This window comes from Patagioenas fasciata, chromosome 9 (genome assembly GCF_037038585.1).
Source record: "Patagioenas fasciata isolate bPatFas1 chromosome 9, bPatFas1.hap1, whole genome shotgun sequence".
In the NCBI taxonomy this organism is placed as follows: domain Eukaryota; kingdom Metazoa; phylum Chordata; class Aves; order Columbiformes; family Columbidae; genus Patagioenas; species Patagioenas fasciata.
Window position 1 is genome coordinate 4051961 of NC_092528.1, and position 70726 is coordinate 4122686.

A 70726-nucleotide genomic window follows, 5' to 3' on the forward strand; every position below is an offset into this window, starting at 1 on the left:
CGCTTGTTCTTCTGTACTGCCAGAAGATTGTGGAAGTACAGTAGAAAAACCATCTTTATGGAGAGATCTTTGTGGTTTAGGCTTAGTCTAAGTGTCTCAAGTAGCCGGGGCTTTTGTTTGGGCCTAATCCATAAGGTCTGATGGCTTTCCTCCTCCTCTCCAGATGAATGTGGTAGAAAATATAAATCAAAGAAACGTCCTTTGGCCTAGCCTTGCCTTGCCTTGCCTTATTTCCTTCTCATCCTGTTCTCTGTCCCAGCCTCTCTCACTAACCCCTCGTCTGGCTGCATGTCTCTTCTTTCCTCTCTCCTTTTCTCAAACTCTCCTGCTTCCCGGCTTTCGCCTTTCAATTCCTCCATTTCCGTCCTGCAACCCGGCACTACTTTTTCCTCTTGCCTCCCTTGGGCCTGCTCCCTTGGCTTTCTCCCTCTCTTCCATATCCTTCTTCCCGACTTGTCTCTTGGAGACTTTTGGCCACTTTGGAGCCAAGTCTGGGGATGTTTTGGAAACTTTTCAGAGGCCTCGCTGGTGACAGGGGGGACAGCAGGCAGTGACAGGCCCGGGGCTGACAGGCTCCCCCTCCCCTAGCGGGCGCTCGGCTGCCACACCCAGCTGACATAGAACCTTTCTCACAATGCCCGCTACCGTGGTGAGGATGCGGGCACTCTGCAGGTGACAGGGACCCAGCAGGACTTGCTGTCAGCTCAGCAATTGCTCAGTTCCCCAAAGAAGCTGAATTGTGCAAATTGCTGCTTTTGCTCTTGAAATGATGTCATCAGGTGGGTGTTTTGGTGTAATACAATGAAAACCAGAGCAGAAATGCTGAACTATTCCCATGATATGCATGGTCTCTGCACCAAACCACCATGACTCAGCCTAAGTACATCTGCCGCTTGTTCTTCTGTACTGCCAGAATATTGTGGAAGTACAGTAGAAAAACCATCTTTATGGAGAGATCTTTGTGGTTTAGGCTTAGTCTAAGTGTCTCAAGTAGCCGGGGCTTTTGTTTGGGCCTAATCCATAAGGTCTGATGGCTTTCCTCCTCCTCTCCAGATGAATGTGGTAGAAAATATAAATCAAAGAAATGTCCTTTGGCCTAGACTTGCCTTGCCTTGCCTTATTTCCTTCTCATCCTGTTCTCTGTCCCAGCCTCTCTCACTAATGCCTCGTCTGGCTGCATGTCTCTTCTTTCCTCTCTCCTTTTCTCAAACTCTCCTGCTTCCTGGCTTTCGTCTTTCAATTCCTCCATTTCAGTCCTCCAGCCCCACCCTAGATTTCCTCTTGCCTCCCTTTGGCCTGCTCCCTTGCCTTTCTCCCTCTGTTCCATATCCTTCTTCCCGACTTGTCTCTTGGAGGCTTTTGGCCATGCTGGACCCAAGTCTGGGGATGTTTTGGAAACTTTTCAGGGCCTCGCTCGTGACAGGGGGGACAGCAGGCAGTGACAGGCCCAGGCCTGACAGGCTCCCCCTCCCCTAGTGGGCGCTCGGCTGCCACACCCAGCTGACGTAGAACCTTTGTCACAATGCCTGCTACCGTGGTGAGGATGCGGGCACTCTGCAGGTGACAGGGACCCAGCAGGACTTGCTGTCAGCTCAGCAATTGCTCAGTTCCCCAAAGAAGCTGAATTCTGCAAATTGCTGCTTTTGCTCTTGAAATGATGTCATCAGGTGGGTGTTTTGGTGTAATACACTGAAAACCAGAGCAGAAATGCTGAACTATTCCCATGATATGCATGGTCTCTGCACCAAACCACCATGACTCAGCCTAAGTACATCTGCCGCTTGTTCTTCTGTACTGCCAGAAGATTGTGGAAGTACAGTATAAAAACCATCTTTATGGAGAGATCTTTGTGGTTTAGGCTTAGTCTAAGTGTCTCAAGTAGCCGGGGCTTTTGTTTGGGCCTAATCCATAAGGTCTGATGGCTTTCCTCCTCCTCTCAAGATGAATGTGGTAGAAAATATAAATCAAGGAAACGTCCTTTGGCCTAGCCTTGCCTTGCCTTGCCTTATTTCCTTCTCATCCTGTTCTCTGTCCCAGCCTCTCTCACTAATGCCTCGTCTGGCTGCATGTCTCTTCTTTCCTCTCTCCTTTTCTCAAACTCTCCTGCTTCCTGGCTTTCGTCTTTCTATTCCTCCATTTCAGTCCTGCAGCCCCGCCCTAGTTTTTCCTCTTGCCTCCCTTTGGCCTGCTCCCTTGGCCTTCTCCCTCTGTTCCATATCCTTCTTCCCGACTTGTCTCTTGGAGACATTTGGCCACTTTGGAGCCAAGTCTGGGGATGTTTTGGAAACTTTTCAGAGGCCTCGCTGGTGACAGGGGGGACAGCAGGCAGTGACAGGCCCGGGGCTGACAGGCTCCCCCTCCCCTAGCGGGCGCTCGGCTGCCACACCCAGCTGACATAGAACCTTTGTCACAATGCCCGCGGCTGTGGTGAGGATGCGGGCACTCTGCAGGTGACAGGGACCCAGCAGGACTTGGTGTCAGCTCAGCAATTGCTCAGTTCCCCAAAGAAGCTGAATTCTGCAAATTGCTGCTTTTGCTCTTGAAATGATGTCATCAGGTGAGTGTTTTGGTGTAATACACTGAAAACCAGAGCAGAAATGCTGAACTATTCCCATGATATGCATGGTCTCTGCACCAAACCACCATGACTCAGCCTAAGTACATCTGCCGCTTGTTCTTCTGTACTGCCAGAAGATTGTGGAGGTACAGTATAAAAACCATCTTTATGGAGAGATCTTTGTGGCTTAGGCTTAGTCTAAGTGTCTCAAGTAGCCGGGGCTTTTGTTTGGGCCTAATCCATAAGGTCTGATGGCTTTCCTCCTCCTCTCCAGATGAATGTGGTAGAAAATATAAATCAAGGAAACGTCCTTTGGCCTAGCCTTGCCTTGCCTTGCCTTATTTCCTTCTCATCCTGTTCTCTGTCCCAGCCTCTCTCACTAATGCCTCGTCTGGCTGCATGTCTCTTCTTTCCTCTCTCCTTTTCTCAAACTCTCCTGCTTCCTGGCTTTCATCTTTCAATTCCTCCATTTCAGTCCTGCAGCCCCGCCCTAGTTTTTCCTCTTGCCTCCCTTTGGCCTGCTCCCTTGGCTTTCTCCCTCTCTTCCATATCCTTCTTCCCGACTTGTCTCTTGGAGACATTTGGCCACTTTGGAGCCAAGTCTGGGGATGTTTTGGAAACTTTTCAGAGGCCTCGCTGGTGACAGGGGGGACAGCAGGCAGTGACAGGCCCGGGGCTGACAGGCTCCCCCTCCCCTAGCGGGCGCTCGGCTGCCACACCCAGCTGACATAGAACCTTTGTCACAATGCCCGCTACCGTGGTGAGGATGCGGGCACTCTGCAGGTGACAGGGACCCAGCAGGACTTGCTGTCAGCTCAGCAATTGCTCAGTTCCTCAAAGAAGCTGAATTGTGCAAATTGCTGCTTTTGCTCTTGAAATGATGTCATCAGGTGGGTGTTTTGGTGTAATACACTGAAAACCAGAGCAGAAATGCTGAACTATTCCCATGATATGCATGGTCTCTGCACCAAACCACCATGACTCAGCCTAAGTACATCTGCCGCTTGTTCTTCTGTACTGCCAGAAGATTGTGGAGGTACAGTATAAAAACCATCTTTATGGAGAGATCTTTGTGGCTTAGGCTTAGTCTAAGTGTCTCAAGTAGCCGGGGCTTTTGTTTGGGCCTAATCCATAAGGTCTGATGGCTTTCCTCCTCCTCTCCAGATGAATGTGGTAGAAAATATAAATCAAGGAAACGTCCTTTGGCCTAGCCTTGCCTTGCCTTGCCTTATTTCCTTCTCATCCTGTTCTCTGTCCCAGCCTCTCTCACTAAGCCCTCGTCTGGCTGCATGTCTCTTCTTTCCTCTCTCCTTTTCTCAAACTCTCCTGCTTCCTGGCTTTCGCCTTTCAATTCCTCCATTTCAGTCCTGCAGCCCGGCACTACTTTTTCCTCTTGCCTCCCTTTGGCCTGCTCCCTTGGCTTTCTCCCTCTCTTCCATATCCTTCTTCCCGACTTGTCTCTTGGAGACTTTTGGCCACTTTGGAGCCAAGTCTGGGGATGTTTTGGAAACTTTTCAGAGGCCTCGCTGGTGACAGGGGGGACAGCAGGCAGTGACAGGCCCGGGGCTGACAGGCTCCCCCTCCCCTAGCGGGCGCTCGGCTGCCACACCCAGCTGACATAGAACCTTTCTCACAATGCCCGCTACCGTGGTGAGGATGCGGGCACTCTGCAGGTGACAGGGACCCAGCAGGACTTGCTGTCAGCTCAGCAATTGCTCAGTTCCCCAAAGAAGCTGAATTCTGCAAATTGCTGCTTTTGCTCTTGAAATGATGTCATCAGGTGGGTGTTTTGGTGTAATACACTGAAAACCAGAGCAGAAATGCTGAACTATTCCCATGATATGCATGGTCTCTGCACCAAACCACCATGAATCAGCCTAAGTACATCTGCCGCTTGTTCTTCTGTACTGCCAGAAGATTGTGGAAGTACAGTATAAAAACCATCTTTATGGAGAGATCTTTGTGGCTTAGGCTTAGTCTAAGTGTCTCAAGTAGCCGGGGCTTTTGTTTGGGCCTAATCCATAAGGTCTGATGGCTTTCCTCCTCCTCTCCAGATGAATGTGGTAGAAAATATAAATCAAGGAAACGTCCTTTGGCCTAGCCTTGCCTTGCCTTGCCTTATTTCCTTCTCATCCTGTTCTCTGTGCCAGCCTCTCTCACTAACCCCTCGTCTGGCTGCATGTCTCTTCTTTCCTCTCTCCTTTTCTCAAACTCTCCTGCTTCCTGGCTTTCGCCTTTCAATTCCTCCATTTCAGTCCTGCAGCCCGGCACTACTTTTTCCTCTTGCCTCCCTTTGGCCTGCTCCCTTGGCTTTCTCCCTCTCTTCCATATCCTTCTTCCCGACTTGTCTCTTGGAGACTTTTGGTCACTTTGGAGCCAAGTCTGGGGATGTTTTGGAAACTTTTCAGAGGCCTCGCTGGTGACAGGGGGGACAGCAGGCAGTGACAGGCCCGGGGCTGACAGGCTCCCCCTCCCCTAGCGGGCGCTCGGCTGCCAAACCCAGCTGACATAGAACCTTTCTCACAATGCCCGCGACTGTGGTGAGGATGCGGGCACTCTGCAGGTGACAGGGACCCAGCAGGACTTGGTGTCAGCTCAGCAGTTGCTCAGTTCCCCAAAGAAGCTGAATTGTGCAAATTGCTGCTTTTGCTCTTGAAATGATGTCATCAGGTGGGTGTTTTGGTGTAATACAATGAAAACCAGAGCAGAAATGCTGAACTATTCCCATGATATGCATGGTCTCTGCACCAAACCACCATGACTCAGCCTACGTACATATGCCGCTTGTTCTTCTGTACTGCCAGAAGATTGTGGAAGTACAGTATAAAAACCATCTTTATGGAGAGATCTTTGTGGTTTAGGCTTAGTCTAAGTGTCTCAAGTAGCCGGGGCTTTTGTTTGGGCCTAATCCATAAGGTCTGATGGCTTTCCTCCTCCTCTCAAGATGAATGTGGTAGAAAATATAAATCAAAGAAACGTCCTTTGGCCTAGCCTTGCCTTGACTTGCCTTATTTCCTTCTCATCCTGTTCTCTGTGCCAGCTTCTCTCACTAACCCCTCGTCTGGCTGCATGTCTCTTCTTTCCTCTCTCCTTTTCTCAAACTCTCCTGCTTCCTGGCTTTCGCCTTTCAATTCCTCCATTTCAGTCCTGCAGCCCCGCACTACTTTTTCCTCTTGCCTCCCTTTGGCCTGCTCCCTTGGCTTTCTCCCTCTGTTCCATATCCTTCTTCCCGACTTGTCTCTTGGAGGCTTTTGGCCATACTGGACCCAAGTCTGGGGATGTTTTGGAAACTTTTCAGGGCCTCGCTCTTGACAGGGGGGACAGCAGGCAGTGACAGGCCCAGGCCTGACAGGCTCCCCCTCCCCTAGCGGGCGCTCGGCTGCCACACCCAGCTGACATAGAACCTTTCTCACAATGCCCGCTACCGTGGTGAGGATGCGGGCACTCTGCAGGTGACAGGGACCCAGCAGGACTTGCTGTCAGCTCAGCAATTGCTCAATTCCCCAAAGAAGCTGAATTCTGCAAATTGCTGCTTTTGCTCTTGAAATGATGTCATCAGGTGGGTGTTTTGGTGTAATACACTGAAAACCAGAGCAGAAATGCTGAACTATTCCCATGATATGCATGGTCTCTGCACCAAACCACCATGACTCAGCCTAAGTACATCTGCCGCTTGTTCTTCTGTACTGCCAGAAGATTGTGGAGGTACAGTATAAAAACCATCTTTATGGAGAGATCTTTGTGGCTTAGGCTTAATCTAAGTGTCTCAAGTAGCCGGGGCTTTTGTTTGGGCCTAATCCATAAGGTCTGATGGCTTTCCTCCTCCTCTCCAGATGAATGTGGTAGAAAATATAAATCAAGGAAACGTCCTTTGGCCTAGCCTTGCCTTGCCTTGCCTTATTTCCTTCTCATCCTGTTCTCTGTGCCAGCCTCTCTCACTAACCCCTCGTCTGGCTGCATGTCTCTTCTTTCCTCTCTCCTTTTCTCAAACTCTCCTGCTTCCTGGCTTTCGCCTTTCAATTCCTCCATTTCAGTCCTGCAGCCCGGCACTACTTTTTCCTCTTGCCTCCCTTTGGCCTGCTCCCTTGGCTTTCTCCCTCTCTTCCATATCCTTCTTCCCGACTTGTCTCTTGGAGACTTTTGGCCACTTTGGAGCCAAGTCTGGGGATGTTTTGGAAACTTTTCAGAGGCCTCGCTGCTGACAGGGGGGACAGAAGGCAGTGACAGGCCCGGGGCTGACAGGCTCCCCCTCCCCTAGCGGGCGCTCGGCTGCCACACCCAGCTGACGTAGAACCTTTGTCACAATGCCTGCTACCGTGGTGAGGATGCAGGCACTCTGCAGGTGACAGGGACCCAGCAGGACTTGCTGTCAGCTCAGCAATTGCTCAGTTCCCCAAAGAAGCTGAATTCTGCAAATTGCTGCTTTTGCTCTTGAAATGATGTCATCAGGTGGGTGTTTTGGTGTAATACACTGAAAACCAGAGCAGAAATGCTGAACTATTCCCATGATATGCATGGTCTCTGCACCAAACCACCATGACTCAGCCTAAGTACATCTGCCGCTTGTTCTTCTGTACTGCCAGAAGATTGTGGAGGTACAGTATAAAAACCATCTTTATGGAGAGATCTTTGTGGTTTAGGCTTAGTCTAAGTGTCTCAAGTAGCCGGGGCTTTTGTTTGGGCCTAATCCATAAGGTCTGATGGCTTTCCTCCTCCTCTCCAGATGAATGTGGTAGAAAATATAAATCAAGGAAACGTCCTTTGGCCTAGCCTTGCCTTGCCTTGCCTTATTTCCTTCTCATCCTCTTCTCTGTCCCAGCCTCTCTCACTAATGCCTCGTCTGGCTGCATGTCTCTTCTTTCCTCTCTCCTTTTCTCAAACTCTCCTGCTTCCTGGCTTTCGTCTTTCAATTCCTCCATTTCAGTCCTGCAGCCCCGCCCTAGTTTTTCCTCTTGCCTCCCTTTGGCCTGCTCCCTTGCCTTTCTCCCTCTGTTCCATATCCTTCTTCCCGACTTGTCTCTTGGAGACATTTGGCCACTTTGGAGCCAAGTCTGGGGATGTTTTGGAAACTTTTCAGAGTCCTCGCTGGTTACAGGGGGGACAGCAGGCAGTGACAGGCCCGGGGCTGACAGGCTCCCCCTCCCCTAGCGGGCGCTCGGCTGCCACACCCAGCTGACATAGAACCTTTCTCACAATGCCCGCTACCGTGGTGAGGATGCGGGCACTCTGCAGGTGACAGGGACCCAGCAGGACTTGCTGTCAGCTCAGCAATTGCTCAGTTCCCCAAAGAAGCTGAATTCTGCAAATTGCTGCTTTTGCTCTTGAAATGATGTCATCAGGTGGGTGTTTTGGTGTAATACACTGAAAACCAGAGCAGAAATGCTGAAATATTCCCATGATATGCATGGTCTCTGCACCAAACCACCATGACTCAGCCTAAGTACATCTGCCGCTTGTTCTTCTGTACTGCCAGAAGATTGTGGAAGTACAGTATAAAAACCATCTTTATGGAGAGATCTTTGTGGTTTAGGCTTAGTCTAAGTGTCTCAAGTAGCCGGGGCTTTTGTTTGGGCCTAATCCATAAGGTCTGATGGCTTTCCTCCTCCTCTCATGATGAATGTGGTAGAAAATATAAATCAAAGAAACGTCCTTTGGCCTAGCCTTGCCTTGACTTGCCTTATTTCCTTCTCATCCTGTTCTCTGTGCCAGCCTCTCTCACTAACCCCTCGTCTGGCTGCATGTCTCTTCTTTCCTCTCTCCTTTTCTCAAACTCTCCTGCTTCCTGGCTTTCGCCTTTCAATTCCTCCATTTCAGTCCTGCAGCCCGGCACTACTTTTTCCTCTTGCCTCCCTTGGGCCTGCTCCCTTGGCTTTCTCCCTCTCTTCCATATCCTTCTTCCCGACTTGTCTCTTGGAGACTTTTGGCCACTTTGGAGCCAAGTCTGGGGATGTTTTGGAAACTTTTCAGAGGCCTCGCTGGTGACAGGGGGGACAGCAGGCAGTGACAGGCCGGGGCTGACAGGCTCCCCCTCCCCTAGCGGGCGCTCGGCTGCCACACCCAGCTGACATAGAACCTTTCTCACAATGCCCGCTACCGTGGTGAGGATGAGGGCACTCTGCAGGTGACAGGGACCCAGCAGAACTTGGTCTCAGCTCAGCCATTGCTCAGTTCCCCAAAGAAGCTGAATTCTGCAAATTGCTGCTTTTGCTCTTGAAATGATGTCATCAGGTGGGTGTTTTGGTGTAATACACTGAAAACCAGAGCAGAAATGCTGAACTATTCCCATGATATGCATGGTCTCTGCACCAAACCACCATGACTCAGCCTAAGTACATCTGCCACTTGTTCTTTTGTACTGAAAGCAGATTGTGGAAGTACAGTATAAAAACCATCTTTATGGAGAGATCTTTGTGGTTTAGGCTTAGTCTAAGTGTCTCAAGTAGCCGGGGCTTTTGTTTGGGCCTAATCCATAAGGTCTGATGGCTTTCCTCCTCATCTCAAGATTAATGTGGTAGAAAATATAAATCAAGGAAACGTCCTTTGGCCTAGCCTTGCCTTGCCTTGCCTTATTTCCTTCTCATCCTGTTCTCTGTGCCAGCCTCTCTCACTAACCCCTCGTCTGGCTGCATGTCTCTTCTTTCCTCTCTCCTTTTCTCAAACTCTCCTGCTTCCTGGCTTTCGCCTTTCAATTCCTCCATTTCAGTCCTGCAGCCCCGCACTACTTTTTCCTCTTGCCTCCCTTTGGCCTGCTCCCTTGGCTTTCTCCCTCTCTTCCATATCCTTCTTCCCGACTTGTCTCTTGGAGGCTTTTGGCCATGCTGGACCCAAGTCTGGGGATGTTTTGGAAACTTTTCAGGGCCTCGCTCGTGACAGGGGGGACAGCAGGCAGTGACAGGCCCAGGCCTGACAGGCTCCCCCTCCCCTAGCGGGCGCTCGGCTGCCACACCCAGCTGACGTAGAACCTTTGTCACAATGCCTGCTACCGTGGTGAGGATGCGGGCACTCTGCAGGTGACAGGGACCCAGCAGGACTTGGTGTCAGCTCAGCAATTGCTCAGTTCCCCAAAGAAGCTGAATTCTGCAAATTGCTGCTTTTGCTCTTGAAATGATGTCATCAGGTGGGTCTTTTGGTGTAATACACTGAAAACCAGAGCAGAAATGCTGAACTATTCCCATGATATGCATGGTCTCTGCACCAAACCACCATGACTCAGCCTAAGTACATCTGCCGCTTGTTCTTCTGTACTGCCAGAAGATTGTGAAAGTACAGTAGAAAAACCATCTTTATGGAGAGATCTTTGTGGCTTAGGCTTAGTCTAAGTGTCTCAAGTAGCCGGGGCTTTTGTTTGGGCCTAATCCATAAGGTCTGATGGCTTTCCTCCTCCTCTCCAGATGAATGTGGTAGAAAATATAAATCAAGGAAACGTCCTTTGGCCTAGCCTTGCCTTGCCTTGCCTTATTTCCTTCTCATCCTCTTCTCTGTCCCAGCCTCTCTCACTAATGCCTCGTCTGGCTGCATGTCTCTTCTTTCCTCTATCCTTTTCTCAAACTCTCCTGCTTCCTGGCTTTCGTCTTTCAATTCCTCCATTTCAGTCCTGCAGCCCCGCCCTAGTTTTTCCTCTTGCCTCCCTTTGGCCTGCTCCCTTGGCTTTCTCCCTCTGTTCCATATCCTTCTTCCCAACTTGTCCCTTGGAGACATTTGGCCACTTTGGAGCCAAGTCTGGGGATGTTTTGGAAACTTTTCAGAGGCCTCGCTGGTGACAGGGGGGACAGCAGGCAGTGACAGGCCCGGGGCTGACAGGCTCCCCCTCCCCTAGCGGGCGCTCGGCTGCCACACCCAGCTGACATAGAACCTTTCTCACAATGCCCGCTACCGTGGTGAGGATGCGGGCACTCTGCAGGTGACAGGGACCCAGCAGGACTTGGTGTCAGCTCAGCAATTGCTCAGTTCCCCAAAAAAGCTGAATTCTGCAAATTGCTGCTTTTGCTCTTGAAATGATGTCATCAGGTGGGTGTTTTGGTGTAATACACTGAAAACCAGAGCAGAAATGCTGAAATATTCCCATGGTATGCATGGTCTCTGCACCAAACCACCATGACTCAGCCTAAGTACATCTGCCGCTTGTTCTTCTGTACTGCCACAAGATTGTGGAAGTACAGTATAAAAACCATCTTTATGGAGAGATCTTTGTGGTTTAGGCTTAGTCTAAGTGTCTCAAGTAGCCGGGGCTTTTGTTTGGGCCTAATCCATAAGGTCTGATGGCTTTCCTCCTCCTCTCAAGATGAATGTGGTAGAAAATATAAATCAAGGAAACGTCCTTTGGCCTAGCCTTGCCTTGACTTGCCTTATTTCCTTCTCATCCTGTTCTCTGTGCCAGCCTCTCTCACTAACCCCTCGTCTGGCTGCATGTCTCTTCTTTCCTCTCTCCTTTTCTCAAACTCTCCTGCTTCCTGGCTTTCGCCTTTCAATTCCTCCATTTCAGTCCTGCAGCCCCGCACTACTTTTTCCTCTTGCCTCCCTTTGGCCTGCTCCCTTGGCTTTCTCCCTCTCTTCCATATCCTTCTTCCCGACTTGTCTCTTGGAGGCTTTTGGCCACTTTGGAGCCAAGTCTGGGGATGTTTTGGAAACTTTTCAGGGCCTCGCTGGTGACAGGGGGGACAGCAGGCAGTGACAGGCCCAGGCCTGACAGGCTCCCCCTCCCCTAGCGGGCCCTCGGCTGCCACACCCAGCTGACGTAGAACCTTTGTCACAATGCCTGCTACCGTGGTGAGGATGCGGGCACTCTGCAGGTGACAGGGACCCAGCAGGACTTGCTGTCAGCTCAGCAATTGCTCAGTTCCCCAAAGAAGCTGAATTCTGCAAATTGCTGCTTTTGCTCTTGAAATGATGTCATCAGGTGGGTGTTTTGGTGTAATACACTGAAAACCAGAGCAGAAATGCTGAAATATTCCCATGATATGCATGGTCTCTGCACCAAACCACCATGACTCAGCCTAAGTACATCTGCCGCTTGTTCTTCTGTACTGCCAGAAGATTGTGGAAGTACAGTATAAAAACCATCTTTATGGAGAGATCTTTGTGGTTTAGGCTTAGTCTAAGTGTCTCAAGTAGCCGGGGCTTTTGTTTGGGCCTAATCCATAAGGTCTGATGGCTTTCCTCCTCCTCTCCAGATGAATGTGGTAGAAAATATAAATCAAGGAAACGTCCTTTGGCCTAGCCTTGCCTTGCCTTGCCTTATTTCCTTCTCATCCTGTTCTCTGTCCCAGCCTCTCTCACTAATGCCTCGTCTGGCTGCATGTCTCTTCTTTCCTCTCTCCTTTTCTCAAACTCTCCTGCTTCCTGCCTTTCGCCTTTCAATTCCTCCATTTCAGTCCTGCAGCCCGGCACTACTTTTTCCTCTTGCCTCCCTTTGGCCTGCTCCCTTGGCTTTCTCCCTCTCTTCCATATCCTTCTTCCCGACTTGTCTCTTGGAGACTTTTGGCCACTTTGCACCCAAGTCTGGGGATGTTTTGGAAACTTTTCAGAGGCCTCGCTGGTGACAGGGGGGACAGCAGGCAGTGACAGGCCCGGGGCTGACAGGCTCCCCCTCCCCTAGCGGGCGCTCGGCTGCCACACCCAGCTGACATAGAACCTTTCTCACAATGCCCGATACCGTGGTGAGGATGCGGGCACTCTGCAGGTGACAGGGACCCAGCAGGACTTGCTGTCAGCTCAGCAATTGCTCAGTTCCTTATAGAAGCTGAATTCTGCAAATTGCTGCTTTTGCTCTTGAAATGATGTCATCAGGTGGGTGTTTTGGTGTAATACACTGAAAACCAGAGCAGAAATGCTGAACTATTCCCATGATATGCATGGTCTCTGCACCAAACCACCATGACTCAGCATAAGTACATCTGCCGCTTGTTCTTCTGTACTGCCAGAAGATTGTGGAAGTACAGTATAAAAAACATCTTTATGGAGAGATCTTTGTGGCTTAGGCTTAGTCTAAGTGTCTCAAGTAGCCGGGGCTTTTGTTTGGGCCTAATCCATAAGGTCTGATGGCTTTCCTCCTCATCTCAAGATGAATGTGGTAGAAAATATAAATCAAGGAAACGTCCTTTGGCCTAGCCTTGCCTTGCCTTGCCTTATTTCCTTCTCATCCTGTTCTCTGTCCCAGCCTCTCTCACTAACCCCTCGTCTGGCTGCATGTCTCTTCTTTCCTCTCTCCTTTTCTCAAACTCTCCTGCTTCCTGGCTTTCGCCTTTCAATTCCTCCATTTCAGTCCTGCAGCCCGGCACTACTTTTTCCTCTTGCCTCCCTTGGGCCTGCTCCCTTGGCTTTCTCCCTCTCTTCCATATCCTTCTTCCCGACTTGTCTCTTGGAGACTTTTGGCCACTTTGAAGCCAAGTCTGGGGATGTTTTGGAAACTTTTCAGAGGCCTCGCTGGTGACAGGGGGGACAGCAGGCAGTGACAGGCCGGGGCTGACAGGCTCCCCCTCCCCTAGCGGGCGCTCGGCTGCCACACCCAGCTGACATAGAACCTTTCTCACAATGCCCGCTACCGTGGTGAGGATGAGGGCACTCTGCAGGTGACAGGGACCCAGCAGAACTTGGTCTCAGCTCAGCCATTGCTCAGTTCCCCAAAGAAGCTGAATTCTGCAAATTGCTGCTTTTGCTCTTGAAATGATGTCATCAGGTGGGTGTTTTGGTGTAATACACTGAAAACCAGAGCAGAAATGCTGAACTATTCCCATGATATGCATGGTCTCTGCACCAAACCACCATGACTCAGCCTAAGTACATCTGCCACTTGTTCTTTTGTACTGAAAGCAGATTGTGGAAGTACAGTATAAAAACCATCTTTATGGAGAGATCTTTGTGGTTTAGGCTTAGTCTAAGTGTCTCAAGTAGCCGGGGCTTTTGTTTGGGCCTAATCCATAAGGTCTGATGGCTTTCCTCCTCATCTCAAGATGAATGTGGTAGAAAATATAAATCAAGGAAACGTCCTTTGGCCTAGCCTTGCCTTGCCTTGCCTTATTTCCTTCTCATCCTGTTCTCTGTCCCAGACTCTCTCACTAATGCCTCGTCTGGCTGCATGTCTCTTCTTTCCTCTCTCCTTTTCTCAAACTCTCCTGCTTCCTGGCTTTCGTCTTTCAATTCCTCCATTTCAGTCCTGCAGCCCCGCACTACTTTTTCCTCTTGCCTCCCTTTGGCCTGCTCCCTTGCCTTTCTCCCTCTGTTCCATATCCTTCTTCCCAACTTGTCTCTTGGAGACTTTTGGCCACTTTGGAGCCAAGTCTGGGGATGTTTTGGAAACTTTTCAGAGGCCTCGCTGGTGACAGGGGGGACAGCAGGCAGTGACAGGCCCGGGGCTGACAGGCTCCCCCTCCCCTAGCGGGCGCTCGGCTGCCACACCCAGCTGACATAGAACCTTTCTCACAATGCCCGCGACCGTGGTGAGGATGCGGGCACTCTGCAGGTGACAGGGACCCAGCAGGACTTGGTGTCAGCTCAGCCATTGCTCAGTTCCCCAAAGAAGCTGAATTCTGCACATTGCTGCTTTTGCTCTTGAAATGATGTCATCAGGTGGGTGTTTTGGTGTAATACAATGAAAACCAGAGCAGAAATGCTGAAATATTCCCATGATATGCATGGTCTCTGCACCAAACCACCGTGACTCAGCCTAAGTACATCTGCCGCTTGTTCTTCTGTACTGCCAGAAGATTGTGGAAGTACAGTAGAAAAAACATCTTTATGGAGAGATCTTTGTGGCTTGGCTTAGTCTAAGTGTCTCAAGTAGCCGGGGCTTTTGTTTGGGCCTAATCCATAAGGTCTGATGGCTTTCCTCCTCCTCTCCAGATGAATGTGGTAGAAAATATAAATCAAGGAAACGTCCTTTGGCCTAGCCTTGCCTTGCCTTGCCTTATTTCCTTCTCATCCTGTTCTCTGTGCCAGCCTCTCTCACTAACCCCTCGTCTGGCTGCATGTCTCTTCTTTCCTCTCTCCTTTTCTCAAACTCTCCTGCTTCCTGGCTTTCGCCTTTCAATTCCTCCATTTCAGTCCTGCAGCCCGGCACTACTTTTTCCTCTTGCCTCCCTTGGGCCTGCTCCCTTGGCTTTCTCCCTCTCTTCCATATCCTTCTTCCCGACTTGTCTCTTGGAGACTTTTGGCCACTTTGGAGCCAAGTCTGGGGATGTTTTGGAAACTTTTCAGAGGCCTCGCTGGTGACAGGGGGGACAGCAGGCAGTGACAGGCCCGGGGCTGACAGGCTCCCCCTCCCCTAGCGGGCGCTCGGCTGCCACACCCAGCTGACATAGAACCTTTCTCACAATGCCCGCGACCGTGGTGAGGATGCGGGCACTCTGCAGGTGACAGGGACCCAGCAGGACTTGGTGTCAGCTCAGCAATTGCTCAGTTCCCCAAAGAAGCTGAATTCTGCAAATTGCTCCTTTGCTCTTGAAATGATGTCATCAGGTGGGTGTTTTGGTGTAATACACTGAAAACCAGAGCAGAAATGCTGAACTATTCCCATGATATGCATGGTCTCTGCACCAAACCACCATGACTCAGCCTAAGTACATCTGCCGCTTGTTCTTCTGTACTGCCAGAAGATTGTGGAAGTACAGTAGAAAAACCATCTTTATGGAGAGATCTTTGTGGTTTAGGCTTAGTCTAAGTGTCTCAAGTAGCCGGGGCTGTTGTTTGGGCCTAATCCATAAGGTCTGATGGCTTTCCTCCTCCTCTCCAGATGAATGTGGTAGAAAATATAAATCAAGGAAACGTCCTTTGGCCTAGCCTTGCCTTGCCTTGCCTTATTTCCTTCTCATCCTGTTCTCTCTGCCAGCCTCTCTCACTAATGCCTCGTCTGGCTGCATGTCTCTTCTTTCCTCTCTCCTTTTCTCAAACTCTCCTGCTTCCTGGCTTTCGCCTTTCAATTCCTCCATTTCAGTCCTGCAGCCCCGCACTACTTTTTACTCTTGCCTCCTTTTGGCCTGCTCCCTTGGCTTTCTCCCTCTGTTCCATATCCTTCTTCCCGACTTGTCTCTTGGAGACATTTGGCCACTTTGGAGCCAAGTCTGGGGATGTTTTGGAAACTTTTCAGAGGCCTCGCTGGTGACAGGGGGGACAGCAGGCAGTGACAGGCCCGGGGCTGACAGGCTCCCCCTCCCCTAGCGGGCGCTCGGCTGCCACACCCAGCTGACATAGAACCTTTCTCACAATGCCCGCGACCGTGGTGAGGATGCGGGCACTCTGCAGGTGACAGGGACCCAGCAGGACTTGCTGTCAGCTCAGCAATTGCTCAGTTCCCCAAAGAAGCTGAATTCTGCAAATTGCTGCTTTTGCTCTTGAAATGATGTCATCAGGTGGGTGTTTTGGTGTAATACACTGAAAACCAGAGCAGAAATGCTGAACTATTCCCATGATATGCATGGTCTCTGCACCAAACCACCATGACTCAGCCTAAGTACATCTGCCGCTTGTTCTTCTGTACTGCCAGAAGATTGTAGAAGTACAGTAGAAAAACCATCTTTATGAAGAGATCTTTGTGGCTTAGGCTTAGTCTAAGTGTCTCAAGTAGCCGGGGCTTTTGTTTGGGGCTAATCCATAAGGTCTGATGGCTTTCCTCCTCCTCTCCAGATGAATGTGGTAGAAAAGATAAATCAAAGAAACGTCCTTTGGCCTAGCCTTGCCTTGCCTTGCCTTATTTCCTTCTCATCCTGTTCTCTGTCCCAGCCTCTCTCACTAATGCCTCGTCTGGCTGCATGTCTCTTCTTTCCTCTCTCCTTTTCTCAAACTCTCCTGCTTCCTGGCTTTCGCCTTTCAATTCCTCCATTTCAGTCCTGCAGCCCGGCACTACTTTTTCCTCTTGCCTCCCTTTGGCCTGCTCCCTTGGCTTTCTCCCTCTCTTCCATATCCTTCTTCCCGACTTGTCTCTTGGAGACATTTGGCCACTTTGGAGCCAAGTCTGGGGATGTTTTGGAAACTTTTCAGAGGCCTCGCTGGTGACAGGGGGGACAGCAGGCAGTGACAGGCTCGGGGCTGACAGGCTCCCCCTCCCCTAGCGGGCGCTCGGCTGCCACACCCAGCTGACATAGAACCTTTCTCACAATGCCCGCGACCGTGGTGAGGATGCGGGCACTCTGCAGGTGACAGGGACCCAGCAGGACTTGCTGTCAGCTCAGCAATTGCTCAGTTCCCCAAAGAAGCTGAATTCTGCAAATTGCTGCTTTTGCTCTTGAAATGATGTCATCAGGTGGGTGTTTTGGTGTAATACACTGAAAACCAGAGCAGAAATGCTGAACTATTCCCATGATATGCATGGTCTCTGCACCAAACCACCATGACTCAGCCTAAGTACATCTGCCGCTTGTTCTTCTGTACTGCCAGAAGATTGTGGAAGTACAGTAGAAAAACCATCTTTATGGAGAGATCTTTGTGGTTTAGGCTTAGTCTAAGTGTCTCAAGTAGCCGGGGCTTTTGTTTGGGCCTAATCCATAAGGTCTGATGGCTTTCCTCCTCCTCTCCAGATGAATGTGGTAGAAAATATAAATCAAGGAAACGTCCTTTGGCCTAGCCTTGCCTTGCCTTGCCTTATTTCCTTCTCATCCTGTTCTCTCTCCCAGCCTCTCTCACTAACCCCTCGTCTGGCTGCATGTCTCTTCTTTCCTCTCTCCTTTTCTCAAACTCTCCTGCTTCCTGGCTTTCGCCTTTCAATTCCTCCATTTCAGTCCTGCAGCCCCGCACTACTTTTTACTCTTGCCTCCCTTTGGCCTGTTCCCTTGGCTTTCTCCCTCTGTTCCATATCCTTCTTCCCGACTTGTCTCTTGGAGACATTTGGCCACTTTGGAGCCAAGTCTGGGGATGTTTTGGAAAGTTTTCAGAGGCCTCGCTGGTGACAGGGGGGACAGCAGGCAGTGACAGGCCCGGGGCTGACAGGCTCCCCCTCCCCTAGCGGGCGCTCGGCTGCCACACCCAGCTGACATAGAACCTTTCTCACAATGCCCGCGACCGTGGTGAGGATGCGGGCACTCTGCAGGTGACAGGGACCCAGCAGGACTTGCTGTCAGCTCAGCAATTGCTCAGTTCCCCAAAGAAGCTGAATTCTGCAAATTGCTGCTTTTGCTCTTGAAATGATGTCATCAGGTGGGTGTTTTGGTGTAATACACTGAAAACCAGAGCAGAAATGCTGAAATATTCCCATGATATGCATGGTCTCTGCACCAAACCACCATGACTCAGCCTAAGTACATCTGCCGCTTGTTCTTCTGTACTGCCAGAAGATTGTGGAAGTACAGTAGAAAAACCATCTTTATGGAGAGATCTTTGTGGCTTAGGCTTAGTCTAAGTGTCTCAAGTAGCCGGGGCTTTTGTTTGGGCCTAATCCATAAGGTCTGATGGCTTTCCTCCTCCTCTCCAGATGAATGTGGTAGAAAATATAAATCAAGGAAACGTCCTTTGGCCTAGCCTTGCCTTGCCTTGCCTTATTTCCTTCTCATCCTGTTCTCTGTCCCAGCCTCTCTTCACTAACCCCTCGTCTGGCTGCATGTCTCTTCATTCCTCTCTCCTTTTCTCAAACTCTCCTGCTTCCTGGCTTTCGCCTTTCAATTCCTCCATTTCAGTCCTGCAGCCCGGCACTACTTTTTCCTCTTGCCTCCCTTTGGCCTGCTCCCTTGGCTTTCTCCCTCTCTTCCATATCCTTCTTCCCGACTTGTCTCTTGGAAACTTTTGGCCACTTTGGAGCCAAGTCTGGGGATGTTTTGGAAACTTTTCAGAGGCCTCGCTGGTGACAGGGGGGACAGCAGGCAGTGACAGGCCCGGGGATGACAGCCTCCCCCTCCCCTAGCGGGCGCTCGGCTGCCACACCCAGCTGACATAGAACCTTTCTCACAATGCCCGCTACCGTGGTGAGGATGCGGGCACGCTGCAGGTGACAGGGACCCAGCAGGACTTGCTGTCAGCTCAGCAATTGCTCAGTTCCCCAAAGAAGCTGAATTCTGCAAATTGCTGCTTTTGCTCTTGAAATGATGTCATCAGGTGGGTGTTTTGGTGTAATACACTGAAAACCAGAGCAGAAATGCTGAACTATTCCCATGATATGCATGGTCTCTGCACCAAACCACCATGACTCAGCCTAAGTACATCTGCCGCTTGTTCTTCTGTACTGCCAGAAGATTGTGGAAGTACAGTATAAAAACCATCTTTATGGAGAGATCTCTGTGGTTTAGGCTTAGTCAAAGTGTCTCAAGTAGCCGGGGCTTTTGTTTGGGCCTAATCCATAAGGTCTGATGGCTTTCCTCCTCCTCTCCAGATGAATGTGGTAGAAAATATAAATCAAGGAAACGTCCTTTGGCCTAGCCTTGCCTTGCCTTGCCTTATTTCCTTCTCATCCTGTTCTCTGTCCCAGCCTCTCTTCACTAACCCCTCGTCTGGCTGCATGTCTCTTCATTCCTCTCTCCTTTTCTCAAACTCTCCTGCTTCCTGGCTTTCGCTTTTCAATTCCTCCATTTCAGTCCTGCAGCCCGGCACTACTTTTTCCTCTTGCCTCCCTTTGGCCTGCTCCCTTGGCTTTCTCCCTCTCTTCCATATCCTTCTTCCCGACTTGTCTCTTGGAAACTTTTGGCCACTTTGGAACCAAGTCTGGGGATGTTTTGGAAACTTTTCTGAGGCCTCGCTGGTGACAGGGGGGACAGCAGGCAGTGACAGGCCCGGGGCTGACAGGCTCCCCCTCCCCTAGGGGGCGCTCGGCTGCCACACCCAGCTGACATAGAACCTTTCTCACAATGCCCGCTACCGTGGTGAGGATGCGGGCACTCTGCAGGTGACAGGGACCCAGCAGGACTTGGTGTCAGCTCAGCAATTGCTCAGTTCCCCAAAGAAGCTGAATTCTGCAAATTGCTGCTTTTGCTCTTGAAATGATGTCATCAGGTGGGTGTTTTGGTGTAATACAATGAAAACCAGAGCAGAAATGCTGAACTATTCCCATGATATGCATGGTCTCTGCACCAAACCACCGTGACTCAGCCTAAGTACATCTGCCGCTTGTTCTTCTGTACTGCCAGAAGATTGTGGAAGTACAGTAGAAAAACCATCTTTATGGAGAGATCTTTGTGGCTTAGGCTTAGTCTAAGTGTCTCAAGTAGCCGGGGCTTTTGTTTGGGCCTAATCCATAAGGTCTGATGGCTTTCCTCCTCATCTCCAGGTGAATGTGGTGGAAAATATAAATCAAGGAAACGTCCTTTGGCCTAGCCTTGCCTTGCCATGCCTTATTTCCTTCTCATCCTGTTCTCTGTCCCAGCCTCTCTCACTAACCCCTCGTCTGGCTGCATGTCTCTTCTTTCCTCTCTCCTTTTCTCAAACTCTCCTGCTTCCTGGCTTTCGCCTTTCAATTCCTCCATTTCAGTCCTGCAGCCCCGCACTAGTTTTTCCTCTTGCCTCCCTTTGGCCTGCTCCCTTGGCTTTCTCCCTCTGTTCCATATCCTTCTTCCCGACTTGTCTCTTTGAGACTTTTGGCCACTTTGCACCCAAGTCTGGGGATGTTTTGGAAACTTTTCAGAGGCATCGCTGGTGACAGGGGGGACAGCAGGTAGTGACAGGCCCGGGGCTGACAGGCTCCCCCTCCCCTAGCGGGTGGTCGGCTGCCACACCCAGCTGACATAGAACCTTTCTCACAATGCCCGCTACCGTGGTGAGTATGCGGGCACTCTGCAGGTGACAGGGACCCAGCAGGACGTGGTGTCAGCTCAGCCATTGCTCAGTTCCCCAAAGAAGCTGAATTCTGCAAATTGCTGCTTTTGCTCTTGAAATGATGTCATCAGGTGGGTGTTTTGGTGTAATACACTGAAAACCAGAGCAGAAATGCTGAAATATTCCCATGATATGCATGGTCTCTGCACCAAACCACCACGACTCAGCCTACGTACATCTGCCGCTTGTTCTTCTGTACTGCCAGCAGATTGTGCAAGTACACTGTAAAAACCATCTTTATGGAGAGATCTTTGTGGCTTAGGCTTAGTCTAAGTGTCTCAAGTAGCTGGCTTTTTTATTTGGGCCTAATCCATATGGTCTGATGGCTTTCCTCCTCATCTCAAGATGAATGTGGTAGAAAATATAAATCAAGGAAACGTCCTTTGGCTTAGCCTCGCCTTGCCTTGCCTTATTTCCTTCTCATCCTGTTCTCTGTCCCAGCCTCTCTCACTAAGCCCTCGTCTGGCTGCATGTCTCTTCTTTCCTCTCTCCTTTTCTCAAACTCTCCTGCTTCCTGGCTTTCGCCTTTTAATTCCTCCATTTCAATCCTGCAGCCCCGCACTACCTTTTCCTCTTGCCTTTATTTGGCCTGCTCCCTTGGCTTTCTCCCTCTGTTCCATATCCTTCTTTCCAACTTGTCTCTTGGAGACATTTGGCCACTTTGGAGCCAAGTCTGGGGATGTTTTGGAAACTTTTCAGAGGCCTCGCTGGTGACAGGGGGGACAGCAGGCAGTGACAGGCCCGGGGCTGACAGGCTCCCCCTCCCCTAGCGGGCGCTCGGCTGCCACACCCAGCTGACATAGCACCTTTTATACAATGCCCGCTACCGTGGTGAGGATGAGGGCACTCTGCAGGTGACAGGGATCCAGCAGAACTTGCTGTCAGCTCAGCCATTGCTCAGTTCCCCAAAGAAGCTGAATTCTGCAAATTGCTGCTTTTGCTCTTGAAATGATGTCATCAGGTGGGTGTTTTGGTGTAATACACAAAAACCAGAGAAGAAATGCTGAAATATTCCCATGATATGCATGGTCTCTGCACCAAACCACCCTGACTCAGCCTAAGTACATCTGCCGCTTGTTCTTATGTACTAACAGCAGATTGTGGAAGTACAGTATAAAAACCATCCTTATGGAGAGATCTTTGTGTTTTAGGCTTAGTCTAAGTGTCTCAAGTAGCCGGGGCTTTTGTTTGGGCCTAATCCATAAGGTCTGATGGCTTTTCTCCTCATCTCAAGATGAATGTTGTAGAAAATATAAATCAAAGAAACGTCCTTTGGCCTAGCCTTGCCTTGCCTTGCCTTATTTCCTTCTCATCCTGTTCTCTGTGTCAGCCTCTCTCACTAAGCCCTCGTCTGGCTGCATGTCTCTTCTTTCCTCTCTCCTTTTCTCAAACTCTCCTGCTTCCTGGCTTTCGCCTTTCAATTCCTCCATTTCAGTCCTGCAGCCCAGCACTACTTTTTCCTCTTGCCTCCCTTTGGCCTGCTCCCTTGGCTTTCTCCCTCTGTTCCATAACCTTCTTCCCGACTTGTCTCTTGGAGACTTTTGGCCACTTTGCACCCAAGTCTGGGGATGTTTTGGAAACTTTTCAGAGGACTTGCTGGTGACAGGGGGGACAGCAGGCAGTGACAGGTCCGGGGCTGACAGGCTCCCCCTCCCCTAGCGGGCGCTCGGCTGCCACACCCAGCTGACATAGAACCTTTGTCACAATGCCCGCTACCGTGGTGAGGATGCGGGCACTCTGCAGGTGACAGGGACCCAGCAGGACTTGCTGTCAGCTCAGCCATTACTCAGTTCCCCAAAGAAGCTGAATTCTGCAAACTGCTGCTTTTGCTCTTGAAATGATGTCATCAGGTGGGTGTTTTGGTGTAATACACTGAAAACCAGAGCAGAAATGCTGAACTATTCCCATGATATGCATGGTCTCTGCACCAAACCACCATGACTCAGCCTACGTACATCTGCTGCTTGTTCTTCTGTACTGCCAGAAGATTGTGGAAGTACAGTATAAAAACCATCTTTATGGAGAGATCTTTGTGGTTTAGTCTTAATCTAAGCGACTCAAGTAGCTGGGGTTTTTGTTTGGGCCTAATCCATAAGGTCTGATGGCTTTCCTCCTCCTCTCAAGATGAATGTGGTAGAAAATATAAATCAAAGAAACGTCCTTTGGCCTGGCCTTGCCTTGCCTTATTTCCTTCTCATCCTGTTCTCTGTCCCAGCCTCTCTCACTAACCCCTCGTCTGGCTGCATGTCTCTTCTTTCCTCTCTCCTTTTCTCAAACTCTCCTGCTTCTTGGCCTCCGTCTTTCAATTCCTCCATTTCCGTCCTGCAGCCCCGCACTACTTTTTCCTCTTGCCTCCCTTGGGCCTTCTCCCTTGGCTTTCTCCCTCTCTTCCATATCCTTCTTCCCGACTTGTCTCTTGGAGACTTTTGGCCACTTTGGAGCCAAGTCTGGGGATGTTTTGGAAACTTTTCAGAGGCCTCGCTGGTGACAGGGGGGACAGCAGGCAGTGACAGGCCCGGGGCTGACAGGCTCCCCCTCCCCTAGCGGGCGCTCGGCTGCCACACCCAGCTGACATAGACCTTTGTCAAAATGCCCGCTACCGTGGTGAGGATGCGGGCACTCTGCAGGTGACAGGGACCCAGCAGGACTTGCTGTCAGCTCAGCAATTGCTCAGTTCCCCAAAGAAGCTGAATTCTGCAAATTGCTGCTTTTGCTCTTGAAATGATGTCATCAGGTGGGTGTTTTGGTGTAATACACTGAAAACCAGAGCAGAAATGCTGAAATATTCCCATGATATGCATGGTCTCTGCACCAAACCACCATGACTCAGCCTAAGTACATCTGCCGCTTGTTCTTTTGTACTGACAGATGACTGTGGAGGTACAGTATAAAAACCATCTTTATGGAGAGATCTTTGTGGTTTAGGCTTAGTCTAAGTGTCTCAAGTAGCCGGGGCTTTTGTTTGGGCCTAATCCATAAGGTCTGATGGCTTTCCTCCTCATCTCAAGATGAATTTGGTAGAAAATATAAATCAAGGAAACGTCCTTTGGCCTAGCCTTGCCTTGCCTTGCCTTATTTCCTTCTCATCCTGTTCTCTGTCCCAGCCTCTCTCACTAAGCCCTCGTCTGGCTGCATGTCTCTTCTTTCCTCTCTCCTTTTCTCAAACTCTCCTGCTTCCTGGCTTTCGCCTTTCAGTTCCTCCATTTCAGTCCTGCAGCCCCGCACTACTTTTTCCTCTTGCCTCCCTTTGGCCTGCTCCCTTGGCTTTCTCCCTCTGTTCCATATCCTTCTTCCCGACTTGTCTCTTGGAGACTTTTGGCCACTTTGCACCCAAGTCTGGGGATGTTTTGGAAACTTTTCAGAGGCCTCGCTGGTGACAGGGGGGACAGCAGGCAGTGACAGGCCCGGGGATGACAGCCTCCCCCTCCCCTAGCGGGTGCTCGGCTGCCACACCCAGCTGACATAGAAACTTTCTCACAATGCCCGCTACCGTAGTGAGGATACGGGCACTCTGCAGGTGACAGGGACCCAGCAGGACTTGCTGTCAGCTCAGCAATTGCTCAGTTCCCCAAAGAAGCTGAATTCTGCAAATTTCTGCTTTTGCTCTTGAAATGATGTCATCAGGTGGGTGTTCTGGTGTAATACACTGAAAACCAGAGCAGAAATGCTGAACTATTCCCATGATATGCATGGTCTCTGCACCAAACCACCATGACTCAGCCTAAGTACATCTGCCGCTTGTTCTTCTGTACTGCCAGCAGATTGTGGAAGTACAGTATAAAAACCATCTTTATGGAGAGATCTTTGTGGTTTAGGCTTAGTCTAAGTGTCTCAAGTAGCCGGGGCTTTTGTTTGGGCCTAATCCATAAGGTCTGATGGCTTTCCTCCTCATCTCAAGATGAATGTGGTAGAAAATATAAATCAAAGAAACGTCCTTTGGCCTAGCCTTGCCTTGCCTTGCCTTATTTCCTTCTCATCCACTTCTCTGTCCCAGCCTCTCTCACTAACCCCTCGTCTGGCTGCATGTCTCTTCTTTCCTCTCTCCTTTTCTCAAACTCTCCTGCTTCCTGGCTTTCGCCTTTCAATTCCTCCATTTCAGTCCTGCAGCCCGGCACTACTTTTTCCTCTTGCCTCCCTTTGGCCTGCTCCCTTGACTTTCTCCCTCTGTTCCATATCCTTCTTCCCGACTTGCCTCTTGGAGACTTTTGGCCACTTTGCACCCAAGTCTGGGGATGTTTTGGAAACTTTTCAGAGGACTTGCTGGTGACAGGGGGGACAGCAGGCAGTGACAGGTCCGGGGCTGACAGGCTCCCCCTCCCCTAGCGGGCGCTCGGCTGCCACACCCAGCTGACATAGAACCTTTCTCACAATGCCCGCTACCGTGGGGAGGATGCGGGCACTCTGCAGGTGACAGGGACCCAGCAGGACTTGCTGTCAGCTCAGCCATTGCTCAGTTCCCCAAAGAAGCTGAATTCTGCAAACTGCTGCTTTTGCTCTTGAAATGATGTCATCAGGTGGGTGTTTTGGTGTAATACACTGAAAACCAGAGCAGAAATGCTGAAATATTCCCATGATATGCATGGTCTCTGCACCAAACCACCATGACTCAGCCTAAGTACATCTGCTGCTTGTTCTTCTGTACTGCCAGAAGATTGTGGAAGTACAGTATAAAAACCATCTTTATGGAGAGATCTTTGTGGTTTAGTCTTAATCTAAGCGACTCAAGTAGCTGGGGTTTTTGTTTGGGCCTAATCCATAAGGTCTGATGGCTTTCCTCCTCATCTCAAGATGAATGTGGTAGAAAATATAAATCAAAGAAACGTCCTTTGGCCTAGCCTTGCCTTGCCTTATTTCCTTCTCATCCTGTTCTCTGTCCCAGCCTCTCTCACTAACCCCTCGTCTGGCTGCATGTCTCTTCTTTCCTCTCTCCTTTTCTCAAACTCTCCTGCTTCTTGGCCTCCGTCTTTCAATTCCTCCATTTCCGTCCTGCAGCCCCGCAGTACTTTTTCCTCTTGCCTCCCTTGGGCCTGCTCCCTTGGCTTTCTCCCTCTGTTCCATATCCTTCTTCCCGACTTGTCTCTTGGAGACATTTGGCCACTTTGGAGCCAAGTCTGGGGATGTTTTGGAAACTTTTCAGAGGCCTCGCTGGTGACAGGGGGGACAGCAGGCAGTGACAGGCCCGGGGCTGACAGGCTCCCCCTCCCCTAGCGGGCGCTCGGCTGCCACACCCAGCTGACATAGAACCTTTGTCACAATGCCCGCTACCGTGGTGAGGATGCGGGCACTCTGCAGGTGACAGGGACCCAGCAGGACTTGCTGTCATCTCAGCAATTGCTCAGTTCCCCAAAGAAGCTGAATTCTGCAAATTGCTGCTTTTGCTCTTGAAATGATGTCATCAGGTGGGTGTTTTGGTGTAATACACTGAAAACCAGAGCAGAAATGCTGAAATATTCCCATGATATGCATGGTCTCTGCACCAAACCACCATGACTCAGCCTAAGTACATCTGCCGCTTGTTCTTCTGTACTGACAGCAGATTGTGGAGGTACAGTATAAAAACCATCTTTATGGAGAGATCTTTGTGGTTTAGGCTTAGTCTAAGTGTGTCAAGTAGCCGGGGCTTTTGTTTGGACCTAATCCATAAGGTCTGATGGCTTTCCTCCTCCTCTCCAGATGAATGTGGTAGAAAATATAAATCAAGGAAACATCCTTTGGCCTAGCCTTTCCTTGCCTTGCCTTATTTCCTTCTCATCCTGTTCTCTGTCCCAGCCTCTCTCACTAACCCCTCGTCTGGCTGCATGTCTCTTCTTTCCTCTCTCCTTTTCTCAAACTCTCCTGCTTCCTGGCTTTCGCCTTTCAATTCCTCCATTTCAGTCCTGCAGCCCGGCACTACTTTTTCCTCTTGCCTCCCTTTGGCCTGCTCCCTTGGCTTTCTCCCTCTCTTCCATATCCTTCTTCCCGACTTGTCTCTTGGAGACTTTTGGCCACTTTGCACCCAAGTCTGGGGATGTTTTGGAAACTTTTCAGAGGCCTCGCTGGTGACAGGGGGGACAGCAGGCAGTGACAGGCCCGGGGCTGACAGGCTCCCCCTCCCCTAGCGGGCGCTCGGCTGCCACACCCAGCTGACATAGAACCTTTCTCACAATGCCCGCTACCGTGGTGAGGATGCGGGCACTCTGCAGGTGACAGGGACCCAGCAGAACTTGGTGTCAGCTCAGCCATTGCTCAGTTCCCCAAAGAAGCTGAATTCTGCAAATTTCTGCTTTTGCTCTTGAAATGATGTCATCAGGTGGGTGTTTTGGTGTAATACACTGAAAACCAGAGCAGAAATGCTGAACTATTCCCATGATATGCATGGTCTCTGCACCAAACCACCATGACTCAGCCTAAGTACATCTGCCGCTTGTTCTTTTGTACTGACAGCAGATTGTGGAAGTACAGTATAAAAACCATCTTTATGGAGAGATCTTTGTGGTTTAGGCTTAGTCTAAGTGTCTCAAGTAGCCGGGGCTTTTGTTTGGGCCTAATCCATAAGGTCTGATGGCTTTCCTCCTCATCTCAAGATGAATGTGGTAGAAAATATAAATCAAGGAAACGTCCTTTGGCCTAGCCTTGCCTTGCCTTGCCTTATTTCCTTCTCATCCTGTTCTCTGTCCCAGCCTCTCTCACTAACCCCTCGTCTGGCTGCATGTCTCTTCTTTACTCTCTCCTTTTCTCAAACTCTCCTGCTTCTTGGCCTCCGTCTTTCAATTCCTCCATTTCAGTCCTGCAGCCCCGCACTACTTTTTCCTCTTGCCTCCCTTTGGCCTGCTCCCTTGGCTTTCTCCTTCTCTTCCATATCCTTCTTCCCGACTTGTCTCTTGGAGACTTTTGGCCACTTTGGAGCCAAGTCTGGGGATGTTTTGGAAACTTTTCAGAGGCCTCGCTGGTGACAGGGGGGACAGCAGGCAGTGACAGGCCCGGGGCTGACAGGCTCCCCCTCCCCTAGCGGGCGCTCGGCTGCCACACCCAGCTGACATAGAACCTTTGTCACAATGCCCGCTACCGTGGTGACGATGCTGGCCCTCTGCAGGTGACAGGGACCCAGCAGGACTTGCTGTCAGCTCAGCAATTGCTCAGTTCCCCAAAGAAGCTGAATTCTGCAAATTGCTGCTTTTGCTCTTGAAATGATGTCATCAGGTGGGTGTTTTGGTGTAAAACACTGAAAACCAGAGCAGAAATGCTGAAATATTCCCATGATATGCATGGTCTCTGCACCAAACCACCATGACTCAGCCTACGTACATCTGCCGCTTGTTCTTCTGTACTGACAGATGACTGTGGAGGTACAGTATAAAAACCATCTTTATGGAGAGATCTTTGTGGTTTAGGCTTAGTCTAAGTGTCTCAAGTAGCCGGGGCTTTTGTTTGGGCCTAATCCATAAGGTCTGATGGCTTTCCTACTCATGTCAAGATGAATGTGGTAGAAAATATAAATCAAAGAAACGTGCATTGGCATATCCTTGCCTTGCCTTGCCTTATTTCCTTCTCATCCTGTTCTCTGTCCCAGCCTCTCTCACTAAGCCCTCGTCTGGCTGCATGTCTCTTCTTTCCTCTCTCCTTTTCTCAAACTCTCCTGCTTCCTGGCTTTCGTCTTTCAATTCCTCCTATTTCAGTCCTGCAGCCCCGCACTACTTTTTCCTCTTGCCTTTCTTTGGCCTGCTCCCTTGGCTTTCTCCCTCTGTTCCATATCCTTCTTCCCGACTTGTCTCTTGGAGACTTTTGGCCACTTTGCACCCAAGTCTGGGGATGTTTTGGAAACTTTTCAGAGGCCTCGCTGGTGACAGGGGGGACAGCAGGCAGTGACAGGCCCGGGGCTGACAGGCTCCCCCTCCCCTAGCGGGCGCTCGGCTGCCACACCCAGCTGACATAGAACCTTTGTCACAATGCCCGCTACCGTGGTGAGGATGCGGGCACTCTGCAGGTGACAGGGACCCAGCAGGACTTGCTGTCAGCTCAGCAATTGCTCAGTTCCCCAAAGAAGCTGAATTCTGCAAACTGCTGCTTTTGCTCTTGAAATGATGTCATCAGGTGGGTGTTTTGGTGTAATACACTGAAAACCAGAGCAGAAATGCTGAAATATTCCCATGATATGCATGGTCTCTGCACCAAACCACCATGACTCAGCCTACGTACATCTGCCGCTTGTTCTTCTGTACTGACAGAAGATTGTGGAAGTACAGTATAAAAACCATCTTTATGGAGAGATCTTTGTGGTTTAGGCTTAGTCTAAGTGTCTCAAGTAGCCGGGGCTTTTGTTTGGGCCTAATCCATAAGGTCTGATGGCTTTCATCCTCATCTCAAGATGAATGTGGTAGAAAATATAAATCAAAGAAACGTCCTTTGGCCTAGCCTTGCCTTGCCTAGCCTTATTTCCTTCTCATCCTGTTCTCTGTCCCAGCCTCTCTCACTAAGCCCTCGTCTGGCTGCATGTCTCTTCTTTCCTCTCTCCTTTTCTCAAACTCTCCTGCTTCCTGGCTTTCGCCTTTCAGTTCCTCCATTTCAGTCCTGCAGCCCCGCACTACTTTTTCCTCTTGCCTCCCTTTGGCCTGCTCCCTTGGCTTTCTCCCTCTGTTCCATATCCTTCTTCCCAACTTGTCTCTTGGAGACTTTTGGCCACTTTGCACCCAAGTCTGGGGATGTTTTGGAAACTTTTCAGAGGCCTTGCTGGTGACAGGGGAGACAGCAGGCAGTAACAGGCCCGGGGCTGACAGGCTCCCCCTCCCCTAGCGGGCGCTCGGCTGCCACACCCAGCTGACATAGAACCTTTGTCACAATGCCCGCTACCGTGGTGAGGATGCGGGCACTCTGCAGGTGACAGGGACCCAGCAGGACTTGCTGTCAGCTCAACAATTGCTCAGTTCCCCAAAGAAGCTGAATTCTGCAAATTGCTGCTTTTGCTCTTGAAATGATGTCATCAGGTGGGTGTTTTGGTGTAATACACTGAAAACCAGAGCAGAAATGCTGAACTATTCCCATGATATGCATGGTCTCTGCACCAAACCACCATGACTCAGCCTACGTACATCTGCCGCTTGTTCTTCTGAACTGAGAGAAGATTGTGGAGGTACAGTATAAAAACCATCTTTATGGAGAGATCTTTGTGGTTTAGGCTTAGTCTAAGTGTCTCAAGTAGCCGGGGCTTTTGTTTGGGCCTAATCCATAAGGTCTGATGGCTTTCATCGTCATCTCAAGATGAATGTGGTAGAAAATATAAATCAAAGAAACGTCCTTTGGCCTAGCCTTGCCTTGCCTTGCCTTATTTCCTTCTCATCCTGTTCTCTGTCCCAGCCTCTCTCACTAACCCCTCGTCTGGCTGCATGTCTCTTCTTTCCTCTCTCCTTTTCTCAAACTCTCCTGCTTCTTGGCCTCCGTCTTTCAATTCCTCCATTTCAGTCCTGCAGCCCCGCACTACTTTTTCCTCTTGCCTCCCTTTGGCCTGCTCCCTTGCCTTTCTCCCTCTGTTCCATATCCTTCTTCCCGACTTGTCTCTTGGAGACTTTTGGCCACTTTGCACCCAAGTCTGGGGATGTTTTGGAAACTTTTCAGAGGCCTCGCTGGTGACAGGGGGGACAGCAGGCAGTGACAGGCCCGGGGCTGACAGGCTCCCCCTCCCCTAGGGGGCGCTCAGCTGCCACACCCAGCTGACATAGAACCTTTGTCACAATACCCGCGACCGTGGTGAGGATGAGGGCACTCTGCAGGTGACAGGGACCCAGCAGAACTTGTTGTCAGCTCAGCCATTGCTCAGTTCTTCAAAGAAGCTGAATTCTGCAAATTGCTGCTTTTGCTCTTGAAATGATGTCATCAGGTGGGTGTTTTGGTGTAATACACTGAAAACCAGAGCAGAAATGCTGAACTATTCCCATGATATGCATGGTCTCTGCACCAAACCACCATGACTCAGCCTAAGTACATCTGCCGCTTGTTCTTTTGTACTGACAGCAGATTGTGGAGGTACAGTATAAAAACCATCTTTATGGAGAGATCTTTGTGGTTTAGGCTTAGTCTAAGTGTCTCAAGTAGCCGGGGCTTTTGTTTGGGCCTAATCCATAAGGTCTGATGGCTTTCCTCCTCATCTCAAGATGAATGTGGTAGAAAATATAAATCAAAGAAACGTCCTTTGGCCTAGCCTTGCCTTGCCTTGCCTTATTTCCTTCTCATCCTGTTCTCTGTCCCAGCCTCTCTCACTAACCCCTCGTCTGGCTGCATGTCTCTTCTTTCCTCTCTCCTTTTCTCAAACTCTCCTGCTTCTTGGCCTCCGTCTTTCAATTCCTCCATTTCAGTCCTGCAGCCCCGCACTACTTTTTCCTCTTGCCTCCCTTTGGCCTGCTCCCTTGGCTTTCTCCCTCTGTTCCATATCCTTCTTCCCGACTTGTCTCTTGGAGACTTTTGGCCACTTTGGAGCCAAGTCTGGGGATGTTTTGGAAACTTTTCAGAGGCCTCGCTGGTGACAGGGGGGACAGCAGGCAGTGACAGGCCCGGGGCTGACAGGCTCCCCCTCCCCTAGGGGGCGCTCGGCTGCCACACCCAGCTGACATAGAACCTTTGTCACAATGCCCGCGACCGTGGTGAGGATGAGGGCACTCTGCAGGTGACAGGGACCCAGCAGAACTTGGTGTCAGCTCAGCCATTGCTCAGTTCCCCAAAGAAGCTGAATTCTGCAAATTGCTGCTTTTGCTCTTGAAATGATGTCATCAGGTGGGTGTTTTGGTGTAATACACTGAAAACCAGAGAAGAAATGCTGAAATATTCCCATGATATGCATGGTCTCTGCACCAAACCACCATGACTCAGCCTAAGTATATCTGCCGCTTGTTCTTTTGTACTGACAGCAGATTGTGGAAGTACAGTATAAAAACAATCTTTATGGAGAGATCTTTGTGGTTTAGGCTTAGTCTAAGTGTCTCAAGTAGCCGGGGCTTTTGTTTGGGCCTAATCCATAAGGTCTGATGGCTTTCCTCCTCATCTCAAGATGAATGTGGTAGAAAATATAAATCAAAGACACGTCCTTTGGCCTAGCCTTGGCTTGCCTTGCCTTATTTCCTTCTCATCCTGTTCTCTGTCCCAGCCTCTCTCACTAAGCCCTCGTCTGGCTGCATGTCTCTTCTTTCCTCTCTCCTTTTCTCAAACTCTCCTGCTTCCTGGCTTTCGTCTTTCAATTCCTCCATTTCCGTCCTGCAGCCCCGCACTACTTTTTCCTCTTGCCTCCCTTTGGCCTGCTCCCTTGACTTTCTCCCTCTGTTCCATATCCTTCTTCCCGACTTGTCTCTTGGAGACTTTTGGCCACTTTGGAGCCAAGTCTGGGGATGTTTTGGAAACTTTTCAGAGGCCTCGCTGGTGACAGGGGGGACAGCAGGCAGTGACAGCCCCGGGGCTGACAGGCTCCCCCTCCCCTAGCGGGCGCTCGGCTGCCACACCCAGCTGACATAGAACCTTTGTCACAATGCCCGCTACCGTGGTGAGGATGCGGGCACTCTGCAGGTGACAGGGACCCAGCAGGACTTGCTGTCAGCTCAGCAATTGCTCAGTTCCCCAAAGAAGCTGAATTCTGCAAACTGCTGCTTTTGCTCTTGAAATGATGTCATCAGGTGGGTGTTTTGGTGTAATACACTGAAAACCAGAGCAGAAATGCTGAAATATTCCCATGATATGCATGGTCTCTGCACCAAACCACCATGACTCAGCCTACGTACATCTGCCGCTTGTTCTTCTGTACTGACAGCAGATTGTGGAGGTACAGTATAAAAACCATCTTTATGGAGAGATCTTTGTGTTTTAGGCTTAATCTAAGCGTCTCAAGTAGCCGGGGCTTTTGTTTGGGCCTAATCCATAAGGTCTGATGGCTTTCCTCCTCATCTCAAGATGAATGTGGTAGAAAATATAAATCAAAGACACGTCCTTTGGCCTAGCCTTGGCTTGCCTTGCCTTATTTCCTTCTCATCCTGTTCTCTGTCCCAACCTCTCTCACTAACCCCTCGTCTGGCTGCATGTCTCTTCTTTCCTCTCTCCTTTTCTCAAACTCTCCTGCTTCTTGGCCTCCGTCTTTCAATTCCTCCATTTCAATCCTGCAGACCCGCACTACTTTTTCCTCTTGCCTCCCTTTGGCCTGCTCCCTTGGCTTTCTCCCTCTGTTCCATATCCTTCTTCCCGACTTGTCTCTTGGAGACTTTTGGCCACTTTGCACCCAAGTCTGGGGATGTTTTGGAAACTTTTCAGAGGCCTCGCTGGTGACAGGGGGGACAGCAGGCCGTGACAGGCCCGGGGCTGACAGGCTCCCCCTCCCCTAGCGGGCGCTCGGCTGCCACACCCAGCTGACATAGAACCTTTGTCACAATACCCGCGACCGTGGTGAGGATGAGGGCACTCTGCAGGTGACAGGGACCCAGCAGAACTTGGTGTCAGCTCAGCCATTGCTCAGTTCCCCAAAGAAGCTGAATTCTGCAAATTGCTGCTTTTGCTCTTGAAATGATGTCATCAGGTGGGTGTTTTGGTGTAATACACTGAAAACCAGAGCAGAAATGCTGAAATATTCCCATGATATGCATGGTCTCTGCACCAAACCACCATGACTCAGCCTAAGTACATCTGCCGCTTGTTCTTTTGTACTGACAGCAGATTGTGGAAGTACAGTGTAAAAACCATCTTTATGGAGAGATCTTTGTGGTTTAGGCTTAGTCTAAGTGTCTCAAGTAGCCGGGGCTTTTGTTTGGGCCTAATCCATAAGGTCTGATGGCTTTCCTCCTCATCTCAAGATGAATGTGGTAGAAAATATAAATCAAAGACACGTCCTTTGGCCTAGCCTTGGCTTGCCTTGCCTTATTTCCTTCTCATCCTGTTCTCTGTCCTAGCCTCTCTCACTAACCCCTCGTCTGGCTGCATGTCTCTTCTTTCCTCTCTCCTTTTCTCAAACTCTCCTGCTTCCTGGCTTTCGTCTTTCAATTCCTCCATTTCCGTCCTGCAGCCCCGCACTACTTTTTCCTCTTGCCTCCCTTTGGCCTGCTCCCTTGGCTTTCTCCCTCTGTTCCATATCCTTCTTCCCGACTTGTCTCTTGGAGACTTTTGGCCACTTTGCACCCAAGTCTGGGGATGTTTTGGAAACTTTTCAGAGGCCTCGCTGGTGACAGGGGGGACAGCAGGCCGTGACAGGCCCGGGGCTGACAGGCTCCCCCTCCCCTAGCGGGCGCTCGGCTGCCACACCCAGCTGACATAGAACCTTTGTCACAATGCCCGCTACCGTGGTGAGGATGCGGGCACTCTGCAGGTGACAGGGACCCAGCAGGACTTGCTGTCAGCTCAGCAACTGCTCAGTTCCCCAAAGAAGCTGAATTCTGCAAACTGCTGCTTTTGCTCTTGAAATGATGTCATCAGGTGGGTGTTTTGGTGTAATACACTGAAAACCAGAGAAGAAATGCTGAAATATTCCCATGATATGCATGGTCTCTGCACCAAACCACCATGACTCAGCCTACGTACATCTGCCGCTTGTTCTTCTGTACTGACAGCAGATTGTGGAGTTACAGTATAAAAACCATCTTTATGGAGAGATCTTTGTGGTTTAGGCTTAATCTAAGCGACTCAAGTAGCCGGGGCTTTTGTTTGGGCCTAATCCATAAGGTCTGATGGCTTTCCTCCTCATCTCAAGATGAATGTGGTAGAAAATATAAATCAAAGAAACGTCCTTTGGCCTAGCCTTGCCTTGCCTTGCCTTATTTCCTTCTCATCCTGTTCTCTGTCCCAGCCTCTCTCACTAACCCCTCGTCTGGCTGCATGTCTCTTCTTTCCTCTCTCCTTTTCTCAAACTCTCCTGCTTCTTGGCCTCCGTCTTTCAATTCCTCCATTTCAGTCCTGCAGCCCCGCACTACTTTTTCCTCTTGCCTCCCTTTGGCCTGCTCCCTTGGCTTTCTCCCTCTGTTCCATATCCTTCTTCCCGACTTGTCTCTTGGAGACTTTTGGCCACTTTGCACCCAAGTCTGGGGATGTTTTGGTAACTTTTCAGAGGCCTCGCTGGTGACAGGGGGGACAGCAGGCAGTGACAGGCCCGGGGCTGACAGGCTCCCCCTCCCCTAGCGGGCGCTCGGCTGCCACACCCAGCTGACATAGAACCTTTGTCACAATGCCCGCTACCGTGGTGAGGATGCGGGCACTCTGCAGGTGACAGGGACCCAGCAGGACTTGCTGTCAGCTCAGCAATTGCTCAGTTCCCCAAAGAAGCTGAATTCTGCAAACTGCTGCTTTTGCTCTTGAAATGATGTCATCAGGTGGGTGTTTTGGTGTAATACACTGAAAACCACAGCAGAAATGCTGAAATATTCCCATGATATGCATGGTCTCTGCACCAAACCACCATGACTCAGCCTAAGTACATCTGCCGCTTGTTCTTCTGTACTGACAGCAGATTGTGGAGGTACAGTATAAAAACCATCTTTATGGAGAGATCTTTGTGGTTTAGGCTTAATCTAAGCGACTCAAGTAGCCGGGGCTTTTGTTTGGGCCTAATCCATAAGGTCTGATGGCTTTCCGCCTCATCTCAAGATGAATGTGGTAGAAAATATAAATCAAAGAAACGTGCATTGGCTATCCTTGCCTTGCCTTGCCTTATTTCCTTCTCATCCTGTTCTCTGTCCCAGCCTCTCTCACTAAGCCCTCGTCTGGCTGCATGTCTCTTCTTTCCTCTCTCCTTTTCTCAAACTCTCCTGCTTCTTGGCCTCCGTCTTTCAATTCCTCCATTTCAGTCCTCCAGCCCCACACTAGTTTTTCCTCTTGCCTCCCTTGGGCCTGCTCCCTTGGCTTTCTCCCTCTGTTCCATATCCTTCTTCCCGACTTGTCTCTTGGAGACTTTTGGCCACTTTGCACCCAAGTCTGGGGATGTTTTGGAAACTTTTCAGAGGCCTCGCTGGTGACAGGGGGGACAGCAGGCCGTGACAGGCCCGGGGCTGACAGGCTCCCCCTCCCCTAGCGGGCGCTCGGCTGCCACACCCAGCTGACATAGAACCTTTGTCACAATGCCCGCTACCGTGGTGAGGATGCGGGCACTCTGCAGGTGACAGGGACCCAGCAGGACTTGCTGTCAGCTCAGCAACTGCTCAGTTCCCCAAAGAAGCTGAATTCTGCAAACTGCTGCTTTTGCTCTTGAAATGATGTCATCAGGTGGGTGTTTTGGTGTAATACACTGAAAACCAGAGAAGAAATGCTGAAATATTCCCATGATATGCATGGTCTCTGCACCAAACCACCATGACTCAGCCTACGTACATCTGCCGCTTGTTCTTCTGTACTGACAGCAGATTGTGGAGTTACAGTATAAAAACCATCTTTATGGAGAGATCTTTGTGGTTTAGGCTTAATCTAAGCGACTCAAGTAGCCGGGGCTTTTGTTTGGGCCTAATCCATAAGGTCTGATGGCTTTCCTCCTCATCTCAAGATGAATGTGGTAGAAAATATAAATCAAAGAAACGTCCTTTGGCCTAGCCTTGCCTTGCCTTGCCTTATTTCCTTCTCATCCTGTTCTCTGTCCCAGCCTCTCTCACTAACCCCTCGTCTGGCTGCATGTCTCTTCTTTCCTCTCTCCTTTTCTCAAACTCTCCTGCTTCTTGGCCTCCGTCTTTCAATTCCTCCATTTCAGTCCTGCAGCCCCGCACTACTTTTTCCTCTTGCCTCCCTTTGGCCTGCTCCCTTGGCTTTCTCCCTCTGTTCCATATCCTTCTTCCCGACTTGTCTCTTGGAGACTTTTGGCCACTTTGCACCCAAGTCTGGGGATGTTTTGGTAACTTTTCAGAGGCCTCGCTGGTGACAGGGGGGACAGCAGGCAGTGACAGGCCCGGGGCTGACAGGCTCCCCCTCCCCTAGCGGGCGCTCGGCTGCCACACCCAGCTGACATAGAACCTTTGTCACAATGCCCGCTACCGTGGTGAGGATGCGGGCACTCTGCAGGTGACAGGGACCCAGCAGGACTTGCTGTCAGCTCAGCAATTGCTCAGTTCCCCAAAGAAGCTGAATTCTGCAAACTGCTGCTTTTGCTCTTGAAATGATGTCATCAGGTGGGTGTTTTGGTGTAATACACTGAAAACCACAGCAGAAATGCTGAAATATTCCCATGATATGCATGGTCTCTGCACCAAACCACCATGACTCAGCCTAAGTACATCTGCCGCTTGTTCTTCTGTACTGACAGCAGATTGTGGAGGTACAGTATAAAAACCATCTTTATGGAGAGATCTTTGTGGTTTAGGCTTAATCTAAGCGACTCAAGTAGCCGGGGCTTTTGTTTGGGCCTAATCCATAAGGTCTGATGGCTTTCCGCCTCATCTCAAGATGAATGTGGTAGAAAATATAAATCAAAGAAACGTGCATTGGCTATCCTTGCCTTGCCTTGCCTTATTTCCTTCTCATCCTGTTCTCTGTCCCAGCCTCTCTCACTAAGCCCTCGTCTGGCTGCATGTCTCTTCTTTCCTCTCTCCTTTTCTCAAACTCTCCTGCTTCTTGGCCTCCGTCTTTCAATTCCTCCATTTCAGTCCTCCAGCCCCACACTAGTTTTTCCTCTTGCCTCCCTTTGGCCTGCTCCCTTGGCTTTCTCCCTCTCTTCCATATCCTTCTTCCCGACTTGTCTCTTGAAGACTTTTGGCCACTTTGCACCCAAGTCTGGGGATGTTTTGGAAACTTTTCAGAGGCCTCGCTGGTGACAGGGGGGACAGCAGGCAGTGACAGGCCCGGGGCTGACAGGCTCACCCTCCCCTAGCGGGCGCTCGGCTGCCACACCCAGCTGACATAGAACCTTTGTCACAATGCCCGCTACCGTGGTGAGGATGCGGGCACTCTGCAGGTGACAGGGACCCAGCAGGACTTGCTGTCAGCTCAGCAATTGCTCAGTTCCCCAAAGAAGCTGAATTCTGCAAATTGCTGCTTTTGCTCTTGAAATGATGTCATCAGGTGGGTGTTTTGGTGTAATACACTGAAAACCAGAGCAGAAATGCTGAAATATTCCCATGATATGCATGGTCTCTGCACCAAACCACCATGACTCAGCCTACGTACATCTGCCGCTTGTTCTTCTGTACTGACAGCAGATTGTGGAGGTACAGTATAAAAACCATCTTTATGGAGAGATCTTTGTGGTTTAGGCTTAGTCTAAGTGTCTCAGGTAGCCGGGGCTTTTGCTTGGGCCTAATCCATAAGGTCTGATGGCTTTCCTCCTCATCTCAAGATGAATGTGGTAGAAAATATAAATCAAAGAAACGTCCTTTGGCCTAGCCTTGCCTTGCCTTGCCTTATTTCCTTCTCATCCTGTTCTCTGTCCCAGCCTCTCTCACTAAGCCCTCGTCTGGCTGCATGTCTCTTCTTTCCTCTCTCCTTTTCTCAAACTCTCCTGCTTCCTGGCTTTCGCCTTTCAATTCCTCCATTTCAGTCCTGCAGCCCGGCACTACTTTTTCGTCTTGCCTCCCTTGGGCCTGCTCCCTTGGCTTTCTCCCTCTGTTCCATATCCTTCTTCCCGACTTGTCTCTTGGAGACTTTTGGCCACTTTGGAGCCAAGTCTGGGGACGTTTTGGAAACTTTTCAGAGGCCTCGCTGGTGACAGGGGGGGCAGCAGGCAGTGACAGGCCCGGGGCTGACAGGCTCCCCCTCCCCTAGCGGGCGCTCAGCTGCCACACCCAGCTGACATAGAACCTTTGTCACAATGCCTGCGACCGTGGTGAGGATGCGGGCACTCTGCAGGTGACAGGGACCCAGCAGGACTTGCTGTCAGCTCAGCAATTGCTCAGTTCCCCAAAGAAGCTGAATTCTGCAAATTGCTGGTTTTGCTCTTGAAATGATGTCATCAGGTGGGTGTTTTGGTGTAATACACTGAAAACCAGAGCAGAAATGCGGAAATATTCCCATGATATGCATGGTCTCTGCACCAAACCACCATGACTCAGCCTACGTACATCTGCCGCTTGTTCTTCTGAACTGAGAGAAGATTGTGGAGGTACAGTATAAAAACCATCTTTATGGAGAGATCTTTGTGGTTTAGGCTTAATCTAAGTGACTCAAGTAGCCGGGGCTTTTGTTTGGGCCTAATCCATAAGGTCTGATGGCTTTCCTCCTCATCTCAAGATGAATGTGGTAGAAAATATAAATCAAAGAAACATCCTTTGGCCTAGCCTTGCCTTGCCTTGCCTTATTTCCTTCTCATCCTGTTCTCTGTCCCAGCCTCTCTCACTAACCCCTCGTCTGGCTGCATGTCTCTTCTTTCCTCTCTCCTTTTCTCAAACTCTCCTGCTTCCTGGCTTTCGTCTTTCAATTCCTCCATTTCAGTCCTGCAGCCCCGCACTACTTTTTCCTCTTGCCTCCCTTGGGCCTGCTCCCTTGGCTTTCTCCCTCTGTTCCATAACCTTCTTCCCGACTTGTCTCTTGGAGACTTTTGGCCACTTTGCACCCAAGTCTGGGGATGTTTTGGTAACTTTTCAGAGGCCTCGCTGGTGACAGGGGGGGACAGCAGGCAGTGACAGGCCCGGGGCTGACAGGCTCCCCCTTGTGTAGCAAGCGCTCGGCTGCCACACCCAGCTGACATAGAACCTTTGTCACAATGCCCGCTACCGTGGTGAGGATGCGGGCACTCTGCAGGTGACAGGGACCCAGCAGGACTTGCTGTCAGCTCAGCAATTGCTCAGTTCCCCAAAGAAGCTGAATTCTGCAAATTGCTGCTTTTGCTCTTGAAATGATGTCATCAGGTGGGTGTTTTGGTGTAATACACTGAAAACCACAGCAGAAATGCTGAAATATTCCCATGATATGCATGGTCTCTGCACCAAACCACCATGACTCAGCCTAAGTACATCTGCCGCTTGTTCTTCTGTACTGACAGCAGATTGTGGAGGTACAGTATAAAAACCATCTTTATGGAGAGATCTTTGTGGTTTAGGCTTAATCTAAGCGACTCAAGTAGCCGGGGCTTTTGTTTGGGCCTAATCCATAAGGTCTGATGGCTTTCCGCCTCATCTCAAGATGAATGTGGTAGAAAATATAAATCAAAGAAACGTGCATTGGCTATCCTTGCCTTGCCTTGCCTTATTTCCTTCTCATCCTGTTCTCTGTCCCAGCCTCTCTCACTAAGCCCTCGTCTGGCTGCATGTCTCTTCTTTCCTCTCTCCTTTTCTCAAACTCTCCTGCTTCTTGGCCTCCGTCTTTCAATTCCTCCATTTCTAGTCCTGGAGACCCGCACTACTTTTTCCTCTTGCCTCCCTTGGGCCTGCTCCCTTGGCTTTCTCCCTCTGTTCCATATCCTTCTTCCCGACTTGTCTCTTGGCAACTTTTGGCCACTTTGCACCCAAGTCTGGGGATGTTTTGGAAACTTTTCAGAGGCCTCGCTGGTGACAGGGGGGACAGCAGGCAGTGACAGGCCCGGGGCTGACAGGCTCCCCCTCCCCTAGCGGGCGCTCGGCTGCCACACCCACCTGACATAGAACCTTTGTCACAATACCCGCGACCGTGGTGAGGATGCGGGCACTCTGCAGGTGACAGGGACCCAGCAGGACTTGCTGTCAGCTCAGCAATTGCTCAGTTCTCCAAAGAAGCTGAATTCTGCAAATTGCTGCTTTTGCTCTTGAAATGATGTCATCAGGTGGGTGTTTTGGTGTAATACACTGAAAACCAGAGCAGAAATGCTGAAATATTCCCATGATATGCATGGTCTCTGCACCAAACCACCATGACTCAGCCTACGTACATCTGCCGCTTGTTCTTCTGTACTGACAGCAGATTGTGGAGGTACAGTATAAAAACCATCTTTATGGAGAGATCTTTGTAGTTTAGGCTTAATCTAAGCGACTCAAGTAGCCGGGGCTTTTGTTTGGGCCTAATCCATAAGGTCTGATGGCTTTCCTCCTCATCTCAAGATGAATGTGGTAGAAAATATAAATCAAAGAAACGTGCATTGGCCTAGCCTTGCCTTGCCTTGCCTTATTTCCTTCTCATCCTGTTCTCTGTCCCAGCCTCTCTCACTAACCCCTCGTCTGGCTGCATGTCTCTTCTTTCCTCTCTCCTTTTCTCAAACTCTCCTGCTTCCTGGCTTTCGTCTTTCAATTCCTCCATTTCAGTCCTGCAGCCCGGCACTACTTTTTCCTCTTGCCTCCCTTTGGCCTGCTCCCTTGGCTTTCTCCCTCTCTTCCATATCCTTCTTCCCGACTTGTCTCTTGGAGACTTTTGGCCAGTTTGCACCCAAGTCTGGGGATGTTTTGGAAACTTTTCAGAGGCCTCGCTGGTGACAGGGGGGACAGCAGGCAGTGACAGGTCCGGGGCTGACAGGCTCCCCCTCCCCTAGCGGGCGCTCGGCTGCCACACCCAGCTGACATAGAACCTTTCTCACAATGCCCGCTACCGTGGTGAGGATGCGGGCACTCTGCAGGTGACAGGGACCCAGCAGGACTTGCTGTCAGCTCAGCAATTGCTCAGTTCCCCAAAGAAGCTGAATTCTGCAAATTGCTGCTTTTGCTCTTGAAATGATGTCATCAGGTGGGTGTTTTGGTGTAATACACTGAAAACCAGAGCAGAAATGCTGAAATATTCCCATGATATGCATGGTCTCTGCACCAAACCACCATGACTCAGCCTACGTACATCTGCCGCTTGTTCTTCTGTACTGACAGCAGATTGTGGAGGTACAGTATAAAAACCATCTTTATGGAGAGATCTTTGTGGTTTAGGCTTAGTCTAAGTGTCTCAGGTAGCCGGGGCTTTTGTTTGGGCCTAATCCATAAGGTCTGATGGCTTTCCTCCTCATCTCAAGATGAATGTGGTAGAAAATATAAATCAAAGAAACGTCCTTTGGCCTAGCCTTGCCTTGCCTTGCCTTATTTCCTTCTCATCCTGTTCTCTGTCCCAGCCTCTCTCACTAACCCCTCGTCTGGCTGCATGTCTCTTCTTTCCTCTCTCCTTTTCTCAAACTCTCCTGCTTCCTGGCTTTCGTCTTTCAATTCCTCCATTTCACTCCTGCAGCCCGGCACTACTTTTTCGTCTTGCCTCCCTTGGGCCTGCTCCCTTGGCTTTCTCCCTCTGTTCCATATCCTCCTTCCCGACTTGTCTCTTGGAGACTTTTGGCCACTTTGGAGCCAAGTCTGGGGACGTTTTGGTAACTTTTCAGAGGCCTCGCTGGTGACAGGGGGGACAGCAGGCAGTGACAGGCCCGGGGCTGACAGGCTCCCCCTCCCCTAGCGGGCGCTCAGCTGCCACACCCAGCTGACATAGAACCTTTGTCACAATGCCTGCGACCGTGGTGAGGATGCGGGCACTCTGCAGGTGACAGGGACCCAGCAGGACTTGCTGTCAGCTCAGCAATTGCTCAGTTCCCCAAAGAAGCTGAATTCTGCAAATTGCTGGTTTTGCTCTTGAAATGATGTCATCAGGTGGGTGTTTTGGTGTAATACACTGAAAACCAGAGCAGAAATGCTGAAATATTCCCATGATATGCATGGTCTCTGCACCAAACCACCATGACTCAGCCTACGTACATCTGCCGCTTGTTCTTCTGAACTGAGAGAAGATTGTGTAGGTACAGTATAAAAACCATCTTTATGGAGAGATCTTTGTGGTTTAGGCTTAGTCTAAGTGTCTCAGGTAGCCGGGGCTTTTGTTTGGGCCTAATCCATAAGGTCTGATGGCTTTCCTCCTCATCTCAAGATGAATGTGGTAGAAAATATAAATCAAAGAAACGTCCTTTGGCCTAGCCTTGCCTTGCCTTGCCTTATTTCCTTCTCATCCTGTTCTCTGTCCCAGCCTCTCTCACTAACCCCTCGTCTGGCTGCATGTCTCTTCTTTCCTCTCTCCTTTTCTCAAACTCTCCTGCTTCCTGGCTTTCGTCTTTCAATTCCTCCATTTCAGTCCTGCAGCCCCGCACTACTTTTTCCTCTTGCCTCCCTTGGGCCTGCTCCCTTGGCTTTCTCCCTCTCTTCCATATCCTTCTTCCCGACTTGTCTCTTGGAGACTTTAGGCCGCTTTGCACCCAAGTCTGGGGATGTTTTGGTAAGTTTTCAGAGGCCTCGCTGGTGACAGGGGGGACAGCAGGCAGTGACAGGCCCGGGGCTGACAAGCTCCCCCTTCCGTAGCAAGCGCTCGGCTGCCACACCCAGCTGACATAGAACCTTTGTCACAATGCCCGCGACCGTGATGAGGATGCGGGCAATCTGCAGGTGACAGGGACCCAGCAGGACTTGCTGTCAGCTCAGCAATTGCTCAGTTCCCCAAAGAAGCTGAATTCTGCAAATTGCTGCTTTTGCTCTTGAAATGATGTCATCAGGTGGGTGTTTTGGTGTAATACACTGAAAACCAGAGCAGAAATGCTGAAATATTCCCATGATATGCATGGTCTCTGCACCAAACCACCATGACTCAGCCTACGTACATCTGCCGCTTGTTCTTCTGTACTGACAGCAGATTGTGGAGGTACAGTATAAAAACCATCTTTATGGAGAGATCTTTGTAGTTTAGGCTTAATCTAAGCGACTCAAGTAGCCGGGGCTTTTGTTTGGGCCTAATCCATAAGGTCTGATGGCTTTCCTCCTCATCTCAAGATGAATGTGGTAGAAAATATAAATCAAAGAAACGTGCATTGGCCTAGCCTTGCCTTGCCTTGCCTTATTTCCTTCTCATCCTGTTCTCTGTCCCAGCCTCTCTCACTAAGCCCTCGTCTGGCTGCATGTCTCTTCTTTCCTCTCTCCTTTTCTCAAACTCTCCTGCTTCCTGGCTTTCGTCTTTCAATTCCTCCATTTCAGTCCTGCAGCCCGGCACTACTTTTTCCTCTTGCCTCCCTTTGGCCTGCTCCCTTGGCTTTCTCCCTCTCTTCCATATCCTTCTTCCCGACTTGTCTCTTGGAGACTTTTGGCCACTTTGCACCCAAGTCTGGGGATGTTTTGGTAACTTTTCAGAGGCCTCGCTGGTGACAGGGGGGACAGCAGGCAGTGACAGGCCCGGGGCTGACAGGCTCCCCCTCCCCTAGCGGGCGCTCGGCTGCCACACCCAGCTGACATAGAACCTTTCTCACAATGCCCGCTACCGTGGTGAGGATGCGGGCACTCTGCAGGTGACAGGGACCCAGCAGGACTTGCTGTCAGCTCAGCAATTGCTCAGTTCCCCAAAGAAGCTGAATTCTGCAAATTGCTGCTTTTGCTCTTGAAATGATGTCATCAGGTGGGTGTTTTGGTGTAATACACTGAAAACCAGAGCAGAAATGCTGAAATATTCCCATGATATGCATGGTCTCTGCACCAAACCACCATGACTCAGCCTAAGTACATCTGCCGCTTGTTCTTCTGTACTGACAGCAGATTGTGGAGGTACAGTATAAAAACCATCTTTATGGAGAGATCTTTGTGGTTTAGGCTTAGTCTAAGTGTCTCAAGTAGCCGGGGCTTTTGTTTGGGCCTAATCCATAAGGTCTGATGGCTTTCCTCCTCATCTCAAGATGAATGTGGTAGAAAATATAAATCAAAGAAACGTGCATTGGCCTAGCCTTGCCTTGCCTTGCCTTATTTCCTTCTCATCCTGTTCTCTGTCCCAGCCTCTCTCACTAAGCCCTCGTCTGGCTGCATGTCTCTTCTTTCCTCTCTCCTTTTCTCAAACTCTCCTGCTTCCTGGCTTTCGTCTTTCAATTCCTCCATTTCAGTCCTGCAGCCCCGCACTACTTTTTCCTCTTGCCTCCCTTGGGCCTGCTCCCTTGGCTTTCTCCCTCTGTTCCATATCCTTCTTCCCGACTTGTCTCTTGGAGACTTTTGGCCACTTTGCACCCAAGTCTGGGGATGTTTTGGAAACTTTTCAGAGGCCTCGCTGGTGACAGGGGGGACAGCAGGCAGTGACAGGCCCGGGGATGACAGCCTCCCCCTCCCCTAGCGGGCGCTCGGCTGCCACACCCAGCTGACATAGAACCTTTCTCACAATGCCCGCGACCGTGGTGAGGATGCGGGCACTCTGCAGGTGACAGGGACCCAGCAGGACTTGCTGTCAGCTCAGCAATTGCTCAGTTCCCCAAAGAAGCTGAATTCTGCAAATTGCTGCTTTTGCTCTTGAAATGATGTCATCAGGTGGGTGTTTTGGTGTAATACACTGAAAACCAGAGCAGAAATGCTGAAATATTCCCATGATATGCATGGTCTCTGCACCAAACCACCATGACTCAGCCTACGTACATCTGCCGCTTGTTCTTCTGTACTGACAGCAGATTGTGGAGGTACAGTATAAAAACCATCTTTATGGAGAGATCTCTGTGGTTTAGGCTTAGTCTAAGTGTCTCAAGTAGCCGGGGCTTTTGTTTGGGCCTAATCCATAAGGTCTGATGGCTTTCCTCCTCATCTCAAGATGAATGTGGTAGAAAATATAAATCAAAGAAACGACCTTTGGCCTAGCCTTGCCTTGCCTTGCCTTATATCCTTCTCATCCTGTTCTCTGTCCCAGCCTCTCTCACTAACCCCTCGTTTGGTTGCATGTCTCTTCTTTCCTCTCTCCTTTTCTCAAACTCTCCTGCTTCCTGGCTTTCGTCTTTCAATTCCTCCATTTCAGAACTGCAGCCCGGCACTACTTTTTCCTCTTGCCTCCCTTTGGCCTGCTCCCTTGGCTTTCTCCCTCTCTTCCATATCCTTCTTCCCGACTTGTCTCTTGGAGACTTTTGGCCACTTTGCACCCAAGTCTGGGGATGTTTTGGTAACTTTTCAGAGGCCTCGCTGGTGACAGGGGGGACAGCAGGCAGTGACAGGCCCGGGGCTGACAGGCTCCCCCTCCCCTAGCGGGCGCTCGGCTGCCACACCCAGCTGACATAGAACCTTTCTCACAATGCCCGCTACCGTGGTGAGGATGCGGGCACTCTGCAGGTGACAGGGACCCAGCAGGACTTGCTGTCAGCTCAAAAATTGCTCAGTTCCCCAAAGAAGCTGAATTCTGCAAATTGCTGCTTTTGCTCTTGAAATGATGTCATCAGGTGGGTGTTTTGGTGTAATACACTGAAAACCAGAGCAGAAATGCTGAAATATTCCCATGATATGCATGGTCTCTGCACCAAACCACCATGACTCAGCCTACGTACATCTGCCGCTTGTTCTTCTGTACTGACAGCAGATTGTGGAGGTACAGTATAAAAACCATCTTTATGGAGAGATCTTTGTGGTTTAGGCTTAGTCTAAGTGTCTCAGGTAGCCGGGGCTTTTGTTTGGGCCTAATCCATAAGGTCTGATGGCTTTCCTCCTCATCTCAAGATGAATGTGGTAGAAAATATAAATCAAAGAAACGTCCTTTGGCCTAGCCTTGCCTTGCCTTATTTCCTTCTCATCCTGTTCTCTGTCCCAGCCTCTCTCACTAACCCCTCGTCTGGCTGCATGTCTCTACTTTCGTCTCTCCTTTTCTCAAACTCTCCAGCTTCTTGGCCTCCGTCTTTCAACTCCTCCATTTCAGACCTGCAGCCCCGCACTACTTTTTCCTCTTGCCTCCCTTTGGCCTGCTCCCTTGGCTTTCTCCCTCTGTTCCATATCCTTCTTCCCGACTTGTCTCTTGGAGACTTTTGGCCACGTTGCACCCAAGTCTGGGGATGTTTTGGAAACTTTTCAGAGGCCTCGCTGGTGACAGGGGGGACAGCAGGCAGTGACAGGCCCGGGGCTGACAGGCTCCCCCTCCCCTAGCGGGCGCTCGGCTGCCACACCCAGCTGACATAGAACCTTTGTCACAATGCCCGCGACCGTGGTGAGGATGCGGGCACTCTGCAGGTGACAGGGACCCAGCAGGACTTGCTGTCAGCTCAACAATTGCTCAGTTCCCCAAAGAAGCTGAATTCTGCAAATTGCTGCTTTTGCTCTTGAAATGATGTCATCAGGTGGGTGTTTTGGTGTAATACACTGAAAACCAGAGTAGAAATGCTGAAATATTCCCATGATATGCATGGTCTCTGCACCAAACCACCATGACTCAGCCTACGTACATCTGCCGCTTGTTCTTCTGTACTGACAGCAGATTGTGGAGGTACAGTATAAAAACCATCTTTATGGAGAGATCTCTGTGGTTTAGGCTTAGTCTAAGTGTCTCAAGTAGCCGGGGCTTTTGTTTGGGCCTAATCCATAAGGTCTGATGGCTTTCCTCCTCATCTCAGGATGAATGTGGTAGAAAATATAAATCAAAGAAACGTCCTTTGGCCTAGCCTTGCCTTGCCTTGCCTTATTTCCTTCTCATCCTGTTCTCTGTCCCAGCCTCTCTCACTAACCCCTCGTCTGGCTGCATGTCTCTTCTTTCCTCTCTCCTTTTCTCAAACTCTCCTGCTTCTTGGCCTCCGTCTTTCAATTCCTCCATTTCAGTCCTGCAGCCCCGCACTACTTTTTCCTCTTGCCTCCCTTTGGCCTCCTCCCTTAGCTTTCTCCCTCTGTTCCATATCCTTCTTCCCAACTTGTCTCTTGGAGACTTTTGGCCACTTTGCACCCAAGTCTGGGGATGTTTTGGAAACTTTTCAGAGGCCTTGCTGGTGACAGGGGGGACAGCAGGCAGTAACAGGCCCGGGGCTGACAGGCTCCCCCTCCCCTAGCGGGCACTCGGCTGCCACACCCAGCTGACATAGAACCTTTGTCACAATGCCCGCTACCGTGGTGAGGATGCGGGCACCCTGCAGGTGACAGGGACCCAGCAGGACTTGCTGTCAGCTCAGCAATTGCTCAGTTCCCCAAAGAAGCTGAATTCTGCAAATTGCTGCTTTTGCTCTTGAAATGATGTCATCAGGTGGGTGTTTTGGTGTAATACACTGAAAACCAGAGCAGAAATGCTGAAATATTCCCATGATATGCATGGTCTCTGCAGCAAACCACCATGACTCAGCCTACGTACATCTGCCGCTTGTTCTTCTGTACTGACAGCAGATTGTGGAGGTACAGTATAAAAACCATCTTTATGGAGAGATCTCTGTGGTTTAGGCTTAGTCTAAGTGTCTCAAGTAGCCGGGGCTTTTGTTTGGGCCTAATCCATAAGGTCTGATGGCTTTCCTCCTCATCTCAGGATGAATGTGGTAGAAAATATAAATCAAAGAAACGTCCTTTGGCCTAGCCTTGCCTTGCCTTGCCTTATTTCCTTCTCATCCTGTTCTCTGTCCCAGCCTCTCTCACTAACCCCTCGTCTGGCTGCATGTCTCTTCTTTCCTCTCTCCTTTTCTCAAACTCTCCTGCTTCTTGGCCTCCGTCTTTCAATTCCTCCATTTCAGTCCTGCAGCCCCGCACTACTTTTTCCTCTTGCCTCCCTTTGGCCTCCTCCCTTAGCTTTCTCCCTCTGTTCCATATCCTTCTTCCCAACTTGTCTCTTGGAGACTTTTGGCCACTTTGCACCCAAGTCTGGGGATGTTTTGGAAACTTTTCAGAGGCCTTGCTGGTGACAGGGGGGACAGCAGGCAGTGACAGGCCCGGGGCTGACAGGCTCCCCCTCCCCTAGCGGGCGCTCGGCTGCCACACCCAGCTGACATAGAACCTTTGTCACAATGCCCGCTACCGTGGTGAGGATGCGGGCACTCTGCAGGTGACAGGGACCCAGCAGGACTTGCTGTCAGCTCCGCAATTGCTCAGTTCCCCAAAGAAGCTGAATTCTGCAAATTGCTGCCTTTGCTCTTGAAATGATGTCATCAGGTGGGTGTTTTGGTGTAATACACTGAAAACTAGAGCAGAAATGCTGAAATATTCCCATGATATGCATGGTCTCTGCACCAAACCACCATGACTCAGCCTACGTACATCTGCCGCTTGTTCTTCTGTACTGACAGCAGATTGTGGAGGTACAGTATAAAAACCATCTTTATGGAGAGATCTTTGTGGTTTAGGCTTAGTCTAAGTGTCTCAGGTAGCCGGGGCTTTTGTTTGGGCCTAATCCATAAGGTCTGATGGCTTTCCTCCTCATCTCAAGATGAATGTGGTAGAAAATATAAATCAAAGAAACGTGCATTGGCCTAGCCTTGCCTTGCCTTGCCTTATTTCCTTCTCATCCTGTTCTCTGTCCCAGCCTCTCTCACTAAGCCCTCGTCTGGCTGCATGTCTCTTCTTTCCTCTCTCCTTTTCTCAAACTCTCCTGCTTCCTGGCTTTCGTCTTTCAATTCCTCCATTTCAGAACTGCAGCCCGGCACTACTTTTTCCTCTTGCCTCCCTTGGGCCTGCTCCCTTGTCTTTCTCCCTCTGTTCCATATCCTTCTTCCCGACTTGTCTCTTGGAGACTTTTGGCCACTTTGCACCCAAGTCTGGGGATGTTTTGGTAACTTTTCAGAGGCCTCGCTGGTGACAGGGGGGACAGCAGGCAGTGACAGGCCCGGGGCTGACAGGCTCCCCCTCCCCTAGCGGGCGCTCGGCTGCCACACCCAGCTGACATAGAACCTTTGTCACAATGCCCGCTACCGTGGTGAGGATGCGGGCACTCTGCAGGTGACAGGGACCCAGCAGGACTTGCTGTCAGCTCAGCAATTGCTCAGTTCCCCAAAGAAGCTGAATTCTGCAAATTGCTGCTTTTGCTCTTGAAATGATGTCATCAGGTGGGTGTTTTGGTGTATTACACTGAAAACCAGAGTAGAAATGCTGAAATATTCCCATGATATGCATGGTCTCTGCACCAAACCACCATGACTCAGCCTACGTACATCTGCCGCTTGTTCTTCTGTACTGACAGCAGATTGTGGAGGTACAGTATAAAAACCATCTTTATGGAGAGATCTTTGTGGTTTAGGCTTAGTCTAAGTGTCTCAAGTAACTGGGGCTTTTGTTTGGGCCTAATCCATAAGGTCTGATGGCTTTCCTCCTCATCTCAAGATGAATGTGGTAGAAAATATAAATCAAAGAAACGTCCTTTGGCCTAGCCTTGCCTTGCCTTATTTCCTTCTCATCCTGTTCTCTGTCCCAGCCTCTCTCACTAACCCCTCGTCTGGCTGCATGTCTCTTCTTTCCTCTCTCCTTTTCTCAAACTCTCCTGCTTCCTGGCTTTCGTCTTTCAATTCCTCCATTTCAGTCCTGCAGCCCGGCACTACTTTTTCCTCTTGCCTCCCTTGGGCCTGCTCCCTTGGCTTTCTCCCTCTGTTCCATATCCTTCTTCCCGACTTGTCTCTTGGAGACTTTAGGCCACTTTGCACCCAAGTCTGGGCATGTTTTGGAAACTTTTCAGAGGCCTTGCTGGTGACAGGGGGGACAGCAGGCAGTAACAGGCCCGGGGCTGACAGGCTCCCCCTCCCCTAGCGGGCACTCGGCTGCCACACCCAGCTGACATAGAACCTTTGTCACAATGCCCGCTACCGTGGTGAGGATGCGGGCACTCTGCAGGTGACAGGGACCCAGCAGGACTTGCTGTCAGCTCAGCAATTGCTCAGTTCCCCAAAGAAGCTGAATTCTGCAAATTGCTGCTTTTGCTCTTGAAATGATGTCATCAGGTGGGTGTTTTGGTGTAATACACTGAAAACCAGAGCAGAAATGCTGAAATATTCCCATGATATGCATGGTCTCTGCAGCAAACCACCATGACTCAGCCTACGTACATCTGCCGCTTGTTCTTCTGTACTGACAGCAGATTGTGGAGGTACAGTATAAAAACCATCTTTATGGAGAGATCTCTGTGGTTTAGGCTTAGTCTAAGTGTCTCAAGTAGCCGGGGCTTTTGTTTGGGCCTAATCCATAAGGTCTGATGGCTTTCCTCCTCATCTCAGGATGAATGTGGTAGAAAATATAAATCAAAGAAACGTCCTTTGGCCTAGCCTTGCCTTGCCTTGCCTTATTTCCTTCTCATCCTGTTCTCTGTCCCAGCCTCTCTCACTAACCCCTCGTCTGGCTGCATGTCTCTTCTTTCCTCTCTCCTTTTCTCAAACTCTCCTGCTTCTTGGCCTCCGTCTTTCAATTCCTCCATTTCAGTCCTGCAGCCCCGCACTACTTTTTCCTCTTGCCTCCCTTTGGCCTCCTCCCTTAGCTTTCTCCCTCTGTTCCATATCCTTCTTCCCAACTTGTCTCTTGGAGACTTTTGGCCACTTTGCACCCAAGTCTGGGGATGTTTTGGAAACTTTTCAGAGGCCTTGCTGGTGACAGGGGGGACAGCAGGCAGTGACAGGCCCGGGGCTGACAGGCTCCCCCTCCCCTAGCGGGCGCTCGGCTGCCACACCCAGCTGACATAGAACCTTTGTCACAATGCCCGCTACCGTGGTGAGGATGCGGGCACTCTGCAGGTGACAGGGACCCAGCAGGACTTGCTGTCAGCTCCGCAATTGCTCAGTTCCCCAAAGAAGCTGAATTCTGCAAATTGCTGCCTTTGCTCTTGAAATGATGTCATCAGGTGGGTGTTTTGGTGTAATACACTGAAAACTAGAGCAGAAATGCTGAAATATTCCCATGATATGCATGGTCTCTGCACCAAACCACCATGACTCAGCCTACGTACATCTGCCGCTTGTTCTTCTGTACTGACAGCAGATTGTGGAGGTACAGTATAAAAACCATCTTTATGGAGAGATCTTTGTGGTTTAGGCTTAGTCTAAGTGTCTCAAGTAGCCGGGGCTTTTGTTTGGGCCTAATCCATAAGGTCTGATGGCTTTCCTCCTCATCTCAAGATGAATGTGGTAGAAAATATAAATCAAAGAAACGTGCATTGGCCTAGCCTTGCCTTGCCTTGCCTTATTTCCTTCTCATCCTGTTCTCTGTCCCAGCCTCTCTCACTAAGCCCTCGTCTGGCTGCATGTCTCTTCTTTCCTCTCTCCTTTTCTCAAACTCTCCTGCTTCCTGGCTTTCGTCTTTCAATTCCTCCATTTCAGAACTGCAGCCCGGCACTACTTTTTCCTCTTGCCTCCCTTGGGCCTGCTCCCTTGTCTTTCTCCCTCTGTTCCATATCCTTCTTCCCGACTTGTCTCTTGGAGACTTTTGGCCACTTTGCACCCAAGTCTGGGGATGTTTTGGTAACTTTTCAGAGGCCTCGCTGGTGACAGGGGGGACAGCAGGCAGTGACAGGCCCGGGGCTGACAGGCTCCCCCTCCCCTAGCGGGCGCTCGGCTGCCACACCCAGCTGACATAGAACCTTTGTCACAATGCCCGCTACCGTGGTGAGGATGCGGGCACTCTGCAGGTGACAGGGACCCAGCAGGACTTGCTGTCAGCTCAGCAATTGCTCAGTTCCCCAAAGAAGCTGAATTCTGCAAATTGCTGCTTTTGCTCTTGAAATGATGTCATCAGGTGGGTGTTTTGGTGTAATACACTGAAAACCAGAGTAGAAATGCTGAAATATTCCCATGATATGCATGGTCTCTGCACCAAACCACCATGACTCAGCCTACGTACATCTGCCGCTTGTTCTTCTGTACTGACAGCAGATTGTGGAGGTACAGTATAAAAACCATCTTTATGGAGAGATCTTTGTGGTTTAGGCTTAGTCTAAGTGTCTCAAGTAACTGGGGCTTTTGTTTGGGCCTAATCCATAAGGTCTGATGGCTTTCCTCCTCATCTCAAGATGAATGTGGTAGAAAATATAAATCAAAGAAACGTCCTTTGGCCTAGCCTTGCCTTGCCTTATTTCCTTCTCATCCTGTTCTCTGTCCCAGCCTCTCTCACTAACCCCTCGTCTGGCTGCATGTCTCTTCTTTCCTCTCTCCTTTTCTCAAACTCTCCTGCTTCCTGGCTTTCGTCTTTCAATTCCTCCATTTCAGTCCTGCAGCCCGGCACTACTTTTTCCTCTTGCCTCCCTTGGGCCTGCTCCCTTGGCTTTCTCCCTCTGTTCCATATCCTTCTTCCCGACTTGTCTCTTGGAGACTTTAGGCCACTTTGCACCCAAGTCTGGGGATGTTTTGGAAACTTTTCAGAGGCCTCGCTGGTGACAGGGGGGACAGCAGGCAGTGACAGGCCCGGGGCTGACAGGCTCCCCCTCCCCTAGCGGGCGCTCGGCTGCCACACCCAGCTGACATAGAACCTTTGTCACAATGCCCGCGACCGTGGTGAGGATGCGGGCACTCTGCAGGTGACAGGGACCCAGCAGGACTTGCTGTCAGCTCAGCAATTGCTCAGTTCGCCAAAGAAGCTGAATTCTGCAAATTGCTGCTTTTGCTCTTGAAATGATGTCATCAGGTGGGTGTTTTGGTGTAATACGCTGAAAACCAGAGCAGAAATGCGGAAATATTCCCATGATATGCATGGTCTCTGCACCAAACCACCATGACTCAGCCTACGTACATCTGCCGCTTGTTCTTCTGTACTGACAGCAGATTGTGGAGGTACAGTATAAAAACCATCTTTATGGAGAGATCTTTGTGGTTTAGGCTTAGTCTAAGTGTCTCAAGTAACTGGGGCTTTTGTTTGGGCCTAATCCATAAGGTCTGATGGCTTTCCTCCTCATCTCAAGATGAATGTGGTAGAAAATATAAATCAAAGAAACGTCCTTTGGCCTAGCCTTGCCTTGCCTTATTTCCTTCTCATCCTGTTCTCTGTCCCAGCCTCTCTCACTAACCCCTCGTCTGGCTGCATGTCTCTTCTTTCCTCTCTCCTTTTCTCAAACTCTCCTGCTTCCTGGCTTTCGTCTTTCAATTCCTCCATTTCAGTCCTGCAGCCCGGCACTACTTTTTCCTCTTGCCTCCCTTGGGCCTGCTCCCTTGGCTTTCTCCCTCTGTTCCATATCCTTCTTCCCGACTTGTCTCTTGGAGACTTTAGGCCACTTTGCACCCAAGTCTGGGGATGTTTTGGAAACTTTTCAGAGGCCTCGCTGGTGACAGGGGGGACAGCAGGCAGTGACAGGCCCGGGGCTGACAGGCTCCCCCTCCCCTAGCGGGCGCTCGGCTGCCACACCCAGCTGACATAGAACCTTTGTCACAATGCCCGCGACCGTGGTGAGGATGCGGGCACTCTGCAGGTGACAGGGACCCAGCAGGACTTGCTGTCAGCTCAGCAATTGCTCAGTTCGCCAAAGAAGCTGAATTCTGCAAATTGCTGCTTTTGCTCTTGAAATGATGTCATCAGGTGGGTGTTTTGGTGTAATACGCTGAAAACCAGAGCAGAAATGCGGAAATATTCCCATGATATGCATGGTCTCTGCACCAAACCACCATGACTCAGCCTACGTACATCTGCCGCTTGTTCTTCTGTACTGACAGCAGATTGTGGAGGTACAGTATAAAAACCATCTTTATGGAGAGATCTTTGTGGTTTAGGCTTAGTCTAAGTGTCTCAAGTAGCCGGGGCTTTTGTTTGGGCCTAATCCATAAGGTCTGATGGCTTTCCTCTCATCTCAAGATGAATGTGGTAGAAAATATAAATCAAGGAAACGTCCTTTGGCCTAGCCTTGCCTTGCCTTGCCTTATTTCCTTCTCATCCTGTTCTCTGTCCCAGCCTCTCTCACTAACCCCTCGTCTGGCTGCATGTCTCTTCTTTCCTCTCTCCTTTTCTCAAACTCTCCTGCTTCCTGGCTTTCGTCTTTCAATTCCTCCATTTCAGTCCTGCAGCCCGGCACTACTTTTTCCTCTTGCCTCCCTTTGGCCTGCTCCCTTGGCTTTCTCCCTCTGTTCCATATCCTTCTTCCCGACTTGTCTCTTGGAGACATTTGGCCACTTTGCACCCAAGTCTGGGGATGTTTTGGAAACTTTTCAGAGGCCTCGCTGGTGACAGGGGGGACAGCAGGCAGTGACAGGCCCGGGGCTGACAGGCTCCCCCTCCCCTAGCGGGCGCTCGGCTGCCACACCCAGCTGACATAGAACCTTTGTCACAATGCTCGCTACCGTGGTGAGAATGCGGGCACTCTGCAGGTGACAGGGACCCAGCAGGACTTGGTGTCACCTCAGCAACTGCTCAGTTCCCCAAAGAAGCTGAATTCTGCAAATTGCTGCTTTTGCTCTTGAAATGATGTCATCAGGTGGGTGTTTTGGTGTAATACACTGAAAACCAGAGCAGAAATGCTGAAATATTCCCATGATATGCATGGTCTCTGCACCAAACCACCATGACTCAGCCTACGTACCTCTGCCGCTTGTTCTTCTGTACTGACAGCAGATTGTGGAGGTACAGTATAAAAACCATCTTTATGGAGAGATCTTTGTGGTTTAGGCTTAGTCTAAGTGTCTCAAGTAGCTGGGGCTTTTGTTTGGGCCTAATCCATAAGGTCTGATGGCTTTCCTCTCATCTCAAGATGAATGTGGTAGAAAATATAAATCAAGGAAACGTCCTTTGGCCTAGCCTTGCCTTGCCTTGCCTTATTTCCTTCTCATCCTGTTCTCTGTCCCAGCCTCTCTCACTAAGCCCTCGTCTGGCTGCATGTCTCTTCTTTCCTCTCTCCTTTTCTCAAACTCTCCTGCTTCCTGGCTTTCGTCTTTCAATTCCTCCATTTCAGTCCTGCAGCCCCGCACTACTTTTTCCTCTTGCCTCCCTTTGGACTGCTCCCTTGGCTTTCTCCCTCTGTTCCATATCCTTCTTCCCGACTTGTCTCTTGGAGACTTTTGGCCACTTTGCACCCAAGTCTGGGGATGTTTTGGAAACTTTTCAGAGGCCTCGCTGGTGACAGGGGGGACAGCAGGCAGTGACAGGCCCGGGGCTGACAGGCTCCCCCTCCCCTAGCGGGCGCTCGGCTGCCACACCCAGCTGACATAGAACCTTTGTCAGAATGCCCGCTACCGTGGTGAGGATGCGGGCACTCTGCAGGTGACAGGGACCCAGCAGGACTTGTTGTCAGCTCAGCAATTGCTCAGTTCCCCAAAGAAGCTGAATTCTACAAATTGCTACTTTTGCTCTTGAAATGATGTCATCAGGTGGGTGTTTTGGTGTAATACACTGAAAACCAGAGCAGAAATGCTGAAATATTCCCATGATATGCATGGTCTCTGCACCAAACCTGCATGACTCAGCCTAAGTACATCTGCCGCTTGTTCTTCTGTACTGACAGAAGATTGTGGAAGTACAGTATAAAAACCATCTTTATGGAGAGATCTTTGTGGTTTAGGCTTAGTCTAAGTGTCTCAAGTAGCCGGAGCTTTTGTTTGGGCCTAATCCATAAGGTCTGATGGCTTTCCTCCTCATCTCAAGATGAATGTGGTAGAAAATATAAATCAAAGAAACGTCCTTTGGCCTAGCCTTGCCTTGCCTTATTTCCTTCTCATCCTGTTCTCTGTCCCAGCCTCTCTCACTAACCCCTCGTATGGCTGCATGTCTCTTCTTTCCTCTCTCCTTTTCTCAAACTCTCCTGCTTCCTGGCTTTCGTCTTTCAATTCCTCCATTTCAGTCCTGCAGCCCCGCACTACTTTTTCCTCTTGCCTCCCTTTGGCCTGCTCCCTTGGCTTTCTCCCTCTGTTCCATATCCTTCTTCCCGACTTGTCTCTTGGAGACATTTGGCCACTTTTCACCCAAGTCTGGGGATGTTTTGGAAACTTTTCAGAGGCCTCGCTGGTGACAGGGGGGACAGCAGGCAGTGACAGGCCCGGGGCTGACAGGCTCACCCTCCCCTAGCGGGCGCTCGGCTGCCACACCCAGCTGACATAGAACCTTTGTCACAATGCCCGCTACCGTGGTGAGGATGCGGGCACTCTGCAGGTGACAGGGACCCAGCAGGACTTGCTGTCAGCTCAGCAATTGCTCAGTTCCCCAAAGAAGCTGAATTCTGCAAATTGCTGCTTTTGCTCTTGAAATGATGTCATCAGGTGGGTGTTTTGGTGTAATACACTGAAAACCAGAGTAGAAATGCTGAAATATTCCCATGATATGCATGGTCTCTGCACCAAACCACCATGACTCAGCCTACGTACATCTGCCGCTTGTTCTTCTGTACTGACAGCAGATTGTGGAGGTACAGTATAAAAACCATCTTTATGGAGAGATCTCTGTGGTTTAGGCTTAGTCTAAGTGTCTCAAGTAGCCGGGGCTTTTGTTTGGGCCTAATCCATAAGGTCTGATGGCTTTCCTCCTCATCTCAGGATGAATGTGGTAGAAAATATAAATCAAAGAAACGTCCTTTGGCCTAGCCTTGCCTTGCCTTGCCTTATTTCCTTCTCATCCTGTTCTCTGTCCCAGCCTCTCTCACTAACCCCTCGTCTGGCTGCATGTCTCTTCTTTCCTCTCTCCTTTTCTCAAACTCTCCTGCTTCTTGGCCTCCGTCTTTCAATTCCTCCATTTCAGTCCTGCAGCCCCGCACTACTTTTTCCTCTTGCCTCCCTTTGGCCTCCTCCCTTAGCTTTCTCCCTCTGTTCCATATCCTTCTTCCCAACTTGTCTCTTGGAGACTTTTGGCCACTTTGCACCCAAGTCTGGGGATGTTTTGGAAACTTTTGAGAGGCCTTGCTGGTGACAGGGGGGACAGCAGGCAGTAACAGGCCCGGGGCTGACAGGCTCCCCCTCCCCTAGCGGGCACTCGGCTGCCACACCCAGCTGACATAGAACCTTTGTCACAATGCCCGCTACCGTGGTGAGGATGCGGGCACTCTGCAGGTGACAGGGACCCAGCAGGACTTGCTGTCAGCTCAGCAATTGCTCAGTTCCCCAAAGAAGCTGAATTCTGCAAATTGCTGCTTTTGCTCTTGAAATGATGTCATCAGGTGGGTGTTTTGGTGTAATACACTGAAAACCAGAGCAGAAATGCTGAAATATTCCCATGATATGCATGGTCTCTGCAGCAAACCACCATGACTCAGCCTACGTACATCTGCCGCTTGTTCTTCTGTACTGACAGCAGATTGTGGAGGTACAGTATAAAAACCATCTTTATGGAGAGATCTCTGTGGTTTAGGCTTAGTCTAAGTGTCTCAAGTAGCCGGGGCTTTTGTTTGGGCCTAATCCATAAGGTCTGATGGCTTTCCTCCTCATCTCAGGATGAATGTGGTAGAAAATATAAATCAAAGAAACGTCCTTTGGCCTAGCCTTGCCTTGCCTTGCCTTATTTCCTTCTCATCCTGTTCTCTGTCCCAGCCTCTCTCACTAACCCCTCGTCTGGCTGCATGTCTCTTCTTTCCTCTCTCCTTTTCTCAAACTCTCCTGCTTCTTGGCCTCCGTCTTTCAATTCCTCCATTTCAGTCCTGCAGCCCCGCACTACTTTTTCCTCTTGCCTCCCTTTGGCCTCCTCCCTTAGCTTTCTCCCTCTGTTCCATATCCTTCTTCCCAACTTGTCTCTTGGAGACTTTTGGCCACTTTGCACCCAAGTCTGGGGATGTTTTGGAAACTTTTCAGAGGCCTTGCTGGTGACAGGGGGGACAGCAGGCAGTGACAGGCCCGGGGCTGACAGGCTCCCCCTCCCCTAGCGGGCGCTCGGCTGCCACACCCAGCTGACATAGAACCTTTGTCACAATGCCCGCTACCGTGGTGAGGATGCGGGCACTCTGCAGGTGACAGGGACCCAGCAGGACTTGCTGTCAGCTCCGCAATTGCTCAGTTCCCCAAAGAAGCTGAATTCTGCAAATTGCTGCCTTTGCTCTTGAAATGATGTCATCAGGTGGGTGTTTTGGTGTAATACACTGAAAACTAGAGCAGAAATGCTGAAATATTCCCATGATATGCATGGTCTCTGCACCAAACCACCATGACTCAGCCTACGTACATCTGCCGCTTGTTCTTCTGTACTGACAGCAGATTGTGGAGGTACAGTATAAAAACCATCTTTATGGAGAGATCTTTGTGGTTTAGGCTTAGTCTAAGTGTCTCAGGTAGCCGGGGCTTTTGTTTGGGCCTAATCCATAAGGTCTGATGGCTTTCCTCCTCATCTCAAGATGAATGTGGTAGAAAATATAAATCAAAGAAACGTGCATTGGCCTAGCCTTGCCTTGCCTTGCCTTATTTCCTTCTCATCCTGTTCTCTGTCCCAGCCTCTCTCACTAAGCCCTCGTCTGGCTGCATGTCTCTTCTTTCCTCTCTCCTTTTCTCAAACTCTCCTGCTTCCTGGCTTTCGTCTTTCAATTCCTCCATTTCAGAACTGCAGCCCGGCACTACTTTTTCCTCTTGCCTCCCTTGGGCCTGCTCCCTTGTCTTTCTCCCTCTGTTCCATATCCTTCTTCCCGACTTGTCTCTTGGAGACTTTTGGCCACTTTGCACCCAAGTCTGGGGATGTTTTGGTAACTTTTCAGAGGCCTCGCTGGTGACAGGGGGGACAGCAGGCAGTGACAGGCCCGGGGCTGACAGGCTCCCCCTCCCCTAGCGGGCGCTCGGCTGCCACACCCAGCTGACATAGAACCTTTGTCACAATGCCCGCTACCGTGGTGAGGATGCGGGCACTCTGCAGGTGACAGGGACCCAGCAGGACTTGCTGTCAGCTCAGCAATTGCTCAGTTCCCCAAAGAAGCTGAATTCTGCAAATTGCTGCTTTTGCTCTTGAAATGATGTCATCAGGTGGGTGTTTTGGTGTAATACACTGAAAACCAGAGTAGAAATGCTGAAATATTCCCATGATATGCATGGTCTCTGCACCAAACCACCATGACTCAGCCTACGTACATCTGCCGCTTGTTCTTCTGTACTGACAGCAGATTGTGGAGGTACAGTATAAAAACCATCTTTATGGAGAGATCTTTGTGGTTTAGGCTTAGTCTAAGTGTCTCAAGTAACTGGGGCTTTTGTTTGGGCCTAATCCATAAGGTCTGATGGCTTTCCTCCTCATCTCAAGATGAATGTGGTAGAAAATATAAATCAAAGAAACGTCCTTTGGCCTAGCCTTGCCTTGCCTTATTTCCTTCTCATCCTGTTCTCTGTCCCAGCCTCTCTCACTAACCCCTCGTCTGGCTGCATGTCTCTTCTTTCCTCTCTCCTTTTCTCAAACTCTCCTGCTTCCTGGCTTTCGTCTTTCAATTCCTCCATTTCAGTCCTGCAGCCCGGCACTACTTTTTCCTCTTGCCTCCCTTGGGCCTGCTCCCTTGGCTTTCTCCCTCTGTTCCATATCCTTCTTCCCGACTTGTCTCTTGGAGACTTTAGGCCACTTTGCACCCAAGTCTGGGCATGTTTTGGAAACTTTTCAGAGGCCTTGCTGGTGACAGGGGGGACAGCAGGCAGTAACAGGCAGGGGCTGACAGGCTCCCCCTCCCCTAGCGGGCACTCGGCTGCCACACCCAGCTGACATAGAACCTTTGTCACAATGCCCGCTACCGTGGTGAGGATGCGGGCACTCTGCAGGTGACAGGGACCCAGCAGGACTTGCTGTCAGCTCAGCAATTGCTCAGTTCCCCAAAGAAGCTGAATTCTGCAAATTGCTGCTTTTGCTCTTGAAATGATGTCATCAGGTGGGTGTTTTGGTGTAATACACTGAAAACCAGAGCAGAAATGCTGAAATATTCCCATGATATGCATGGTCTCTGCAGCAAACCACCATGACTCAGCCTACGTACATCTGCCGCTTGTTCTTCTGTACTGACAGCAGATTGTGGAGGTACAGTATAAAAACCATCTTTATGGAGAGATCTCTGTGGTTTAGGCTTAGTCTAAGTGTCTCAAGTAGCCGGGGCTTTTGTTTGGGCCTAATCCATAAGGTCTGATGGCTTTCCTCCTCATCTCAGGATGAATGTGGTAGAAAATATAAATCAAAGAAACGTCCTTTGGCCTAGCCTTGCCTTGCCTTGCCTTATTTCCTTCTCATCCTGTTCTCTGTCCCAGCCTCTCTCACTAACCCCTCGTCTGGCTGCATGTCTCTTCTTTCCTCTCTCCTTTTCTCAAACTCTCCTGCTTCTTGGCCTCCGTCTTTCAATTCCTCCATTTCAGTCCTGCAGCCCCGCACTACTTTTTCCTCTTGCCTCCCTTTGGCCTCCTCCCTTAGCTTTCTCCCTCTGTTCCATATCCTTCTTCCCAACTTGTCTCTTGGAGACTTTTGGCCACTTTGCACCCAAGTCTGGGGATGTTTTGGAAACTTATCAGAGGCCTCGCTGGTGACAGGGGGGACAGCAGGCAGTGACAGGCCCGGGGCTGACAGGCTCCCCCTCCCCTAGCGGGCGCTCGGCTGCCACACCCAGCTGACATAGAACCTTTGTCACAATGCCCGCTACCGTGGTGAGGATGCGGGCACTCTGCAGGTGACAGGGACCCAGCAGGACTTGCTGTCAGCTCCGCAATTGCTCAGTTCCCCAAAGAAGCTGAATTCTGCAAATTGCTGCCTTTGCTCTTGAAATGATGTCATCAGGTGGGTGTTTTGGTGTAATACACTGAAAACTAGAGCAGAAATGCTGAAATATTCCCATGATATGCATGGTCTCTGCACCAAACCACCATGACTCAGCCTACGTACATCTGCCGCTTGTTCTTCTGTACTGACAGCAGATTGTGGAGGTACAGTATAAAAACCATCTTTATGGAGAGATCTTTGTGGTTTAGGCTTAGTCTAAGTGTCTCAGGTAGCCGGGGCTTTTGTTTGGGCCTAATCCATAAGGTCTGATGGCTTTCCTCCTCATCTCAAGATGAATGTGGTAGAAAATATAAATCAAAGAAACGTGCATTGGCCTAGCCTTGCCTTGCCTTGCCTTATTTCCTTCTCATCCTGTTCTCTGTCCCAGCCTCTCTCACTAAGCCCTCGTCTGGCTGCATGTCTCTTCTTTCCTCTCTCCTTTTCTCAAACTCTCCTGCTTCCTGGCTTTCGTCTTTCAATTCCTCCATTTCAGAACTGCAGCCCGGCACTACTTTTTCCTCTTGCCTCCCTTGGGCCTGCTCCCTTGTCTTTCTCCCTCTGTTCCATATCCTTCTTCCCGACTTGTCTCTTGGAGACTTTTGGCCACTTTGCACCCAAGTCTGGGGATGTTTTGGTAACTTTTCAGAGGCCTCGCTGGTGACAGGGGGGACAGCAGGCAGTGACAGGCCCGGGGCTGACAGGCTCCCCCTCCCCTAGCGGGCGCTCGGCTGCCACACCCAGCTGACATAGAACCTTTGTCACAATGCCCGCTACCGTGGTGAGGATGCGGGCACTCTGCAGGTGACAGGGACCCAGCAGGACTTGCTGTCAGCTCAGCAATTGCTCAGTTCCCCAAAGAAGCTGAATTCTGCAAATTGCTGCTTTTGCTCTTGAAATGATGTCATCAGGTGGGTGTTTTGGTGTAATACACTGAAAACCAGAGTAGAAATGCTGAAATATTCCCATGATATGCATGGTCTCTGCACCAAACCACCATGACTCAGCCTACGTACATCTGCCGCTTGTTCTTCTGTACTGACAGCAGATTGTGGAGGTACAGTATAAAAACCATCTTTATGGAGAGATCTTTGTGGTTTAGGCTTAGTCTAAGTGTCTCAAGTAACTGGGGCTTTTGTTTGGGCCTAATCCATAAGGTCTGATGGCTTTCCTCCTCATCTCAAGATGAATGTGGTAGAAAATATAAATCAAAGAAACGTCCTTTGGCCTAGCCTTGCCTTGCCTTATTTCCTTCTCATCCTGTTCTCTGTCCCAGCCTCTCTCACTAACCCCTCGTCTGGCTGCATGTCTCTTCTTTCCTCTCTCCTTTTCTCAAACTCTCCTGCTTCCTGGCTTTCGTCTTTCAATTCCTCCATTTCAGTCCTGCAGCCCGGCACTACTTTTTCCTCTTGCCTCCCTTGGGCCTGCTCCCTTGGCTTTCTCCCTCTGTTCCATATCCTTCTTCCCGACTTGTCTCTTGGAGACTTTAGGCCACTTTGCACCCAAGTCTGGGGATGTTTTGGAAACTTTTCAGAGGCCTCGCTGGTGACAGGGGGGACAGCAGGCAGTGACAGGCCCGGGGCTGACAGGCTCCCCCTCCCCTAGCGGGCGCTCGGCTGCCACACCCAGCTGACATAGAACCTTTGTCACAATGCCCGCGACCGTGGTGAGGATGCGGGCACTCTGCAGGTGACAGGGACCCAGCAGGACTTGCTGTCAGCTCAGCAATTGCTCAGTTCGCCAAAGAAGCTGAATTCTGCAAATTGCTGCTTTTGCTCTTGAAATGATGTCATCAGGTGGGTGTTTTGGTGTAATACGCTGAAAACCAGAGCAGAAATGCGGAAATATTCCCATGATATGCATGGTCTCTGCACCAAACCACCATGACTCAGCCTACGTACATCTGCCGCTTGTTCTTCTGTACTGACAGCAGATTGTGGAGGTACAGTATAAAAACCATCTTTATGGAGAGATCTTTGTGGTTTAGGCTTAGTCTAAGTGTCTCAAGTAACTGGGGCTTTTGTTTGGGCCTAATCCATAAGGTCTGATGGCTTTCCTCCTCATCTCAAGATGAATGTGGTAGAAAATATAAATCAAAGAAACGTCCTTTGGCCTAGCCTTGCCTTGCCTTATTTCCTTCTCATCCTGTTCTCTGTCCCAGCCTCTCTCACTAACCCCTCGTCTGGCTGCATGTCTCTTCTTTCCTCTCTCCTTTTCTCAAACTCTCCTGCTTCCTGGCTTTCGTCTTTCAATTCCTCCATTTCAGTCCTGCAGCCCGGCACTACTTTTTCCTCTTGCCTCCCTTGGGCCTGCTCCCTTGGCTTTCTCCCTCTGTTCCATATCCTTCTTCCCGACTTGTCTCTTGGAGACTTTAGGCCACTTTGCACCCAAGTCTGGGGATGTTTTGGAAACTTTTCAGAGGCCTCGCTGGTGACAGGGGGGACAGCAGGCAGTGACAGGCCCGGGGCTGACAGGCTCCCCCTCCCCTAGCGGGCGCTCGGCTGCCACACCCAGCTGACATAGAACCTTTGTCACAATGCCCGCGACCGTGGTGAGGATGCGGGCACTCTGCAGGTGACAGGGACCCAGCAGGACTTGCTGTCAGCTCAGCAATTGCTCAGTTCGCCAAAGAAGCTGAATTCTGCAAATTGCTGCTTTTGCTCTTGAAATGATGTCATCAGGTGGGTGTTTTGGTGTAATACGCTGAAAACCAGAGCAGAAATGCGGAAATATTCCCATGATATGCATGGTCTCTGCACCAAACCACCATGACTCAGCCTACGTACATCTGCCGCTTGTTCTTCTGTACTGACAGCAGATTGTGGAGGTACAGTATAAAAACCATCTTTATGGAGAGATCTTTGTGGTTTAGGCTTAGTCTAAGTGTCTCAAGTAGCCGGGGCTTTTGTTTGGGCCTAATCCATAAGGTCTGATGGCTTTCCTCTCATCTCAAGATGAATGTGGTAGAAAATATAAATCAAGGAAACGTCCTTTGGCCTAGCCTTGCCTTGCCTTGCCTTATTTCCTTCTCATCCTGTTCTCTGTCCCAGCCTCTCTCACTAACCCCTCGTCTGGCTGCATGTCTCTTCTTTCCTCTCTCCTTTTCTCAAACTCTCCTGCTTCCTGGCTTTCGTCTTTCAATTCCTCCATTTCAGTCCTGCAGCCCGGCACTACTTTTTCCTCTTGCCTCCCTTTGGCCTGCTCCCTTGGCTTTCTCCCTCTGTTCCATATCCTTCTTCCCGACTTGTCTCTTGGAGACATTTGGCCACTTTGCACCCAAGTCTGGGGATGTTTTGGAAACTTTTCAGAGGCCTCGCTGGTGACAGGGGGGACAGCAGGCAGTGACAGGCCCGGGGCTGACAGGCTCCCCCTCCCCTAGCGGGCGCTCGGCTGCCACACCCAGCTGACATAGAACCTTTGTCACAATGCTCGCTACCGTGGTGAGAATGCGGGCACTCTGCAGGTGACAGGGACCCAGCAGGACTTGGTGTCACCTCAGCAACTGCTCAGTTCCCCAAAGAAGCTGAATTCTGCAAATTGCTGCTTTTGCTCTTGAAATGATGTCATCAGGTGGGTGTTTTGGTGTAATACACTGAAAACCAGAGCAGAAATGCTGAAATATTCCCATGATATGCATGGTCTCTGCACCAAACCACCATGACTCAGCCTACGTACCTCTGCCGCTTGTTCTTCTGTACTGACAGCAGATTGTGGAGGTACAGTATAAAAACCATCTTTATGGAGAGATCTTTGTGGTTTAGGCTTAGTCTAAGTGTCTCAAGTAGCTGGGGCTTTTGTTTGGGCCTAATCCATAAGGTCTGATGGCTTTCCTCTCATCTCAAGATGAATGTGGTAGAAAATATAAATCAAGGAAACGTCCTTTGGCCTAGCCTTGCCTTGCCTTGCCTTATTTCCTTCTCATCCTGTTCTCTGTCCCAGCCTCTCTCACTAAGCCCTCGTCTGGCTGCATGTCTCTTCTTTCCTCTCTCCTTTTCTCAAACTCTCCTGCTTCCTGGCTTTCGTCTTTCAATTCCTCCATTTCAGTCCTGCAGCCCCGCACTACTTTTTCCTCTTGCCTCCCTTTGGACTGCTCCCTTGGCTTTCTCCCTCTGTTCCATATCCTTCTTCCCGACTTGTCTCTTGGAGACTTTTGGCCACTTTGCACCCAAGTCTGGGGATGTTTTGGAAACTTTTCAGAGGCCTCGCTGGTGACAGGGGGGACAGCAGGCAGTGACAGGCCCGGGGCTGACAGGCTCCCCCTCCCCTAGCGGGCGCTCGGCTGCCACACCCAGCTGACATAGAACCTTTGTCAGAATGCCCGCTACCGTGGTGAGGATGCGGGCACTCTGCAGGTGACAGGGACCCAGCAGGACTTGTTGTCAGCTCAGCAATTGCTCAGTTCCCCAAAGAAGCTGAATTCTACAAATTGCTACTTTTGCTCTTGAAATGATGTCATCAGGTGGGTGTTTTGGTGTAATACACTGAAAACCAGAGCAGAAATGCTGAAATATTCCCATGATATGCATGGTCTCTGCACCAAACCTGCATGACTCAGCCTAAGTACATCTGCCGCTTGTTCTTCTGTACTGACAGAAGATTGTGGAAGTACAGTATAAAAACCATCTTTATGGAGAGATCTTTGTGGTTTAGGCTTAGTCTAAGTGTCTCAAGTAGCCGGAGCTTTTGTTTGGGCCTAATCCATAAGGTCTGATGGCTTTCCTCCTCATCTCAAGATGAATGTGGTAGAAAATATAAATCAAAGAAACGTCCTTTGGCCTAGCCTTGCCTTGCCTTATTTCCTTCTCATCCTGTTCTCTGTCCCAGCCTCTCTCACTAACCCCTCGTATGGCTGCATGTCTCTTCTTTCCTCTCTCCTTTTCTCAAACTCTCCTGCTTCCTGGCTTTCGTCTTTCAATTCCTCCATTTCAGTCCTGCAGCCCCGCACTACTTTTTCCTCTTGCCTCCCTTTGGCCTGCTCCCTTGGCTTTCTCCCTCTGTTCCATATCCTTCTTCCCGACTTGTCTCTTGGAGACATTTGGCCACTTTTCACCCAAGTCTGGGGATGTTTTGGAAACTTTTCAGAGGCCTCGCTGGTGACAGGGGGGACAGCAGGCAGTGACAGGCCCGGGGCTGACAGGCTCACCCTCCCCTAGCGGGCGCTCGGCTGCCACACCCAGCTGACATAGAACCTTTGTCACAATGCCCGCTACCGTGGTGAGGATGCGGGCACTCTGCAGGTGACAGGGACCCAGCAGGACTTGCTGTCAGCTCAGCAATTGCTCAGTTCCCCAAAGAAGCTGAATTCTGCAAATTGCTGCTTTTGCTCTTGAAATGATGTCATCAGGTGGGTGTTTTGGTGTAATACACTGAAAACCAGAGCAGAAATGCTGAAATATTCCCATGATATGCATGGTCTCTGCACCAAACTACCATGACTCAGGCTACGTACATCTGCCGCTTGTTCTTCTGTACTGACAGCAGATTGTGGAGGTACAGTATAAAAACCATCTTTCTGGAGAGATCTTTGTGGTTTAGGCTTAGTCTAAGTGTCTCAAGTAGCTGGGGCTTTTGTTTGGGCCTAATCCATAAGGTCTGATGGCTTTCCTCTCATCTCAAGATGAATGTGGTAGAAAATATAAATCAAGGAAACGTCCTTTGGCCTAGCCTTGCCTTTCCTTATTTCCTTCTCATCCTGTTCTCTGTCCCAGCCTCTCTCACTAACCCCTCGTCTGGCTGCATGTCTCTTCTTTCCTCTCTCCTTTTCTCAAACTCTCCTGCTTCCTGGCTTTCGTCTTTCCATTCCTCCATTTCAGTCCTGCAGCCCTGCACTACTTTTTCCTCTTGCTTCCCTTTGGCCTGCTCCCTTGGCTTTCTCCCTCTGTTCCATATCCTTCTTCCCGACTTGTCTCTTGGAGACTTTTGGCCACTTTGCACCCAAGTCTGGGGATGTTTTGGAAACTTTTCAGAGGCCTCGCTGGTGACAGGGGGGACAGCAGGCAGTGACAGGCCCGGGGATGACAGGCTCCCCCTCCCCTAGCGGGCGCTCGGCTGCCACACCCAGCTGACATAGAACCTTTGTCACAATGCCCGCTACCGTGGTGAGGATACGGGCACTGTGCAGGTGACAGGGACCCAGCAGGACTTGCTGTCAGCTCAGCAATTGCTCAGTTCCCCAAAGAAGCTGGATTCTGCGAATTGCTGCTTTTGCTCTTGAAATGATGTCATCAGGTGGGTGTTTTGGTGTAATACACTGAAAACCAGAGCAGAAATGCTGAAATATTCCCATGATATGCATGGTCTCTGCACCAAACCACCATGACTCAGCCTACGTACATCTGCCGCTTGTTCTTCTGTACTGACAGCAGATTGTGGAGGTACAGTATAAAAACCATCTTTATGGAGAGATCTTTATGGTTTAGGCTTAGTCTAAGTGTCTCAAGTAGCCGGGGCTTTTGTTTGGGCCTAATCTATAAGGTCTGATGGCTTTCCTCCTCATGTCAAGATGAATGTGGTAGAAAATATAAATCAAAGAAACGTCCTTTGGCCTAGCCTTGCCTTGCCTTGCCTTATTTCCTTCTCATCCTGTTCTCTGTCCCAGCCTCTCTCACTAAGCCCTCGTCTGGCTGCATGTCTCTTCTTTCCTCTCTCCTTTTCTCAAACTCTCCTGCTTTCTGGCTTTCGTCTTTCAATTCCTCCATTTCAGTCCTGCAGCCCCGCACTACTTTTTCCTCTTGCCTTTATTTGGCCTGCTCCCTTGGCTTTCTCCCTCTGTTCCATATCCTTCTTCCCGACTTGTCTCTTGGAGACTTTTGGCCACTTTGCACCCAAGTCTGGGGATGTTTTGGAAACTTTTCAGAGGCCTCGCTGGTGACAGGGGGGACAGCAGGCAGTGACAGGCCCGGGGCTGACAGGCTCCCCCTCCCCTAGCGGGCGCTCGGCTGCCACACCCAGCTGACATAGAACCTTTGTCACAATGCCCGCTACCGTGGTGAGGATGCGGGCACTCTGCAGGTGACAGGGACCCAGCAGGACTTGCTGTCAGCTCAGCAATTGCTCAGTTCCCCAAAGAAGCTGAATTCTACAAATTGCTGCTTTTGCTCTTGAAATGATGTCATCAGGTGGGTATTTTGGTGTAATACACTGAAAACCAGAGCAGAAATGCTGAAATATTCCCATGATATGCATGGTCTATGCACCAAACCTCCATGACTCAGCCTAAGTACATCTGCCGCTTGTTCTTCTGTACTGACAGAAGATTGTGGAAGTACAGTATAAAAACCATCTTTATGGAGAGATCTTTGTGGTTTAGGCTTAGTCTAAGTGTCTCAAGTAGCCGGGGCTTTTGTTTGGGCCTAATCCATAAGGTCTGATGGCTTTCCTCCTCATCTCAAGATGAATGTGGTAGAAAATATAAATCAAAGAAACGTCCTTTGGCCTTGCCTTGCCTTGCCTTATTTCCTTCTCATCCTGTTCTCTGTCCCAGCCTCTCTCACTAACCCCTCGTCTGGCTGCATGTCTCTTCTTTCCTCTCTCCTTTTCTCAAACTCTCCTGCTTCCTGGCTTTCGTCTTTCAATTCCTCCATTTCAGTCCTGCAGCCCGGCACTACTTTTTCCTCTTGCCTCCCTTTGGCCTGCTCCCTTGGCTTTCTCCCTCTGTTCCATATCCTTCTTCCCGACTTGTCTCTTGGAGACATTTGGCCACTTTGCACCCAAGTCTGGGGATGTTTTGGAAACTTTTCAGAGGCCTCGCTGGTGACAGGGGGGACAGCAGGCAGTGACAGGCCCGGGGCTGACAGGCTCCCCCTCCCCTAGCGGGCGCTCGGCTGCCACACCCAGCTGACATAGAACCTTTGTCACAATGCTCGCTACCGTGGTGAGAATGCGGGCACTCTGCAGGTGACAGGGACCCAGCAGGACTTGGTGTCACCTCAGCAACTGCTCAGTTCCCCAAAGAAGCTGAATTCTGCAAATTGCTGCTTTTGCTCTTGAAATGATGTCATCAGGTGGGTGTTTTGGTGTAATACACTGAAAACCAGAGCAGAAATGCTGAAATATTCCCATGATATGCATGGTCTCTGCACCAAACCACCATGACTCAGCCTACGTACCTCTGCCGCTTGTTCTTCTGTACTGACAGCAGATTGTGGAGGTACAGTATAAAAACCATCTTTATGGAGAGATCTTTGTGGTTTAGGCTTAGTCTAAGTGTCTCAAGTAGCTGGGGCTTTTGTTTGGGCCTAATCCATAAGGTCTGATGGCTTTCCTCTCATCTCAAGATGAATGTGGTAGAAAATATAAATCAAGGAAACGTCCTTTGGCCTAGCCTTGCCTTGCCTTGCCTTATTTCCTTCTCATCCTGTTCTCTGTCCCAGCCTCTCTCACTAAGCCCTCGTCTGGCTGCATGTCTCTTCTTTCCTCTCTCCTTTTCTCAAACTCTCCTGCTTCCTGGCTTTCGTCTTTCAATTCCTCCATTTCAGTCCTGCAGCCCCGCACTACTTTTTCCTCTTGCCTCCCTTTGGACTGCTCCCTTGGCTTTCTCCCTCTGTTCCATATCCTTCTTCCCGACTTGTCTCTTGGAGACTTTTGGCCACTTTGCACCCAAGTCTGGGGATGTTTTGGAAACTTTTCAGAGGCCTCGCTGGTGACAGGGGGGACAGCAGGCAGTGACAGGCCCGGGGCTGACAGGCTCCCCCTCCCCTAGCGGGCGCTCGGCTGCCACACCCAGCTGACATAGAACCTTTGTCAGAATGCCCGCTACCGTGGTGAGGATGCGGGCACTCTGCAGGTGACAGGGACCCAGCAGGACTTGTTGTCAGCTCAGCAATTGCTCAGTTCCCCAAAGAAGCTGAATTCTACAAATTGCTACTTTTGCTCTTGAAATGATGTCATCAGGTGGGTGTTTTGGTGTAATACACTGAAAACCAGAGCAGAAATGCTGAAATATTCCCATGATATGCATGGTCTCTGCACCAAACCTGCATGACTCAGCCTAAGTACATCTGCCGCTTGTTCTTCTGTACTGACAGAAGATTGTGGAAGTACAGTATAAAAACCATCTTTATGGAGAGATCTTTGTGGTTTAGGCTTAGTCTAAGTGTCTCAAGTAGCCGGAGCTTTTGTTTGGGCCTAATCCATAAGGTCTGATGGCTTTCCTCCTCATCTCAAGATGAATGTGGTAGAAAATATAAATCAAAGAAACGTCCTTTGGCCTAGCCTTGCCTTGCCTTATTTCCTTCTCATCCTGTTCTCTGTCCCAGCCTCTCTCACTAACCCCTCGTATGGCTGCATGTCTCTTCTTTCCTCTCTCCTTTTCTCAAACTCTCCTGCTTCCTGGCTTTCGTCTTTCAATTCCTCCATTTCAGTCCTGCAGCCCCGCACTACTTTTTCCTCTTGCCTCCCTTTGGCCTGCTCCCTTGGCTTTCTCCCTCTGTTCCATATCCTTCTTCCCGACTTGTCTCTTGGAGACATTTGGCCACTTTTCACCCAAGTCTGGGGATGTTTTGGAAACTTTTCAGAGGCCTCGCTGGTGACAGGGGGGACAGCAGGCAGTGACAGGCCCGGGGCTGACAGGCTCACCCTCCCCTAGCGGGCGCTCGGCTGCCACACCCAGCTGACATAGAACCTTTGTCACAATGCCCGCTACCGTGGTGAGGATGCGGGCACTCTGCAGGTGACAGGGACCCAGCAGGACTTGCTGTCAGCTCAGCAATTGCTCAGTTCCCCAAAGAAGCTGAATTCTGCAAATTGCTGCTTTTGCTCTTGAAATGATGTCATCAGGTGGGTGTTTTGGTGTAATACACTGAAAACCAGAGCAGAAATGCTGAAATATTCCCATGATATGCATGGTCTCTGCACCAAACTACCATGACTCAGGCTACGTACATCTGCCGCTTGTTCTTCTGTACTGACAGCAGATTGTGGAGGTACAGTATAAAAACCATCTTTCTGGAGAGATCTTTGTGGTTTAGGCTTAGTCTAAGTGTCTCAAGTAGCTGGGGCTTTTGTTTGGGCCTAATCCATAAGGTCTGATGGCTTTCCTCTCATCTCAAGATGAATGTGGTAGAAAATATAAATCAAGGAAACGTCCTTTGGCCTAGCCTTGCCTTTCCTTATTTCCTTCTCATCCTGTTCTCTGTCCCAGCCTCTCTCACTAACCCCTCGTCTGGCTGCATGTCTCTTCTTTCCTCTCTCCTTTTCTCAAACTCTCCTGCTTCCTGGCTTTCGTCTTTCCATTCCTCCATTTCAGTCCTGCAGCCCTGCACTACTTTTTCCTCTTGCTTCCCTTTGGCCTGCTCCCTTGGCTTTCTCCCTCTGTTCCATATCCTTCTTCCCGACTTGTCTCTTGGAGACTTTTGGCCACTTTGCACCCAAGTCTGGGGATGTTTTGGAA